Source organism: Cryptomeria japonica, chromosome 5, assembly GCF_030272615.1.
Source record: "Cryptomeria japonica chromosome 5, Sugi_1.0, whole genome shotgun sequence".
Lineage (NCBI taxonomy): Eukaryota > Viridiplantae > Streptophyta > Pinopsida > Cupressales > Cupressaceae > Cryptomeria > Cryptomeria japonica.
Genome location: NC_081409.1, coordinates 248168639 through 248240727, shown reverse-complemented (window position 1 = coordinate 248240727; position 72089 = coordinate 248168639). Strand labels below are relative to the sequence as shown.

Sequence of the window (72089 nt, the reverse complement as noted above, 5' to 3'; positions counted from 1 at the left end):
GACGTCCTCCAATTTGTATTCTCCACAGCCATTGTCCAAGATCTTGATTTGATTATTTGGTTGGGATGATGTGGAGGCAACATTCAATGTGTCAAATGGAGGCGTTGACGAAGGTCTATTTAGTGGGAAATGATACAGATGCTTCCCCTCTAGTAGTTTGTAATATTGAAAAGGTTGGGGATCACCTTTGACAGTGATCACTTTTCCATTATAGGGAAATTTGATGCATTGGTGATAGGTGGAGGGTACGGCCTGCAAGGAATGAATCCATGGTCTCCCGAGGAGAATGTTGTAGGGGAGATCAAGATCGAGTACTTGGCAAGGGGTTTCAATTGTAATGGGGCCCACTTGAAGAGGTAAGGTGATCGCGCCCTTTGAAATTCTTTCGGCATCATCATATGCCTTTATTGTGATCCTTCCTGATGTGTCTATCAGATCCTCAGAAAGTCCCAATTGTTTTATCAATTTGTATGTACACAGATTAAGCCCGGATCCACCATCTATCAGGATACGTTTGACCTTGTGCTTGTGGATGAGAGCTTCAATGTGCAAAGGTTTGTTATGGTCCTCATCTGTGGGAGCATCTTTGGAGTTAAATACAATGTGTTGTTGGGCAGCAAGGTTTCCAATGAGGGTTTGAAATTGGGTGGCATTGATGTTATCAAGAACGCGTGATTGGAGAAGGGCTTGTTCTAAAATTTATTTATGGATCAGAGAAGTCTTGAGAAGTTCCAAAATGGAGATTTGCGCGGGTGTCTTCCCAAGTTGATCAAGGAGGTCATATCGGCAGGTGGAAGACATGGGTGGGGGGTTTGGTGGGGGAGGAAATCCTTGGATGGTGACTCTTCCTCGGTGTGTAGTTGCATTACAGTCATTTTGGAAATGGAAGGTGGAAGGCGTGGCACCTTGAATGACTATTCTAGCCGGATTTGGTCTGCTTTGGGAAGAAGGAGGATTAACTCCTTGGATGGTTATGACATTGACATGATTGTCTGCAGGTTCAATGCGACTTACTAAAAAATCAAAACCGGTTACGTGATTAGCGTAGTCATAATCCATTGCGTTAGATGATGAGCCTTTTCCTTTATCATGCTTTGGGAAGGGTTCCTGGTACATTTTGAGTTTGTCATTGTTATTACCAGGTTTTGCATTTGCTACCTCAATCTCACCTCTATCAATGAGATCTTGTATGTAGATCTTCAGTTTCATACACTTTCGTGTATCATGTCCCTTGATATGATGGTATTCACAATACTCATTTTCATTATACCATCTTGGTTCAGGTTGATTGGGATTAAATAGGTGAGTGATTGGAAAAACCACTATACCTGCTTGGACAAGTTTTTGAAACACCACTTCAATAGGCTCAACAAGAGGAGTGAAATCTCTTGGAGTCCCCTTATTCGATCGGGGTGGTCGTCCTTGGATTGAGACATTGTTGTGAGGTTTTTGAGATTGATTTGAATTGTTTTGATTGTTGAATTGATGAATATTGGTGGTGGATTTTGGGAGAGTGGCCACGGTTTGGACCCGCTTTGCATCAGTTACACCATCATTGACCACGTTTTTATTTTTAGCCCAAAATTTTTGCTTGTCATTATGATAAGAGGAAGAACTTTGTGATGACTTCTGGTAATGTTTCAAGGTTCCTTCCTCCAACAAGACACATTCGAGGGCGAGACCCTTATCGGTCAATTTTTGGAAGGATTTGATACATTGAGATATTAAAGGTCTTGAAAGTTCAGGCACCAAGTTGTTTTGAAATAGTTCAATTTGATGTTGTTCTGGCATGTCCCACTGGAATTTTTTGATAAGATGTCGCCATCTTTGTAGGAAATTGGTGAAGGTTTCTCCAGGCCTTTGTTTTGTATTACATAGGTCCATCATAGAAACATCATTACCCATGTTGTACGCATAGTGGGCCACAAATTTTTTTGCCAAGTCTGGAAAAGAGACAATGGAACCTTGTGGTAAAGATGAGAACCATGCCAGGGAATCTCCCGTGAGACTCTTGGGAAAGAGTCTGTGAAGATAAAGGTCACTATAGGAGACTTCTTGGCATAAGATGTGGAATTCTCGGACATGGTTGCGGGGGTCTCCTTTGCCTTCATACTTGGTGAATTTAGGGATCTCAAATCCTGGGGGATATGTTGCAACTGATATAGATGGGTCGTAAGGACAAGGGCAAAACTCTTCGAATGAGTAAGCTTTCCTTTAATTAGTCTTTTCTTTCATGTTTTTGATGATATTCTTCATGTCTTGAATTTCCTTGATGAGGTCTTGTTGTGGACTTTGATATTGATGAATTGTATCTGCTCCAAGAATTGGATGAACTAAAGAAGGTGCACCACCACCAATATATTGATATGATGAGGAGGTGGGAATGTGGGATGTGATGACCGATGTTGCTAGGGTTCGTGTGATAGTTGGTTGCGGTCCGCCAACTGTTGTGACCGGATTGAATGCGGTCTAGATAAAATTTGCGACATTGTTGGGAGAAAGGGAAGTTTGTGGAATAGAAATATGTGGTTGAATATAAGGAGGTGGTATAGAAGTTTGTTGGAGAATGGATGAGATTGGATTTGATAGTGGTATGGATGGTAAGGAGGAAGAAGGTGGGATGGAGACCGTGGTGGGAGGTGTCGCGGGTAGCATTGATTGGGCTTGGATGATTGATGGGGCTACAATTGATTGAGTTTGAATAGTAGGTGCAACACTTTGTGTGGGAGCAAGGTCTCCTTGTGGTTGTTGGATGAGAGTGGATCTATTAAATTCAGGTGGAAGTTGAGCTCCATGTTCAAGAAGAGTTTTCAGAAGTGCAGTAGGATTGTGTTTAATAAACTTTTTCATCATCTCTTGGTTATAAGAATCCGCTAGGAAAGTTTGCACTTCCGGACAAAGTTCATCTTGGTTAACCATGTCAAGATTTTGGCTTTGATCTTGATCACTTGGTTGCCCACTTTGTGTATGATCTTGCGTGGGATCTTCATATAGGACACCAATGTCTAGCATGCCATATTGTTGATCAGCCATCTTTTTCTTTTGGGATCGAGTTATGACCATACACGATATTTGTGATGAAAAGACTTAGGAAAATTGTGATAAAATGACTTAGAAAATTTGTGATGGAAGGATTTTAGAAATTTATGATAAAATGACTTAAGAAATTTGAGGATGAAAGGACTTAAGAAATTTGTGGATGAAAGGACTTAAGAAATTTGTGATGAAAGAAAGGATTTAAGAAATTTGAGGATGAAAGAAAGGATTTAAGAAATTTGAGGATGAAAGGACTTAAGAAATTTGTGATGAAAGGACTTAAGAAATTTGAGGATGAAAGGACTTAGGAAATTTGAGGATGATTGATGAAGAAGGTATGGTAGTGATGGTTTAGAAGAAAACTTGATGACTAGGTTGTCTTTGGCATGAACATGAAGGATCTATTTAAATGGCAAGTTGTATGAAGGGATATGACCACCTTGATTTGGACGATAGTAGGTGTTTCAAAGAACAAACTTGAATGTTGACGTAGAGGATAAACTCTTAACTTCTCTCTTAGGCTTATGAAAAATGGGACAGACGGAGTTTTGACGCAATTTTGGACTTGGCGTGGGTAATGACTTGGACAATTTGTTTGTGTCTTGACAAATATTTTTGCAAAGTGTTTGGGGATAGTGATGTGTTTTTAGTCTACTCTTGGAAAGTATGTATCACACAAAGCAAACACAATGATTAAATGCATATTATCTCAAAGACACTCATGCTCATATACAACATTCTTAAGGCTGGCAAGGACAATAGTCATTGAATCCCAATTGGTTTCCCATCTATGCTTACCCAGAGCGGACACTTAGATGCTTGACCCCACTGGCTCCCCTCCATAGCACTCACTTCTCGGGGCAGCCAAGCATCAATTCCCATGAAAACTCCTCATGGCGAACTTTGTGTCTCTACTAAGGGCCATAAGAATATGGGCCGCTTCAGAGGTTCGACCTCCTGCACCAATGACTAGAGGGTTTTTTGGCCACTATGAACAAGGTGTTTAGTAAATCTTCCCATTAGGAGCTACCCTTCGAAGTTGCGCAAGCGCAATTGAGGCCTATAGCCCAACGAAGCACCAAGAACTTAGTAGTCACGCAAGCATGATTGAGATCTCTAGGATCCTACTAAGCACCCAATGTGAGAGTGAACTCTCATATAGCCCCAACCATTAACCCTTTCGTAGTCAATGGCCTATTTATTATAGTGAGTTGGGAACCCCAGGTCTGGGTGTACTCACTTGGGTCGTTCCCCTCTTACCTTCTCAAAGAGCAAGTTGGGAGGGCAGGCCCGCTAGAGGTAAACACACAATCAAACAAGAAAATGTTGGAGTGTCTGGATTTCTGATCGTCTAGTAAGACGAGAGCATACTTTCTTACCTTTACGCTTTTCTTAAAGACACATAAGACAATGGTTCATTCCATTTTAATTAATATCTAGGTGCCTAATTTAAATAAATGCACAATATTTGGTTGAATTAGCTAGGCAACTTGCAAAACCAATTGATTAGTAGTTTGAAAAATGGAGTCTTAAAAAAATGTCCTGCAAAACAACTTGATTAGTAGTTTGGAAAAGTAGTCTTCAACAAGCGTCCTGCAAAAATCAACAAAATGACAAAAATATTAATTTTTTTTAATTTTTTGGGAATGAATAGAAAAACATGAATAAAAACTTTTTTACTAATGACAAATGTGGATTTGAAGAAAGCTTTGGTGGGTAAATGGGGTTTGACTAGGTTTTTACCACTTTCTAAGGGATAGGCAAGCGAAAAATGGGGATTTTGGAGGAGAGATGAAGGAATGGGAAAATTTGTCCAAGAGGGACAAAGAAGCAAAAGTTGAAGATGGATAATATGGGAAAAATTTGGAGGTGATTGGATGAAAAGGGAAGAAGTTATGGCAAACCCTAAAAATAGAGAGATATGGGATTTTGGGCTTCAAAAAGTGAATTTTTGAGATAAGGCCTCCAAGGAAGAAAATGTGGAAAATGGCAATGTGGAGAATCTGGTGAAGTTTGAAGGGAAATGGAGTCAAGATAAAGAAGATATGGTGAAAAAAAGAAAAAAATGTGAATAGACCCTAAATTTAACAGAACAGAAACCCTAAATTTAACAGAACAGAAACCCTAAATTTAACAAAATAGAAACCCTAGATTTAACAAAGCAGACAGAAACCCTAGATTTAACAGAGCAAATTGTCGCACTAAATAGAATAAAATAAAAATGTCAAAGGTCCAGATTTCTGACTGTCTAGATAGACGAGCATACTCTCCTACTTTCACACTTTCTTGCGGGTGGATAGATTATATTTAAACAGAGCAGATAACAGGAAATAAATAAATTAAATGCAGACTACAGTTAGCGCCTAAAATTTTTAGATAGATTAACAGAGCAGACAATAGCACTACACAGATAGAAAAGTGTCAAAGGTCCAGATTTTTGATTGTCTAGATAGACAAGAGCATACTCTCCTATTTTCACACTTTCCTACAATCAGAGCATACAGTCGTGCTAAACATAATAGAAAAGTGAAAGGTCTGGATTTCTAATTGTCTATATAGACAAGAGCATACTCTCCTACTTTCACACAGATTATACTAAAATAGAATAGACAACAAATCAAATAACAAATCAGATAACAGAGTTGTCGTGTTGCAACAGAAACAGAAACATAACAAAAAAAAGAAACAGAACAGAATAAGGAGCTGTCGCGCAGAAATGCAGAGCCGCGATTTTGGAACTTGCGAAAAAGATATATATATATATATATATATATATATATATATATATATATATATTTTCTACAGTCGTGCTATTCTGGAACCTGCGTCTCACAACTCACAAAAAACCTTAAAAAAAAACAACATTAGTTCTCAGGGATGTGAGTCCCATCGGGCGTGCCAAAATGAAGAGGGAAAAATAGATTTGAAAGGTAAACTGATTAAAACATAACCAAATAAACATGCAGAATGCTAAAATATCATTAAAAGACCATTTCACCTTGCTATTTTACCTTCTCCTTCGGATTGAGTTTGATGAAGTGAAGGCACCTCTTGATAATGCTCCACTTGATGTGCTCCTTTGATTGCTGGATGTGGATGACTCTCCAATATTGTGCACAAATGATTAGGATGAATGATAAGGATGAGATGATCAAGTTGCCAAGATGATTTCTTGGGCTCAAAAGGGCAACATAAGCTTACTGGATTTCAAGATATTTTGAATGAAGGGATGGAACCCTATTTTATAGGAAGAGGAGAGGAAAATGGATGGCTAGGATGAATTCAAGATGAAGGGCTAAGATTTACTTGTGAGCTCACACAAGCTCCAAGAGAGGGTGTGGAGACCAAGAAATATGCCTTAAAGGCGTTTCGTATCTCCACACTCTACAAGATGCATTGGAGGAATTAAAAATTCTCCAAAAATGGATATTATGGGGATTAGAAGAATAAAAAGGAATTAAAAATTCCTTGGGAGAGGGAAATGCCTAGAGGAATGTGAGATTTAGAAAATCTTACATTCATCTAGAAAAAGAGCATTTAAAGCTAGTGGCTGGATGAAAGGACAAAGAGTTGACTTTGTGGCTAATCATGATGATTAGCCATTAACGACTCATTAGGAGGGGGATTAGAGGAAATGTTAGGTGGGATTTATATTTGTAGGAGAATTTGACTAGGAGAGAGAATGAGTGGAGGGAATAAAAAATTAGAAGAATAATGTTAAGTGAGTTTAGGGAATTTCTAGAAGAATTTATTAGGTTAATGATGAATTAAGAAGATGATTTGTAGGAATTATGTAGGTTAACTAATTAATTGAAACTAATTAGCTAAAAGGAAGATTTGTGAGGATTTGATTTTTTAGAAGAATAAAGAAAGGGATTGATTTATTAAATAAATCATATGTTATAGTGACAATATTAATTATATTTAATTAATATTGAGAAGAATTTTAATTAACATAATTAATTAATTAATTATGTGAGGAATTAAAAATAATTAAAATAATTATTTTTAAGTGTCTACACTACTGATTTTTGAAGTGATTTGGTGAGAACCCCGATTCGATATCAAAGGTATTTATCAGTGAAAACCCTCTTTCAATTGAAATTTGAAATTTGAATTAGTAAGAATGGATGCATCTAGCACCGCCACCCCTTTGGTTGTAAATATCACTAAGTGTGCTTGTCCCAACTTTAAAAATCATCCATTCATTTCAATGGAAGATGACCCTAAGAGTGCATTTTTGTTCATGCCCTACAAAGTCCTACATAATGAAGACATAAGGGTTTACACACATTGTTAGATTGAAGAACTGGGAAGCTGTCAGATGTTGAATCTATACAATAACAGGTTATTTGATCAAAGCTCCATGTTGAAACCTGAATTTCTAGGATTGGAAAGAAAGGGTTTTGCTCAATTTGTGAAATTTTTGATGGCATATGAACAAGAGTGGATCTTGTACATCCTGAGTTGTGTTCATGATGAATTCATGTGGTTAGATAATCCGTATAAGATCACTAAAGGTGTGATTTAGGCAATAACGGGGTTGTGTGCATCTGGTTAATTTCCATCTCTAAAAACAGTAAAAAATGACATTGTAACCAACGCAATCGGGTCAAAGTTTGATAATCGAGCAATGACAATTGATGACATCCTTGAGGATGGCATCCGGTTTGCATCCATGGTGATAGGGTATAAGATCTACTACTCCAGCCGAATGAACTTTGTCTTCAGTACTGCAATTTATGTTGCATATGAGATGTTAAGGGAGGATAAGAAATATGATCTTTGTGAGTTGTTCCGGAGTGAGCTTATAAAGAACTTGAAGAAAATCAAAGAGAACAAAAATCACCTCGTCAAGTATGGTACCCTAATTTTGTGCATATTCCTGTATTTCAATAACGAGATTCTAGGAGTTGGTCCCATACAATGGGCATTTGATAGGCTAGTGGGAGTGCAGATCTAGGAGTATTTATACAGCCTTGGTGACTCTAAAGTCTGGAACAAGAATCTATGGGGTTATTTCAAGAAATTTCAAGAGGAGATGCATGGGAGGGAGAGAATCCCTAAAACCATTGTGGAGAAATATGTAGACACCATCTATTTCATGGTTGACACCGAACAATGCTTGATGGAAGCGGTGTCTACCAATGGACTATGAGGTTGATGAACATATTTTGGAACTATATGCTCAACATTTGCTGAGTCAACTGGTGGACCCCAATAAAGAAAGGTTTAGAACCTACAAGGAGAAGAGCCTAAAACTACATCAGTAGTTCAAGAAACCTACCATTCATAAGAAAGTTCAGAAAGAGGTTGAAGCTTTTGCAGAAAGCATAGGGATAACTAAGGAAGTTGAAAGAAAATCCAGAGAGGAGAATATCCTTTCTTAGGAGCAATTTGTAAAGAAAGAATCCAATTCGAAAGCACCTAAGCCAAATGAAAGGCAAACCAGACATGTTGCTCCTTCCTCTGATATTGCTAAGCCCGCAAGAAAGCCCAAATCCTTAGTTTAGCCATTTGGTGGTGTGTAGAAGAGGAAACCAGTCAAATTTGTGGTGGTTGATGAAGAAGAAACCGAATCTGATGAAGCTACCAAGGAGGTTAAGGCAAAAGGAGACAAAGCCACCAAATTCGTTAAGGGAAAACCATCTGGTGGTGTGAAAACTATAAGAAATCTAAGTCATCCAAACTTGATGAAGCTTTAAAGCAAGGAAAAATACATGTTAAAGCTCCTATATCTTTCAGTGAGATTATCAATGAGACTGTGAAGAATGGTAACTTAAAGCCATTATCTGAATGGTATGAAAATTTTGATTAATTCGGCAAGAGGACCCTAGAGGAAGAAGTTGTAGAATATATGAATGTATATAGAAAAGCTCTGATTGAACTAATGTCAGTCATACCCAAGAGCTTGTATGAAATTTTGGATGCTAGGAGACAAACGACCAATAAAGTAGATGAGAGATTGAAAGAGTATGTATTAGTTAACTTATGTTCAGTTATTTCTAAGGAAGAGATAAACATATTTCTCAAGATAGCAAAGGAAGAATTTAGAAGTAAGCACGAGGTAAATAAAATTAAGTTCGAGAAAATTGATGAGGTTGCAAAGGAAAGGGAGAAAATTTTGACCAAAATTTTGTTATAAAACGAATATCAAGTTAATCAGGCTAAAGCGCAGGAAGAATCTCATCTAGGAGAGAAGGACAATCCAAAAGTTCAAACACAAGATAATACTTCTATTCTGGAAGAACAGGTTGATGATACAATAGATATAAATGTTCTGGAAGGTGATAGAGTTGAGGATGTTGTAGGTATAGATAAAATAAGTGTAGATGATGATAAGAGAAAGGATGATAATCCTCTAGTGGATGCAGGCAATCCTTAGGTTTGTGTGAAGCAAGAAGATGCAAAGAATATTGTTGATAACCAGAAAGTGGAGTTGAAGGTGAAGGTTGAGGCTGAAGAAAGAGACTTTGTCAACCAAGCGTAGGGAAAGAAGATAATTGATGATCCGTAATTTGTGCAAGGTCCTATCAATCTCTCCTTGTTATCTCCCATTTAAATGCTTCAACTTGTATCTTTTTCCCAAGTAATTGCCAGTGAAGATCTTTTGAAATCATATACTAAGGATAGTGAGTTGCTAACCTTGGCAACCAAAATTTTGGAGAAGTTTATGCCCTAATTTCACAAAGATTCATCCGACACTCCATTTGGGAAATTAAGAAGTTTAATTAACTCTATAGATAAACATTTTGATTCTTTGGATAAGTCAGCTAAAGAGAAGCCGCAAAAAGAATTCAATTCAAAGAGGCTCTAGTCCCTAAATAAGATGATTGCTAAAGACAAAGCCACATTAGACTCTTGTGTAAATAATATATAGGATGCATTGTCCAAAGATGGGAACTTGTACAAATCATGATTAACACTATCCAAGTTCACTGATGACATTGAGAAGAAGTCTCAGGTACTCAAGGATCAGCTATCAAGCATATCTCAGTCGGTCAATCCTTTGACAGTATCACTAAGCAGTCATGAAAGTCAGGTAATATCACTTCTTGAGAAAATCAGAAGCCTGAACCACGACTAGGAAAGGATAATAGGTAGATTTGGAGAATTCAAGAGTCACATTACTCCTAAGCTGGACATTATGCTTACTGCTTTGAAGGATACTCAAGATGCTTTGACCAAAGGTGATCTGACAGATCTAAAGACACCTGAGGCACAAGCCTATTTATTTAGTGGGCATATAACTATATTAGAGAATCTACAGAAGGGTTGGGTTAGCCACTTGGACACATTGAAGAATTCCTATGCATATATCTTTAAGTTTTTGTGAGTTAAGTTTGTATGTCCATATGCATATAGCATTTTTGGCTTTCATTTTTGGTTTCTGGGACCCTACCTTTGCCATTGATGTCAAAGGGGGAGAATAGAGAAGTAAAAAATGTTGATCTTAGGGGAAATTCTTTGATTCTTTGGAATCTGGAGATTAGATTTTTGGTTGCAGTGTATTGTACTTTGGTTATGGTTTGACACTTAGTCATTTTTCACTAAGTGTTGCCATCAATCCCAAAGGGGGAGATTGTTGGCAACAAACATTGCATGTATGTTGTCATTAATGGCAACCAATGCCAAATATCCTATCTGCAAGTCATAATTCATCCATACCGGAAGATTGATTGAGTATTTGTAAGGTCCAGTGAGTAGAACAGTGTATCTGACAAAGTGTACAGTGTTTTTTGGTTGGCACATTATTTTGGTTGAATATTTTTCTTTGCAGATTTGGGAGATGTATTGTGGATATGCAATTTACCTTGTTCCAAGTTTGTGGCCTTCGGTGTTAAGTTTTGTGTTGGTTGGTAAGAACTGGTAGATTGTTTTTTTGTAAAGACAGTGGTTATTAGTGGTAATGTGTGGAAATGCATTATGCGGATCTTGCAGATCAATTTTGGTGAGTTTTTATGTATTCGAGGTTGATGAGCCAACATATGGAAATTGTGTGGATATTTTGTTTTGGTCCACATGGTTGCTTTGGATCGGATTGAGCTGACTTATGTACATGTTTCATCTTTTGTGACATGTTCTTGAAGACGACATGGTGGCGACCTAAATTAGTGATGCAGATATAAGACAAGTTTATTTGATCATTTTTTATATCGATGGTTATGTGTGAATCATGTATGAGAAATTATGCATAGTTTTGCATGCGCATGGTGAAGATTTGAGCTCTGGTATGATGCAAAATATCATAACAGAGCAGTGTTGCAAAAAAGAGTGTGATCATGTGTTTTGTGCTTAACTAGAACTATACTCAGGCATTTGTTGATGATATCTCATAGTTCAAACATCTTTGTGATCTTCAATAATCATTTTGTAAGTTAATGAGCCTTTCGAGGTTGTAGCCCTTTACTTGTGATTTGAGTAGTGAGCTCTAGGCAGTGTGCCTGAATGCATGTGCATTCCCTTTATGTAATATTTTTATACTTGTAGCAAAAGTATATCAATATTGTGGGTTTGAATCCCACCGTGGTTTTTCCCTTAACTGGGTTTCCACGTAAAAATATTGGTGTTATGGTGTTGCTAATCTTTGCTTTGTGTTTTTGCACTTTACTTTTTTTAATAAGCATTAATTGGTTAAAGGATTAGGTTAATCAAGTTAAAAATTGCAGAACACTAATTCACCCGCCCCCCCAGTGTTCCTTGATTCCAACATATAACTCAAAGGTATCATCATGAGTTCCAACATAGCTAAAGAAACCTATAAAAAGAAAATATAATTTTTTGGGGTCATGCAAGATTGTGCTTACAACAATGGATGCTCCTGCATCATATTTTTCACTTAATCTAGGAACAAAAGTTTTTTTTCTATAAAAATAAAATTAGATATGATGAAAGATTATGATAGGGTAAATCATAATTTCTTGTGAGGGTGCTAGAAAGATTTCACTTCTTTAAATATAAATGAATTTACTCATGCATAATGGGTTCCAAATTATTTATGTTACAAAATGGTTCCTCTTGTGGCTTCTTCTCTTCATCATAAGGACTCAAATAGGGTGATCCTATGTAGTGCTCCTCCCTAATTCATCCTTTATGATAGGATGTGATATATATTTATGAATTTGTCTACATTGATTTTCTCTTTGGCGTTAGTGGATTCATTATGATTATCATGATGATATTGATTCTATACTTTGGGTTAATTATTGATGTTAGGTTAACGATTAGCTTCTTGAGTATTTACTGATTAGGAGATATGATTCATGATTATTGTTTATGATGTTTTATCTTGTGCTAACCTTAATTTGGTGTCTACATTAGATGAAAATGATGTTGATTTTATTCATTATGTTATGTCCTTGATGTGGTGTTTTATTGTGGATGTGGAAGGGACGATGTCATACCACTCATTGCGAGTGGGTTGTGATGTTGCGATTCTCTTTCCACCATATATATATATATATATATATATATATATATATATATATATATATATATATATATATATATATATATATATATATATATATATATATATATATATATATATATATATGTTGTGCATAGACGTTTGGTGTTATGCATGATTGCATGTACTAGACATCGATTACACCTGGCTTCACAAGTCTGAGTATGTCTGTAATCCCAATGGTAAGTTGAAAACAGAGAATGATATAATGTCCTATCACATTCTAGGGGTAGTCGATACCTTGTCAATTTTAGTATTTTGGTTAAGTGGTCATGTGATGTTTATTTAATTATTATGTGGGTTGATTTTATTGTGGTAATTAATTAATTAATAATGTTATGAGTTCTAATGCGTAATTAATAAATAATATTTATTGTGAGTTTAATATTATTAAATAAATTATTTTATTGGAATTATTATTATTATTATTGATCGATAATAGGCCGAAGCCACAGTATTTTGAATTATTATTATTATTATTATTATTATTATTATTATTATTATTATGTTTGATTAGATTGACCCTAGACCTTCCCCATTTTTGTGGAAGGCCAAGAGTCACAACTTAGAATTCATTATAGATGTCCATATTGGGAGTTGAACCTGGGTCTCCACAGTGAGAACCCAGTGTTTTAACCAATTAAGCTCAACCCCTTGGACATTTTATTGGAATTATTTTATTGAAGCTTTTATATTTAATTGATTATTTTATTTGAAGATTTTATATTTAAAATTGCTAATTAATTATTTATTCTTTTATTTTATTTTATTTGGCTTTATTGGTTAGTTGGGAGTTTTATTTAGTAATTATTATTTTTAATTATTTTCTCTTTGTTTTCAGAGGTGGAAGTGGAGTGAGCTTTATGCTTTGCATTGAAATTTCTAATTGGGTTTTGTGCATGTAAGAATATTATTATTATTATTATTATTATTATGTTTAGGATTTTTGCTTTATGTTTTATTTAGGGATTTTTGTTGTGGATTTGCATTGGCAATTTATGGATTGTGGTTGCGCTTCTACTATTTTCAAATTTAGACCATTCTTCTAATTTTTAGATTGAAAATTCTATTATCTTTGTATTAAATTTTATATGTTTGATTTTTGAAAAGAAGGATTGTATACTTTGTGTTTGATAATTGTCAAGAATTATTGGGAAGAAATTTGTTTAATATTGCTATTATTATTATCAGATCCAATCTTCCCCAACCTCATCATTATCATGTTTAAATCCCTCGATAGATTCATTTTAGTAGAAAACAAGATGAACTACAAGGGGATAACTATAAACTACTTTTGTAAGTCAAAAAAGATAAGATGAAGCTAAGGTAATACGAAAGTGATTACAAATTAGTGTGTAGTTTTAGGTCACAAAGTAATAATTTTAAATAAAAAATATAAATTTTAAAGATATCCCGTAACATTCAAAATAGAATTAAAAAATTATTAGCATTCATAAGAAAATGTCTTTTAAATATCCAAGATTTCTCCTATTTTTTAGAGGCTAAACAAAGAAATCTATAATAGGATGTATAGTTAAATCTCAAAGAATATTTACCCTTGGAAAGGAAGATTGTTCATAATGGTTGGTTGAACAAAAATGAAAAAAGTAGTTCTCTACAACTCCTAGCTACTTAATGTCAATATTAAACTTTCCAAATGGAATTATCAATGATATTAATAAGTAAATCATGCATTTCTTTTGGTTTTATAATATGAAAAATAAAGGAAGGAATACTTTAATTATCTAGGACATTAAGTAGAACAATAATTCCTAACTTAAAGCCCAAAATATTATCTTAGGGGACTAACAAAGCATATTTAAACCCCTTTGGATTATGAGTCTATCATGTGGATTTTAAGAAAAATCTCTATTTTTCCTTTAGTTATCAGGCATATAGACATTTAAGACTTAGAAGTATTAAAGGAATTGTTCTTATACAACATGATTTGATACCATTTTCTTTCCTTAATGATGACCATGATGGTTATGATGAATAATCACTAATAATAGATTCATCCAATGTCATATATAAAATATAATTTTTAACCTTCCTTCATACTTTTAATTTTTTTAATAACCAAATGTTTAATAATGAAAGTATTATTCTTTTAATGAGATTGATTCACAAAGTAATGCTATATATTTTTATGTGAATTTGTAATCAAAACAATCTCAGTCACTTTCCTACATACACTAGCATTCACTTTTCCTTCTTATAAATAACTCACCATTTATTTCACATGATCAAACACATAGTTAATAACATCTACTAGTTTTAATGATATTGTACTCAATTCATACACTAATACAATATAATATTTATTAATTTACATAACAAGTTTGACAATATGGACTCAAATATGGTTCCATGAAAAATCGAAAGTAGCACCATAGTATCCAAGAACCAAATGGAATGGTGGTCCTAGGACCCTCCAAGGACCCCTCCATACATTTGCATAGCATCCCTTTCTCTTGTTTTTTGGAGGGGATTAGCCTCTAAAATAAAAATGAGAGATATTACAAAATAGTATAAGAGAAGGGAATGGATATAACCAGAAATAAAAATGAAGTAAAATATAAAATATTAAAATCATAAACTTGAAATGGTACAATTACATTCATTTTGTGGCTATATCTAGCCACTATAAAGGGAGGAGGGCAATTTTTTCGTTACAAATATATGGAGCATATGTTGCAAGGAACTCAAAATAACATGTATTGATGCACCTTCATGTACTCCAATCGCATTGATAATGACATGGAATCATGTCCTATAGCCAAATAATCATATACTTTGATAGCGACATGACATCATATCCTACACTTATGTTAGACCAAAAGTTAGGGGTGACATCATGCCCTACAAAACATGTCGAAACATGTTGTTACCTTGACTTGGATTCCCTTGGCCAAAATAACAATATAGCACCACATGTTCCTATGGTTAAATTCAATTCCCTACTAGACTCCACACATGTTGAGGTCATCGACCTAGAGATTGGCTCCCAAAAGGGTATAAAGCAAGAAAACAAGTAGGAATCCACCATTATTAAAATAAACACTTATTCCAAAGCCAAATATTAATTATCACAAGCACAAGGATACACAAGGTAGGTACAAGGTATTCACAACCCATAACATATATAGTTATCAAGGAGTATTCATAATCCCAACTGTTGAAAGTGGTGTTAGCACAACCAACACTAGGTCAATTCAAGGATGAGTTAACTCTCTTAAAAAGCAACAAAGTTACTCCAAGGTTCCTTTATATTCAAGACCTGATCATGTTGAAATGACTCAATTGGTTGACATGGATGTTAAATGAGGGGCATTTGCTGATAACGACAAGTATTTCGCTGAAGGTAAACAATTCAATCTCCCAAAATAATATACTATGCAATATTTTTAATATCAAATTGCAAATCACAAGCATAATCTTAAGAAAATTTGAAACTAGATGCTTCTTTAAAACTAATTATATTCTAACATGTATTGATAGATATAACAAAAGATGATAGGGTATTAAGAAATGATAATGAAATCTAAGCTAACAAACAATGATAACCATGCATTTACTTCAACACATTGAAAGGTTAAATTAGATCTATTTGACCAATTGCATTGACTATAAATCTCACAATCAATAGAAGTGATGGTGTAATCATCCAAGGAAATTTCAAAAATTAAAGATTTTTCAGGTTTCATCAAAATTGGAGTGCCACACCCATGCACAAAATGTGGATAAAATAATGTGAACAAACATTCAAACAAAGATCCAACCAAATTATCCAACACGTGGAAAAAGAAAATCCACAATGCAATCAATAGAAAATGGTCAAACAATTCATTTCCAAAGAACACAATTTCTATTTTCTTGATTAAATTATCAAGAATCTATACTCTTCAACATTAAATCACACTATAAAACTTATTAAAAAATGTGAATTTTCAACCCTTAACTCTAAGGTCTAAGTCAATTTATATAATTTTCTAATAAGATTTGCAATCCCAAAACTAGGGTTTTTGGGGATAACTAATTGAGCATCTAAATTTTGACTAAAAATTTAACTAAAATCAAAATATATGCTAATTCTACCCTAATTGAACATAAATTCATGTCTCGGCTTGTGCAAGAGTAGGAGTTTTATTAAAAAAGAAAAAAATAAAAATATGGCCCTAAAATAGCAACTCGGCTAGTATCTTGTGTAGTGGAGCATGCATGGCTTTTCTAGAATTGTGGTTTACTTAAATCTTTGTGTTGAATGCATTAGAAAGTTAGGTGACAAATCTAACTTTAGTTGAACTGGTGTTGTGTGTTGAATGTGTGAAGAACTTAGGAACTTCAAAGCGTATGGGAAACATTAGTTGCATTGTAATTGAAGCTCTAATCCCAAAAAAATAAGGGCTTTTAACTTTGATTTCTATTGCTTCACATTTGAACAAAAGTAGATACCACTTATTATTCTACTACATCTAGAAAAGAATTCACCCTTTTATTCAGATCTTCTAAGTCTAGAGTTTTAATTTGTATTTGACTTTGATGGCATGTGAATAATTTACCTTCTCTAACTTCTTCAAATCCTTGTAACTAACTATCTCTGATTGCATATTCAATAGCTTTAACTTTATGCACACCATGTCATCAGTTGCATCTTCAATAGCTTTAACTTCATGTACACCATTTTGTCAATTAAATTCTTGGTACATTACTGATGTAGATTTCCTATGAACTCTTTAACTATAGTTGATGGTGCATGTACCTTAACAGAGGTTTCCCAAAATGAGCATGAAAGTGCTCCAATGAATTCTTTTTATTCTCAACAACACTTTATTAGGAACTTCACAATTCTACATCAATTCAACTTTTTATTTCTTTAGCGTTGAAATTACCATTTTAATAGCCTTAATCTATTCCTTGGGCTTACCTTTATTCTCATCAACTACCACCATAGCCTAAATCAACTTTTCTTAACTAGTACACTATTTTATGCAAAATTGGGATGTAATCCTCTCATCTCAACATACTTTCATTTATGCATGTGTTGTCATTCTCTCCTGTCGGTAACTATTACAACAAACTCAACTCTTCATTAATGGAACAATAGGATTTGATATTCTGCTAGGAAACTATCATGGTCTTCTAGCCTATTATCTCTTGATAATGTTGCTTGCAAACTTAAGGAAAGAGTTGTTGTATCTATTGGACCAACTAAGGGATTGGCATAAGTCTTAAGCTAATCAATTTGATCCTTTATCTCCTCTTTTATAGTTTCATCCTTTTACATACGTTTGAATATAGTATCCACAACTTGCTAAATTGATTGCTTTTCTCTAGCTCTTGTTTTCCCTCCTAGGTATACATCTTGGATCTAATAATCTCTAGGTTGCATTTCCTCTCCAGTCTTATCTATAATGGGGATAGAAATTTGAGCCCTCTTATGCTCATGTTCATCAACTTTGATAGAATCTATCCTTTGTGTAGTCTTCTTCTTGCTCATAGGAGTTTTGAAGGTTTCATCCAAAATTGCAAAATTCTCCTCTTTCAACTCGTTATATTTTCTCTATCTCAATTGTCTTGTTCTTGTTTCTAGAGAAGCATCTTGATCTCCAAGAATTTTATCATCATCATCATTATCATCTTGATGTTTCTCTTCTTCTTATTTTTCTCAATTCTCTTTAGGAAATTCCTCTTCGTTTATTTGTTTCTCTTATTCTTACAAATTCTCTTCCTCATGTTGTTGTTTTTCCTTTTGTTTAGGGTCTTCTTCATATTGCTTGGATAGAGGGACTTCAAAGGGACTTCAGTTTCCCCATCTCATATCTAATCCTCATTCCCATCCAAAATGTTAATCACATTGGGCATGCCTTTATTAGAGGCTACCTCCTTGTTATTGGCCCGCGAGGGAGAAGGGATGTTGGCATATCTCAATGGAGGTGAACATGGGGGTGATGGTGGATGAGGAGTAGGTGCTCTACAAGCTATAGATGGAGGTTTAGGATATGATGATGGTTATTTTTCAGGTAGAGTGAGTGCTTTATTTGGTGGAGGAGTAGTCCTTTGGTGGAGAAGGAGAAGGAGGGGAAAAAATTTCTTCTTGTTGAGGGGGAGATGTAGAAACTATTCTCATCCTCTTCTTTCTCCTTAGAGGGATCTCTTCCTCGTCTTCTTTTGATGAGTCTTGAAGATGGTGTCTCCTCTTGGTCCTCCAGTAATTTTTGGGCTCCTTTGCAATGTGATTTTATTTGTTCTTGGCCTTAAGACGCACCACCTTTTCAATTGTTACAATTGTTGAACCTTGTTTCTTGTTTGGAATAGAAAACCTTGATCATCCACTAGCCTTTGAAGTCTTCATGTTTTGGCTAGAGATTTTGTAATTGTAGGTCTCTCATGTCCTTGAGGTTTTGTAGCCTTAGCAAGATCTTTAGAGGAAGATGACCCTATAGCTTTTGAAGTTCCTTCTCCCTTCTCTGAGACTTTTTTCTTACCTCAAGAAAGGCTAGCATAGCAGATGGATCTTTGATCAAGTCTTTGGTCCATTGGACCACCTGCTTTTCTCTATCATCCATGTCTTCTACTTTTGTAATTATGGGATCAACATTGAATATGAGTTGGTTGAAGATTGTTTTAGAGTTGTAAGAAGGTTGTAGCCTCTTCCCATCTTCTTTGAGGCCTTTGGGGATCATCATCCCTACAACTACATTTGCAGAATTTAAGTCTATTTTGTAGAAGTCCCTAATCCTAACTTCATACTAATCTATACAGTCAATCCACTGATCTTCAATTTTGGGCTCATGCTTATAAAATAATCCAATGATTGGTCTTATCTTCCCAATTGGATAAAATGTATTCCTAGTTACCAATAAAGCATACATAGTGTATGTAGAAATTTCTACCTTTGCAACTTTAACACTCTTCATATCCAAGTAGTCTATGCACCAATATTGATGAGGAACGCAAAGAAAGACTTATGATTATTGACAATCATCTTGTGTGCCTCCCCAATCTACCTGCAAATCTCTAACAAGACTATATTTTCAAAGGGGTGTCTTGGCAACTTCATGTGTGCCTAGTTGCATCATGTAACCCTAATATAAGTGAATGTCTTGAAGTGTATGTAGTTTGCCCTAGCTTTTGTATCTTAGTTGTAGCATCTACTAAGAGTCTCTTGACGAAGTCATCCTCAAGTAGAATGATGATGACAAATGTGAACCCATCATTTACCAAGCAATGCTACTTCTCGCTTCTCTCCAATTACAATTGGGGATAATGATTGTAAATTCTTATATTTGAATCCTTCAGGGAACCTACTTTGTTTAGCCCAATAAATGTGGTCTTGACCAACAAGGAGATATACTAAGTAGGATGTCATGTAGAAATTAGGGTCATCCTTGACTAAAACCAGGTGCTCATGCACGCTATCACTCATGATGGTTCACTAGTCAATATGCTCTTTCCTTGCCAAGATGGTCTTGATGAAAAACAACATCCAGGGATGAAAGTCTTTTGCACTTTACAAGCTCACAATTATACTCAGTACTATTACTTGGTCCTCAAAATCTTCAAGCAACATACTTCTATAGATTACCTTGGCTAGATTGATAGACACTTTTCTTGGTTTATTGAGCAAGTGATGATTGATATACTCTATAGAATTTGAAGAATTGGTGTAGTACTCATTGCCAATCTTAATGCCCATTTTTATTTAATCATTGTGAAGAGGTATTCCAAATACCTTCTCAATCATATGTAGTTTAATGTCCAACACAACTTCCCCTAAAAGTCCAAATATTTTCTTCTTAAGATTGTAATTCTTGGCACATGCAAGTATCAAGTCATAAGATTGTAGAGAAACTAGTAAGGAAATTGCTTTCACTAATCCATACTTGGCCAATGTTGTGGCCCAAGAAGTTTTGTTGTTAATGGTTGTGGATCGATAATCCCTATGTCACAGTTCACAAACTTTTGGATAAAATGAAAGGCTAGTCCCCAAAGTTCAATGTTCGCTAAAAAATTCATGTTGAACCCCTTTTTCATATTTCCTAAACTTTAAGGATAATGCATGCCCATGATGCTCGATGTTTGTAATTCTTAGTTTTTTGAAAGTTCTTCGTTGTTCATCAACAATCAAAGATCAAGGATCCATAGGTAGATTATTTGAACTAAACTTAGAATTTTAAAAAAATAATCCTTGATTCCAGAGGTTCGTTGGGTTATGTGGTCTTGTTTTCAAATTTTCTTGAGGTATTTAAAGGAGTTTGTAACTTGGACTATTAAAGCAGATTTCAAATTTGAGGTTTTTAGACAAAATCCTAAGGGTAGATTTCATGCTAAAAGTGGGGAACGCTTGAGTTTGGGGCAATTGTCAAGTGAAAACAAAAAACTTAAATGCTCATTATCCCACTCTCAAGGAAGGACGGGGTGTTGAGTTAGGGTTTTCGACAAAAAGGAAGAGAAAGCTCAAGTAAGAAAACAATAGAGATGACACCAAAAACCCACCATCAAGACCTAGCACAAACATGAAAATAGAAAACAAGATAGAAAAGGAGAGAGGTAGAGAGGGAAAATCCTACCTCCAACTAGGAAAAACCAACTCCGAACATTGAGATTACAGTTCTTTTATAACTCCTTATGCTAGAGCACCAATATCCTATTTCAAATATTTGCTAGGGAGTGGGTTTTTAAATTCTTGGTTGCAAAGCGCTCTATAGTCTCTTATCACATTTGAAATGACATTGAATTATGCTCCAAAGGAGGCTTTTATAGGTGAGGGAATGCAAGCATTAGCCAACCACCAACCCCCATTAATGGTGTGTACTTGGTTCAGAGATCATGGTTCACATATAGATAAAACCACTGACACATTGTGGGTCAGGAGTTAGGGTTCTTATATTCAACTTTCACCAAGTGAACACAGTACCCTAACATCCAATCCCCAAGGAGGAAACAAGAGAAGGGATCGAGGATCAAGCATTAGAATTGCATGTTCTATTTCTGCAAAGGGAACATATTACCCCCAATTTCTGATAAGTGACAAACAAAAGAGCACAAGGGAAAATGACCAAGGATTGGGCATTAAGGATCTCTTGTTTCGAAAAGGAATAATGAAATCCCAAGGTCAAACTCTTAAAGGACAAGAAAACACAAAGGAAAAGAACAAGGGGAAACAAAAAGGATACTAGGAGGAGAAAAAACCTTGAGGAACAAAAAAAAAGAGGGGGCTCCCCATTTTTTCAAATGTCAAAAAGAGGCATGAGTGCAAGATACAACACCCAAGAGACAAAATCAAGCATGGGTGTTCACACACAATGCACATCCAATTACATCACTTTCAATTGTGCTACAAATTAATGTACATGAATTTCACATGGGATTACTAGCATTCACATAAATCATAATGACACCATTTATTTCCTTTTTATTAACCTTATTAATATTGCCTATAAGAAAGGGTGCATGAGTAGCCGAGTTGGTGTGAAGGTGGGTCATGAGACATAGTGTTAAGCTAATGATCCTGGTGCTACGCATCAACTACGGTTCGATTCTCACTAGTGTTACCATAAACCCTTTGAACCCATTAATGGGTCCTTGAGGGCTAATCTCACATCAGAAAAAGGGGAGGTTACATGGGAGCTACCTAGCAAGGAATGGATAAAAATAAATTTTGATGGGGCATCTAGAGGAAACCCAGGTACCTTAGGTGTGGGGGTAGTGGCGAGAAATGACAAAGGGTCTATCCTCTTCAAAGGAGCACGTCGTTCGCAGGATGGAATGAATAACGAAGCGGAGGCCTATGCGGCACTTCTGGCAATTGAGTTGGCTTTAAACATGAAAGTCCAAAGGTTGCATCTGGAAGGAGACTCCCAGATGGTCATCAATGCAATCACTAAAGGCAACACTCCATCTTGGAAATTATCTCGTTGGGTGGCGATCATCCAAGAGAAACTCAAATCCTTTGAGGAATTTTGGGTATCCCACGTCACGTGAGGTGCAAACACAGTGGCAGACCTACTCTCCAACATTGGATGTGACATGAATAGCCAAATGGCCAAGTGGTGGAAGGGAGATGGGAGATTGTGGAAGTGGTCTTAAATGTAGTCCTAGAAACATGAAGCCAACAAAATGCACGCAAGGAAGCCCAAAATGACAAGTACACCTCATTTGCTGGCGATTGTAATTAAAGTGGTAGTTGCAGAGTGCAGACAGTACTTTTTAGCGATGATGGTGGAGTGCAGCAAATCTGTTGTGAAATTCTATTTCCTTTATGTCATCGCGCCTGCATTAATTACCTACCTCAAACGACGATGGAGGAATTTAATTCCTTTGGTTTGTGAGCTCATTAATGAGTTTGTATTTATTTTGATTGATAAATGGTTTAATGTCATTTACATTGTAGAGGCTAGAGAAAAATTTGTGCAAATCTAATGGAAGCAAACTTCACTCTGCGAACTAAGAAGAAGTTGGTGCCATTCCTGGGGATGGTATCGGACAAGAGGATGCAGGGGCTTTTCAGATACAAAGAGGACAAATTGTGGAGTGTGGTGCGCCTGATGCTAGGAGAGGAGGTATCGCATATCCATTTTCATTATTGGACGAACATGAAGGTGTATTCCCCAATCTTGGCATGGGCATGTGAGTTTGAGCCGGAGGTGGAGAAAATCAAACTCACTCTGACAAAATTAATAGATGGGGAGTACCTAATCAACCTCGACTCCATTATGGAGAGGGTAGTGCCTCAGACAAGCATTCGCATTAGGGAGAGAGACGATAATGAGGAGTTGTCTTTTGTTCGAGGACCAGAAAATCACATAAAGGAACAATGTCGGGAATGAGCTCGCATTGGCTGGGAAGCTATGAAGCTCTGTGTAAAACTCATTAGGATGGATGAAGTACCGAAGGCCCTAAAGGAGGTAGCGCGGATGGAGGTCGGGAGAGATTTGTGAGATAGGTTCGAGGAAGGGTGGGCGGTCCAATTGCTAGCAAGCCTGGAAGGAGACCTCGATTTTGGAAGCTTGGAATGCATTCCAAAGATGAAAAACGAAGTTGCAAAAGGCAAAGCTTTGGTTGACATTGCGGATGAGGAGAAGGTGAACCAGAGTGAGAGTGAGTGAGTGGCCATGGGGCCACTGATTTTTTATTTTTTTCCACTTTCTTCCAATATGTTGTTTTTAAATAGACTTTTTTAGTCATGCCTGTAATATTTGGAGCATGGTTGCACAAAACTGGTTCTTTATTGTTTTGTTTTCGAATGTTTTCAGAGTAGGTCATGACTGTGAATATTTTGAGCCGATGTTTACATCATTTAGCAGGACCTTGGATGGTTGGCTGTACCTTTTATTTCCTAATTAATATACTACAAAATTACCAATCCAAAAAAAAAATTGCCTATAAGACAAATTCAATCATATTTACATAAAATTTATCTTTATAAACACACATTAAAATGAGAATTATTTTATTAGGATAGAGGATAGAAACCCTTTTGTTAATTATTTATGAATATTTTTTAATTTTTAATAATTGTCTTCCCCTCATTAAAATATTCACTTTGGAGCGGATGGGATCCATTGGATAGAAATTAGAAAACGGGTTCACTTGTTTTGTTACTTTTTTTATTAGTCAAATCACAGTTAATTTAGAAAGGAAAAAGTATTAAATAATTTTCTCATATCTAAGAGAAGAAAACTAATCTATCTTCATCTAATCCATATAATTCTCATATATTTTTTATCCTCAAAATCTTCAATTCAATTTCAAATTCAAGTAAGTAATTTGTTGGTTAAGGTAAAATCAAATATTATTATTATAATTTTTTTCGATGCCTTCTCACTAACCTTGTTTGAATGGGAATTTCTCTTATCAACATTTATTCCTAATTAAGTTTTTCAAATGAAAAAAATGTTGTTTCTCTTAAAACTACATGAAAATCAAGGAATACAATTTATTTCAAATCTTGATTAAAAATAGCATCTTGGTCATATTTTCTAACATCTCCATCAAATTGCCAATAGTGGCATGGTGTGATGATTAAGTTGTGTTGTTGTTGTTCTTGTCATCAAGGTTAAACCCACTAAGGAGGTATTGTTGAATGCTTAAATGGGGATGGGATTCCCTATTTGTGACCTTACTGGAAACAATCATATAATAGAAGAAGTTTTTCTACTATGAATAAAAACGTTTTTTGTTAATTAGTTATGAATATCTTAAAATTTCTCATCATTGTATGTTCCTCTTTAAAATTTTCACTTTGAAGGGAGTGGATCCATTGAAAAGAATTTATAGAACTTGATCATTTATTTTATTACTTTTTCATTAGTTAAATCACCACTATATATATATATATGGAAAATAATCTATTTTAATATAATTAATATAATTATCATATTTTTAATACTCAAAATCTTAAAGCTAGCTCCAAATCCAAATAAATAATTTTTGAGAACACACTACCAAATATCTTTGCTATATTTATTTAATACCTTCTTACTAATCTAAGTTGGATCTAACTTTATCTTCTTAACATTTTTTTCCTAGTTTAGAGTTTTTAATCTAAATAAATACCAAAGTAAAAAAGTTCTCTCTTAAAACTACATGTAATCGAGGAATTGCTTAAAAATAACATATTGATTGTATTTTCCAACATCTCAATCAAATGTATATTAAAACTTATGTTTGTAGAAATCTAATGATAGTTGTAATGACACTTGTTGAAGTTTATTAATAGTCAAGTGAAGAGTAAAGAAATCATCATTGTCTATTGAAAATAAAATCATTTAATAAAAATTGAGTTTTTATTAAGGATAAAAAGGTTGCTTTTTTAATAATTTGTGAATATCTTCAATTTTTCATCATTGCATATCCATCATTAAACTATTCACTTTGGAGGAGATGGGATCCACTAAATAGAAATAAGCGAACTTGGTCATTTAATTTGTTTATTTTCATTAGTCAAATCATCATTAAAAGAAAATGTATCAAATATGGGATAAAGATAATATCCATCATATCTAAGAGAAGGAAAATACTCTTTCATCTAATTGATAAAAAATTTATAATTTTTTTCTAAAACAACTTAAAGCCAATTCTAAATCCAAATAAATAATTTGGTTGCTCAAGGCACTATCAAATATCTTTACCATATTTTTTTCAATATCTCCTTACCAACCTATTTTGAATCTAACTCTCTCTTCTCAACATTGAAGTTCCTACACACTTTAATTAGGTCAGAACAATTTTTGTTTTCAACATAATTATTGACTAGAGAAATAGCTTTGATGTCCCATCCTCTGTCATGCTATGCCCCCCTCTTAATTAATCGGTCTGCTAGAGTAAGGTTGGGTGAGAACTATAGTTAGTGCGTAATTAATTAGCTTGCTAGAATACACTAAAATAAACAAATATCCTATAATACCCTCTGCCATATCATACCCCCTACCCCTTTAGAATAGTTATCTACTGACTAGCTTATAGAATAGTAGGGGCCAACTATAGCCCCTGCCACCTTGCCGAGTAACTATAATTGGTAAGGGGGTGAGGGAAAAAATAACAATATGGAAATTACTATCTAATTCTATTCAACTAATTATCCAATAGCAAATATAATGTGATTGTGGAGATCTAGGCTTGAATCCCAACAAACACAAAAGAAATCCTCTATGATGTGGATTTCCTTGCACTTAATGATAAATAATATATTATGATGCATATTTATTTCTATTATCAATCCTCTATGTGGTACTTATGATAAATAGAATATTATGATGCATATTTAATTCTATCAATCCTCTATGTGGTACCTTATTCAATTCTTCACATGAGGGAGTTGTCATTAAGGGGGATTCTTAACAATGACACCTCCAAGTGGATAATTTTGTACATAAAAACTATGGACATGTTACTGAATTTTCATAATAATTAGAATTTAATGGAAAATTCAAGTACCTAGGCAAAGATTACAGTTACATGAAGAAAATTTCAGAAAATCTTTCAATTGTTTTCAATTTATTATATTTCATATAGTTGAAAAGATTAAGAGAAAGTAATCTACAAAATAAATGTTTCTCTCACACAAGACCGTGAGAGTGATCTTTATTTTCCTATGCAAAGGAGAAAAGCAAAATTAAATAAAACAAGTGCATAGGAGAGATAAGAAGGGAACCAACCATTGCTTGGGGGTATATGGCTGGCATAAGTCTTTGTCTGAAGTTGTAGGTCTGCATCCCCGATGTGTTTTGGCCTCCAGTCTCCTCCTTGTCCTGAAAAAGTCAAAAAAGTGAGATGGGTTAGATCCAAGGGATCCAAGCAATGACTAAATTCCTACTGATCTTGCCTATATGTTTGTATTATTTAATCATGATCCCTTTTTGACAGAAAAATAAACATCATAGAAAACAAAGAGGAAAAGGTCATTCTCATTGCTTTGGAGAATCAGTGTTTTTTCTAACTGTTTGTTTAATGTGCAGAAACAAGTAATTTAAATTGCAGTTTTCAAGGGCTTTTATTATGAGTGGGATTAAATGAGGCTCCCACAAGGGTTGAGCCCAGCTCATAGAAACTATATGATTGTTCAAAGTGTATTTGCAGATATATATATAGGATGTAGTATGGAGAAGATCTTTTGTTTCCAAGACAGGAAGGGAAGGAAGCATAAGATGGGATAAAGGCATCATTAATCCAAACAGACCACAACTGATGAATTTTCTAGCTTGGTCCAATGGTGTAATGATTTTGTGATGGGGTTTTCTCATTTTCATTTTTATTTTTCCCATGAATTTGTTGCAAATTCAAACCAACAGAAGGAATCTTACAAATATGTGAAGAAAGTAGGACAGACATAGCACAAGCTGTGCGAAAGGAAATTTGCAAGCAAAATCTATAAATTCAGTACAGATTGCAGAAATTCCAGAGTTTAAAAAACGAAAAACCTACCAACAAAGTTGTTCCTGAATAATCAAAAGAGTTGCCTATGCACTATGAAGAGTTTTTCATAGTTCAAGAAAATTTCAGAAGTTAAAAATAAGAAAAGAATTTTAAAGGTGACTGTTGAAAAATTACAGAGATTTCTTCTTCAGAGGTACAACAAAAAACCCAGAAAGTTGCATACAGGGTTTCGTAAAAATGCAAATTGCAGAAATTTCCAGAGATACAGTGAATGAAACCCCATTGGCATCGTTTCCCGTTTTTTTCACTTCAAAGCAAAAAATTACAGAGATTTCTCCCTCAAAAATACATAGTTTTCCTTCTTGTGCAAAAGAAATATGCAAGCAAAACCTACAAATTCTGTTTGAATTGCAGAGATACATGAAACGTGAGAGGACGTGAAGGATATTTGTGCAAAACTCTTTAAAAAGTAGAGATTTATTTCTGAAAAATGCAGGGACTTTTTAAATGAAGCAAAAATCCAAAAAATTACAGAGATTGCAGAGATACAGGAAACGTTAGAGTTTCATTGAATTAGAAAGTGCAGAGATAACAAGAAATGAAACGGTAAAAACCATGGCACAGCTTCCTTTCCATAAAATGCAGAGATTTCTTCTTTGAAATACAAACAAAACTCATTTGAAATGCCGAGTTTTCAATTGGATAAAAATAAATATGCAAAGAGTCTCCAAAAATATACAGTTTGAAAGAAATACCTCTCATTTTTCTGCAAATGAAGCAATGCCATGGTTTTTAAAGAAAACCCTTTGAATTCCAAGAATGGAGCAGACCGAATCAAGTCATGGACAACTACCAGTAGAAGAGGAGTCAACACGCAGATCTCAGTTTCCATCTTCAGTCCAAACCCTAGCAGCTCGGTGAGTTCCTCTTCAGCGTTGTGAAAAATGCAAAATGAATGATAATCTTTAGGTTTTCTATCGCTATATTTCCCCTTGCTCTCCCTTTTCCCATTTTAAATGGGATTGTATTTTATTTATGAAATAGAAAGTAATGCATGTTGGTCGAGTCCTTAGACTCCCACTTATGTATTAAGATGTCTTTGCCTAGCCGTGGGGAGGCTTTAAAACCCCTTAGTCTTTTAAAGACCTTTTAAATAATGCAAAAAAGATGTAAATTAATTTTAAATAATTAATTATTATATTAATGTTGCCTAACTCCCACTTATGTATTAAGATGTCTTTGCCTAGCCGTTGGGAGGCTTTAAAACCCCTTAGTCTTTTAAAGACCTTTTAAATAATGCAAAAAAGATGTAAATTAATTTTAAATAATTAATTATTATATTAATGTTGTAAAAAAATTGCATTTTTAGGCAACATTAATATAATAAATAACTATTCAAATTAATTATTTTTGCACATGATAGAAAATTTCCTAGCACCATATTCTTATAAGGAAATTGATTTTTGCATCTTTTTAGCCTTTTGAATTCAATATTTTCACCCATAAACACATGAAAATTGTAAAATGAATATTCTAATTGGATAATTTATAAATCTAATTAGTATTTGTTATTTATGTTTTTAATGTTTGTTCCCAATATGCATATGGATGGAAAATATTGAATCCGAAAGAAGTAAAATTATCTCATGAGTTTGGGGTTGGATTTGAGTTTAAGGTGTAGTTATCCATGAGTTTGTGCCAGTTCTCGAGCAGTTAAAGCTTGATTTTGAATGTTTCATGGATCAACCTTCAGTTGACCAAGAGTTTGGACTTGATTTCACACATTTATGCAGAATTTGAAGCCTTTTGGAGGGCATTTCTTTCTCTACTCGGATTTTGGAGATATTTTTGATTTGGAGATCACTCTAGTATGCTTTCAGTTGACTTGTAGTCATCTTATCCTTGCCTTTGGAAGGTCTTTTGTATAAAGGAAACACGGATTTCATTAGAAGGGGTTTTTGATTTTTTCTCAAGCATTGCAAAGATTTCTTTCTTGTAACCCATTCACAGTTTTGACAATGAATTCAATAAAATATCAGTTTATGCTTTCACATTTCAAAAGCTTATTTTTCATTGTGTGATTGAGTGTAATTATCATAGTGTTATTTATCAAATAACCTTTTTTGAAATTTGTCTCATGCATGAATCACAGGTTACAAACTTATTTTTCATTGTGTGATTGAGAGTAATTATCATAGTGTTATTTATCAAATATCACAGGTTATAAGCTTATTTTTCATTGTGTGATTGAGAGTAATTATCATAGTGTTATTTATCAAATAACCTTTTTTGAAATTTATGTCTCATGCATGAATCACAGGGTATGCATTGTGATTTATCAATTTAATTGTTTGTGAAAGTCATTTCCTTTCAATTTTTTTGAGTAATTATCCTTTGAATGAAATATTTTTTGTGATATAGATTCAAAGATGTTATATGTGTAAAACTTCCCTGTCATTTTTTCAGATCATATGGTGTATCACGCTTTTTAGGTTGTTAGTTTCTTTTCCATCCTTATTTTTTCCCTCCCTTTTCCCAAAAAATTGTTTTCCAAGGTCTTGTTAGAATAGGTAATCCATCAGTATCAGGGACCACCCTATCCGGAGGTCCAATCATATCAATAGTTTACCCACAGAGTCATGATCGTTCCCATGTTATCCCAAAGTGCTGGGTTTTAATAACTTAGTTTTCGGGTGCACTTTTGGACCTTAACAAGACACTAATAAGAACTAAAAATCATGGATAAGACTTAAAGGCATGTGTAAGACCTACGAACATTGTACGTAAAATGTATAAATATTTTACATGCATTATATGTAAGACCTATGGGTCTTATGCATCTCTTCCTCTACATTTTTTCCATTGTAAAATGACATATATACAACATACGAAAAATGTATCTCTTCCATTGTAAAATGACATATATACAGCATACGAAAAATGTATATAATACCTAGAAGAATTATCATTGTACCAAGAACCTAGAAAGACAATTTGAGTAAACTAGCACTCCAATAAAATATTTATAATTCATTGTTCTAAGATCTAAATTGTGACGAGATTTATTATGTAGTCTTAAATAGTTTATCCTCGTAACTATGGAAATTTATAAATAAATTATTTATTTGTTAATAAAAATTCTAACAAAAAGATGTGAAAGGTTGTGACTGTTTTCACCAGGCCCTAGATTGCTTTATATACTGAATCATAAAACATATCAATCGCTATGAATATGTAACATACATTAATTTATGTCAGAAGGCACGACTACGTAATTAGTATATTAATGCATTCTATATACACGAAGTATCATGGAAAATAGGAGAGAAGATATTGTGATAACCAAGTTCTGATAGGTTTCTTTTACACAACATTATTGTAAGTTTCCTCAACAATGAAGGAATGATGATTTTAGTCTTGTAAATATGCAACTCTTATCTCTATTTAATTAGAAGTCTATGCACAACTCTAAACAAAATACACATTACGCTATAAACATACTTGCAAATCTTTGAACTCTAAATTTACAAGTAAACTCAATCCAACTTAAACTATATGATTTGACTTGCAGATCTGTAATTTCTTCTTTCAGTCTCAGTTCTGCTACTCTAAACTCGTTATATATTGTTGGTACATGTACTTGCAAAATCTTAAACCCTAAACTCCATTTCTTTATAAATCCCCATCCATCATTTGACTATTTTAATGACTATTATTAAGTTCTAAGATATTAAAAAGACATGCAAATCTGCAACTCCATTTCTTTAGAAGTCTCAACCCACTCTGAACTCCATTTTTTTGTTAATCTCGATCTATTCTTGGAAACAGTTAGAGATGATGACTCAAAGATGATGAAAACTGATTCACTTTATCTTTTCTAAATCCAATCTAGAAAGTATGCTTAGACAAATTCAAAGATGATAAAAAACTAATTGTAACATTGACCTTAAAATTCACTAGTGACAGCTAGAACGTATTTCAAACATTGACTTTGAATTCACTGTTAACAACTCGAATGAATGTTAACAATGCAAAGTACATCTTATCATCAAGTATGGGACCTCCTGTTCCCTATTACTGGTAGTCAAACTCGTTTTTCTTTGATGGAATTTGATTCATGAGCTTCTTTTCTAATTCTCTATATAAATGATCCAATTAAAACATTTCCTAAGTTAATGATCTCCATCCATGTCAAAACATAAATTAAAAAACAAAGGCATATAATACAAATCTATACCCCAAATATGACATCCATTCCAATTATTATTTTACTGTCATTCAAGATATAAAAGTTAAAAACATGGCAACAAAAAGGTAAAATCTACTAAACCCACATATGAGATATTCAATCCCCATTATTATGGTCACACGGAAAAAAGAGTTCGGCAGAAGTCCATTAATTTTGTAATGAAGAAAGTCTGCATAGTAAGATTCAGGAAATGGTGAGAAAGGCGTGGCACCTCACACTTAACACACTTCGAAGACAAAAGAGCCAAAAATTGATTAAGTTTCACGATACCTGATGTCAAATACCGAAACACATTTTGTTCAGACTAAAAACAGGCACACAACTAAGCACAGGGAGCAACAATGCCTGTTGTGGGAGGAGGATCCTTGTCATCAAAATTGTTCCAACCTCCCGTTACAACAGCTGGAGGATCATTAGAATCAGGTAATATCCACTCTACACCATCATCATCCGTTTCTTCAGTTTGCACATTTTCTTCTTGAACATTAGCTCGAACAGGGGATATAGCCAACTCCAACCTAGGAAATTGTTTGTCATTTCTAGTGGGTGGAGTCCACTCTGTGTGTTTTGTAGAGGAGAAAGATCTCCCACGACGACCTGATGAATGGCTGGGAAATCGTGGTTTGCTCCTAGAGCGGCTAGGACGATCTTGAGCTGAAGGGAGGTTAGGACGACCTTGAGCTGAAGAGAAGTCCCTCCAAGTAGTCGTTTGAGATCCCACTTGAGGCTGATTTATGTCCTCAGGGTTACCCCAACCATCCCATTCAGTTGTTGTAGGGTCACTGATGCCAGCTACATCCCACCCAGAACCAACATTTAGTGCTCCATTTTGTGCATTTCTTTCTTGTTGAACACCATTTTGATTAGAACATACAGCCCACTGGAATGCAGGTGCTTGTTTGTCATTTGTAGGGGGTGAAGCCCAATTAGAACATCCATCAAAACGCCCACCTGATCGGCCTTTATGACGACCTCGAAACTGTTGTCTGCCCCTAGAGCGGTTGGTGCAAGGTCGGGCTGAAGGATAGTTTGTATTAGGATTGGCTTGAAACCCTGTAGGCTGTTGACCCCTGTTCTCAAAGTTGCCACTACCTCCCCATCCATTGAAGGGGAGATCACCAACATCTGGCATGCCCCACCTTGAAACATTATCCACTACATTCTGCACATTATTTTCTTGTTGAACTCTTGCCTGATCAGTGTTTTGGGCAATCTCCCTAGAGCGGTTGGTGCAAGGTTGAGCCAAAGAATGATTTATATTAGGATTGGCTTGAGACCCTGTAGGATGTTGACCCCTGTTGTCAAAGTTGCCACAACTTACCCATCCATTGGTCGGGAGATCACCAACATCTGGTATGCCCCACCTTGAATCATTATCCACATTTTTTTCTTGTTGAACTTGCGACTGATCAGTGCCTTGGGGAATCTTTCCGAATGTACATGAGCCATAGCTGATGGATGTAATGAGCTCTTGGAGACGCTCCATCTCCATAGTCAACTTTTTAACTTGATCTTCAAATGCCAATCTTTTAGCTTTGGGAAGGTTGTGGGCCGAAACTGCAACTCAAGGTGTCCCACAATCAAAAAGATTATGACAACATACAAATCAAAAACAAATTGACACCTACATCCCAGAAGGAAGCGGTTTCTATTCTATTTCAATTGTATAACATGCAACAACGCACAAAATTAACAATGAATGCACATATTACGAAGGCTATGGCAAACAATTGAAAAAATAAATCTTAAATGTATCCTCCATCGTATACCACATTGTTGCACATAAAAGTCCATACAGTACGATAAAAATTGAATAAATCCCTCTTTCAACAGATGGCTAAAACATCTACAGACAGCAATAACTTGACACAAATATGCAGGAGCCAATCTCCAAATCACGAGAATAAATAGATACCAAATCTGTAGTTTATCATTTAAATATTAAAAACTCTGCTGATGTCTGATACAGCTCAATATATTCAAGAGTAGAATTGGACCAGTTGTAGAGCACCCAATGTCACGCAAAGAAATGAAGCATTTGTATAACAAACAAGCAAAGCTTTATATTTATTTCTAATCTGTAAAGCTGACAATGTATAGTAAACAGTCAAGGCATACAAAACACAGAGATGTAGACATCTCGACCCCCATTCACCTGGTATATATTGCATAGTCTAAAGATTCTACATCAGGATGGCTATTGATATTTCAGCACAATCCCACAAAATATGTATAATACTAGTAATGAAAAACAGAGGAGTATCTTAAAAATGATCAATTATATTATACCATGGAGCATCATTTTGATATGACATGGAACATGCTAGCTTGCAGTGTATCAATGTAAGAGACTATTTCGATGATTCGAGGGACTTTCATTGGTTATTGATTTAAAGGAAACAATTGCTGAATATGATACTTTGTTTTAAGGTTCGTTTGTTTGCAGAGCATCAACATAAATGAGTCTTCTGGAAAAAACTATGTTATCAATTTTAAATACAAAATATTCTTTAAACATCCTATACAATTCAACATGTTTCCAATCGGCAGTACATTCAAATCAAGAAAGAAAATTGCCAAACTATAGAAGACTGAAATCAAGAGAGGAAATGGATCGATCCTAGGAAAAACAAGCAGAGTTCTCCGTATCTTTCTAACTTGTAAAGATAGCAATGTACACAAAATGGCTGAGACATGCATGACACTATCACTAGAAAAAAAAAAGAGCAGAGATCTCGACTCCAATTTTACATAGAACTATTGCATAAAGCCTAAATAGTCTATAATAGCACAAAACATGGCACCAAACATCAGTAATGAATGCCAATACGAGTTTCTTAAAAAAAAAATCTGTTCGGCTTTGTACTACAGGCTTCTGATGCAGGTACTACATTGATTCTTGTACCCGGGGAATGCTTGACAAGCAATGACCTATAAGTTGGTTGCTGAACTTTGTCCTTATCTGTATTTCCTAGCACACTTCTTGCCACATTCTGTAACAGCTCTTTCTTTGATTTTGCTTTAAAGGCTTCGGAAGTCTCTAAAAGAGAAATTTCTGAAAGAATTTTAGTCAGTTAGAGATGAGAAAGCTCACCATTTGATGCAGCCCTTATTGTCTCCTCCTTCAAATGATTGATCATCTGGGTAAGTGGATGATCATTTGATTCACAAACTGGTGCTTTTCCCTTATCACGAGGAACTTGTAACGTTGACACAGTTGATCCTTTGACTGTAAAAACAACCGCAGGAAAGAAAAGTAAGTTTACAATACCAGAAAAAGATTGATTAACTTGATGCAACTTCTTTTGACAGTAGAAATACTAGCTCTTTGGAAGATTCACTTTATATAACCTTGGCACTTGATGGCCACAAATAAATACTAGCTCTTTGAAGATTCACTTTACATAACCTCGGCACTTGATGGCCACAAATAAATCTGATAAACAAGCCCAAAAGTAAATTTGAGTAATCAAAACTCTTACCCTCTTTTTGTTTTAACTTTGATCCTATCTTCCTGAAGAAGGAAACGCCCTACTTTGGACTAGAACAAAGACCTTGAAAAATAACTTTGCCTTCCAATACAACATTTGTTTACAAAACCACCCCCTTACATATTTGTCTTAAATGTTTTAAACCATTAGCACTCTTCAAACATATGCTACATGTCCAACCTCAACTTTGCCAATAACAGTTGTTTCCACAGCTATAGTTGATTTTGACCCCAAGTACACAGATCTAACAGCATTGATAGTGATTTAATCATGTCCGTCTGGTCAGTATAGCATTATCAATTTTTTTCTTCTATACACCTAATCTAATTTCATTCGAATTACTATTTAACTCCCTACTAGCAAACCATTCTTATTACATAGCTATTGGCTGTTTACATTGAAAGAAACTACCAATAAAGTATATTGCTATTCGCATTTAAGCTTAAACAAGGATTAAAAACCTAAAATCAAGTTTGTATGAAGATCAAATTCTGTTTCTATCAAAATGGATATGTTCAGTGTTGTCTTGGAAAAGTCAACTCATAGCAAGGAAAAAAATTTAAAATCTCACGTTCTTTAAGAGCAGACCACGCAACCGTAGCTGCATTGTTTTCTGCTTTCTTCTTATTATTGGCAGCTTTGCCTTCAAATTCCATCCCATTAAATTTCACAGTGCTTGTGAAAATAGGTCTACATGATACGTTGGATATAGTTGTCTTGTACACTGGCAAAGGACTTCCTTCTTTCTGTGCTTTTATCTCCAAAAGAATCTTGCCTATAGGTGACTCAACCTGTGAAGAGAAACACTGTTAGTTTATACCTTCATGATATGCTGCTAGATTAAGGAGCAAATGATGTCCCACCAAAGACGCATAAAATGAGAAGTTGTATAAGAATTTACCAAGGTAGATACTCTCTCAGAAAATGAATTGAGTGCTTCCAATGAGGCAGCACGTTCAGCTTGCCGCAATTTATCAAAGAATCCTGGACTCTCAAATGTTTGACCATCAAAATTAACTGTTGCCTTGAAACGAGGCCTATGTGAAAGACCAACATTGATACTGGAGTAAGCCGGGAAATGAAAACCACATGCCATAGCAAAATCATACAACTGACTTTTATGATTGCCTGCATACCCATAGAGCATAACTAGGGTTAATTTTAATTTTAAAGTTAGTGGAGCAAGTTAACAAATCGAAATTCCTTTGAACCATAATCAAATTCTTACAATACTGACTAAAATTATCCTGAACTATCTGTCCGACTGGCAACATTTTTTATGCAAGCCAGCAATCTTCCAAGTAAAAGAGTTTCTACTTAATGTTGCAAGACAGCTCTGTTATAATTATAATCTTCCAAGTAAAAGAGTTTCTACTTAATGTTGCAAGACAGCTCTGTTATAATTATACATGTTAACTCACAATGATAAATGTACGCTTTGAATCCTTTTTCGCTTTACTAAAAAAAGCTAAATCCACAGGTCATGTGACTTGAGAATTCTTAGTCATTTTCCCTCTCGATAACAAATATGGTTGTATACTCTAAATCTTGCATCATATTGCTATATTTATTAATTATTAGTTAACATGTGATATGTTACTCTCTTTTTTAAAAAAATTTCACCGTCCAATAAATGCTATAAATTTTTGTTTTCAATCCACTTAGCTTGCTCTCACGGAGTTGATTACTTTTTTATGCATGAATCATTTTCTCAACACAGCTTGGTTAATTTCTTTATTCCATTTTGAAATTTTGAAGTCACTCCCAACAGTTTACTGACAATTTCTCTGATCTTCTATTTGTATATATATCTAGCATAATTTTGTATATATACCCAGCATCATTTTGCCAATTCAAAGAAGTACCAAGGGCCGTATTCCTGATCTATCAATATATCATGAATGTATATAGAAAAAGCAAAACAAAACTAGATAACCACCACCTCATTTCTGTCAGATTAACAGAAACGAGGAGGTTTGAATTGTCCTAGAAACGAACCCCATAGCTTGGTCTCACGGAGGTTATTACTTTTTTATGCATGAATCATTTTCTCAACACAGCTTGGCTAATTTCTTTATTCAATTTAGAAATTTTGAAGTCACTCCCAACAGTTTACTGACAATTTCTCTGATCTTCTATTTGTATATATATCTAGCATAATTTTGTATATATACCCAGCATCATTTTGCCAATTCAAAGAAAGTACTGAGGGCTGTATTCCTGATCTATCAATATATCATTAATGTATATAGTAAAACCAAAACAAAACTAGATAACCACCACCTCATTTCTGTCAGATTAACAGAAACGAGGAGGCTTGAATTGTCCTAGAAACAAACCCCATAGCATGCTATGATACACACCTCATCTTTTTCCCTCAGTTTCTATCTATTTATTTTTCCCTGGCTCTAGATTAGCTTACAGAATTGAGACAAAACATGCCTTGGATGCTCCCTTCCATGATTGGAGATATTCAGATACCATCCAACAGATGATATAATTCGTGATCACTTTTGGTTAGCCATGGAGAATGAAGTTGGATGAGAAAGAACCACCAACATGCACACCCCATGAGCATCCCACTGAAGCCTGTTTCTTGTTAAAATCTGAATAGCCACAATAAGAGATCAAGACAGTAAGGCCAAGAACAGAGATATTGAAGGATACAAAGACAGGTCACAGATAAAATGGATAGATGCACCTCTACCAGGGCAGAAATAAAGAGATGCCCGAGCAAACTAACGAGTGTCTCAAGAGTAAGTGCCAACATATATCATAGTAAATTATAGACAAATCTGGAGAAAAGTTCAGCCATCATCATCCAGGTGAGCATTCACCCTAAATCAGGGAGAAATGCCTAAGTTCAGGGTTTCAGTTCTCAATGATTTAATGACTAGTTGCTTCTTTGAATAGGAGAAGAATCCACGTATCAAACATACATAAAAAGATCTAAAGAAAGCCCATCTATAACAGAAAAGGGAGTGCCATCGTGATGTTGTGCAGGTCACCGAAGCAAGAATCATGAAATGGTAGACGTGGTCTACCATCAGAATAATAAAAAGAGATTCACAATCACTAGGGAAAGCTACAGATGGCATATACACACAAAGTATAGGAAAAGAACCAGCAAATTATTGCGACTTATTGCCAAAAGTCAAGAAACCAGGGACCAATTAGAATTTCAGTTTCATATATCACTCTCCATATATTTTAACTATAATTAGAGGTATTATGCGTATAATTCATTGTTAGTTACCACAGTAAATTTCAATTGGCAATTAACTGAATTATTTCAGCGACCATTCTCATATGTGTCCAATCACAATTCCTTATTGGTCAGCATGCGGAAGATCAAGACTACCTAGTGAATATTCAGTTATATCCTATGCGTATGTTTTCTTGGCATAGAAATGATGAGAGCCTTAGCCAATGGCGCTGATAACTTGTTTGAACCTTTGTCACACTAGAAAAAAGGAAAAATGGAGCAAGAATCATGAAAAGGAAGATGTAATCTACCTTTAGAATCATAGAAAGAGATTCACAATCTCTAGTAAATGCTACAGATGTTATATACATATACAAAATACCGGACAAATCATTGTGAATTCTTGTTGCAAGGGTAAAAAAAGCAAGGACCAGTTAGAATTTCAGTTTCATACATCACTCTCTAAATGTATTTTAACTACAATCAGGGGCATAACAAACATATAGTTCATTATTAGTTACTGCAAAGCAAATTTCAGTTGGAAACTAGCTGACTAAATTACAAATACAGACTGATTTGCAAAGATCAAGACTACCTAGTGACTATTCAATTATATACTATGTCTATGTTTTCTTGTTTTCTTGGCACAGAAATGATGAGAACCAGAGCCTATGGTGCTAATAACTTGTTTGAACCTTTGTCAAACAAGAAAAAATGAAAAAATGGAACAAGAATCATGAAAAGAAAGATGTAATCTACCTTTAGAATCATAGAAAGAGAATCACAATCACTAGGAAACGCTACAGATGTTATATACATTAGCAAAATACAGGACAAATTATTGTGAATTCTTGTTGCAAGTGCCTAAAAAGCAGGGACTACTTAGAATTTCAGTTTCATACATCACTCTCTAGCTGTATTTTAAGTATAATGAATAATCAGAGGCATAACAAATATATGGTTCATTATTAGTTACTGCAAAGCAAATTTCAGTTGGAAACAAGCTGACTAATCTACGGGTGACCATTGCTACTTGATATGCATCCAATCATAATTCCTTATTGGTTAAGTATGCAGCAAATTTTAGTTGGCAAAAAACTGACTAATTTGCAAGGATCAAGACTACCTAGCACATATCCAATCATAACTGATATGTATGCTTTACGGGCACCAAAATGATGAGAGCCAGAGCTAATGGTGATATTAACCTGTTTGAACCACAGTTGTTACACATACAGAATAAAGGAAAATTAATGGGATTGTAAAAATGATTGAAAAAAATGTTGTGTAAAGAGTACCATCAGTACTAGTAGATAATCAAGCAAGAAACTAATAAGTAAACATTATTCAAAAACTAAACACATCTAAATAGAGTAAGTCAAGAAACTAGGTGAAGAATTTATCATTAAACTGGCTTCTTGAAAGACATCTGCTGATTTACATAAACCAAAGGGCTAGATGCATGGAGCAGAGAGGCTAGGTGAAGGATTAATTAGTATGCTACCTTTACATTTGCACAAACTAAAGGACCAGATGCAATTGGTTCCTATTAATACAATTTCATTCAATGAACTGTGTATTATGCTAGAAACTATAACACAGCTAAAACAAGAAGCACTCTTATGATCAGCATCATGGACTGTGGAAATCCTGTCTCTCAAGAAATTTTCATACATTGATGTAAAGAGAAATTTATTTTAATGAAAATTTCCAGTCTCAAACATCACAGAACATGTTTATACCCAATTAATTATCATTTATTCAAAAAGTTATTGCATGCAGGGGCAAAAATTAGAATATGTTTGCACACAGTAGGAACAAGAAAAGATTTTAACATAACGATAAAATTCATGCCCCTCCATTCCAACTTTATTCTAAATTGTTTCACACAATAAATTTAATGGAAATGCCATTGAATATTTTCTTTCATGAATAAATCAAGATCTGGAAAAGAATGCTTTGATAGTAACAATCCAATGCATGTACCTGGACAGAACTGTGAAATTGATATTCTTTCTTCTGGTTGTTGCAAGTCCTCAGGCCGCTGCCTCTTTCCTAGCATACCTGTAGTTATATTATTTTCTTGTTCATTGTTTTTCTCATTCCTGGAATTGCCGGAAATTGAACAGATGTTTCCCATATTTTGTTTGTTTGTTCCTCTTCCTGAATTGTCTGATGCTGACAATCCACGAGGAGATGCAAAATGTACTCTCGAGCTGGGAAATGAGTGAGGATGAATTTGTGGTAATTGAGCTGTCTGTTCTTTCTGTCCACTTGTTGGTAGCATATTTGTTATGCCAGACTCAGAAGTAGAGGGTAAACTTCCTGGTGGTTGTAGCATTTCCTCTTTGTTTGCTTCTTTTTGCAAATTTGAATGTATTTCACCAGACTGGATTTGGACTGTGAGTAATTATACACCATATTTTAGACCATTAATAAATAATCCTAAGGTCAGATTAAAAATGAAAAAGTTAACACGCCAAGATCCAAAAGATATTTAATCTGCAAAATAAAATACTTGAAAACTATAAAAAACTTAAAATCAACAAAGCCATTGCCTGCACCAAAAATTTCAAAGGCCTTGGTTGTTGATCAGACCCTTTCCCATATAATGAATTTCTTTAACAACTAGTCGATCTAAACAGAAAAAACACTAGACGACCTAAAGATCAAGTCAACATTAGCTGAAATGCTCGTAACAAATTCTCCCAGTTACATTTCAGGTCCAACAAGGACAATTTCAGCACTTACCAAACACGAATTAGAACAATATAGTCCTCCCCTTCAAACACGTTTGTGCTATATCATCATAGTGGGCTACAGTATATGAAAAGCCACTCCCTAATTATGAAACAACATTTGCAGGGAAACATATTGATTGGAGTTTCTAGATGATCTGCATGATTGTTTTTGATTCAACAGTTCAGTTGAACTGCTTCATTCATCAACAGGAACATGCACACAAAAGGATAGGCTTGAGATATTCTAAGTAGATATTAATACATCGATCACCCAGAAACTCTGCACAACACTCCAAAACAGTTGAGCTATGTGTGATACAAAACCATCATAACTGTCTTATGCCAAGAAGCCAGAATTCCCAAAGAAGCCTCCAGCTGATGCAAAAGATGAGTACGACCCATGAATATGCAACCTACACCTATTGTCATTTCAAGTGACTCAAAACTGCTGACACAACAAACATGACTGTAATTGAAAAAAGTAGGCATGGCCAACAAGAAGAAAAGTTAAGCTCTACCACTGTCACCCTAGGAAGCCCAGAATCACATGCCAAGAAACCAAGATTCAAAAAGCAGCTTTGAGTTGATGGAAAGTATGAGTAACACCCATGACGACGAGACCTGCACATATTCTAATATTGGAAACTCAAAACTATTGACACAATAAATATAACTGTAATTTAAAAAAAAGAAGACATGGCCAAAGAGAAAAGTTGTCTTTAGCACTGTGACTCTAGGGAGCCTGAATTTCCATGTTAAACAAAAGTATAATGGAGAAGATGTGTGCACCAGTAAACAGGGTACCTGGATCGCTCTCAGGGTACCTGGATTGCTGTTTCTCCAGGTGACCCAAGGGCCAAGGGCCAAAACCAATAAAGGGCATTCCCAAGGAGTTCACAACTGCTGTTGATTAAGTAAAACCAGTAAAATCAATCACAGCCATAGAAAAACTAGAGCTATACCACTATCACTCCAGAAAAGCTAAACTACATACCCAATAACAAAAAATACTTCAACTTTCTAGGTAACTTGAAACAGTCTTGACACCGTTGGAAAGCTATAGACTCATGGACTATATAGTATATAGGATACCAAAACAAAATTCTCCAACAAAACCCTCATGCTGTTAAAAAACTATGGCCCAGCAAGGACTCAAACCAACAACCTTCCAATAAGGTATCTAAACCCCCATGTATTTAGCATAGTCTATAGATGGGATTCCACGTAGGTAGCTTGGAATCCCATTTTTAAAGGGCAGGTGATTCTGTGTGAGAGTAATATTGGAAAGCAATTAAATTTAGGATCTAATCCCATAGTAGCATTACACTCCAAAAACTCATAATTAACCCAAGTAATGACCACCTAACTCATTTGCCATGCCATTGCAATTTTTCAAAAGTGGTCCTGAAATTTAGTTTATATATAAAATTAATTATTTTAGCTTATTTTTACATCCAGGAGAAGAAAATTAAACACCCAGGAAGATTGGAAATTTCTAACTATTCAAGTTAAACTTTGAATAAATTGTTTTTGAATTAAAATTCTGAACACTATTTGAGGGTTTCTCTTTCAGTTATACCTTAAGGAGGGTTCAGCATAAAATATTGCCCTAAAATTTTGGGCACTATTGAGGATATTTCTTTTAATTATTCCCTACTGAGGGTTCAGTATAAAATTTTGGGTTGGCCCTAAAATAGTTGGTTGTGTTTAATGAAAGCAGTACTTGCCTACTATCTTAGGACCAAGCAAATATTTTTTACATATACCCTCGTTGGTAAAAGTAAAATATTTGGTTTTTTAATTATTATGGGCTTTTAACTTTTTAATATATTATGTTTATTTTATAATCAGTATGCATTGTATTTGACATCAAATAGAAAACTAAAAAATTATTCTTTTACAAATATAATATTCATGTTTTAGGTCCCCCTAGTTTTTGCCAAGTTTTTTCCATTCTAAACCTAGCTAAAACTGAATTTCATTTACACTTTTACCATGCTGTGTCAATGCCATGTACATGGAATGCTACCATCTAAGGACACTATGGAGGGAAGCTTGCTAAAATTCGGGTGCTGCTGAGAAAACTTAGGATCCCTTTCTAAGAAAGGTGTCCCATGGAAGTATCTTGGATTTGTAATGTCCCCAATTTTTAAGGTGACATTTAGTTAAATTGATTTTTATTAAGTTATCAAAATATAAATAAAATATCCATTGATGACTTGATATTAATTAATTTAATTAAATATTAAATAAAGTTTCCATTTTTCAAGTCGGTCTTATCTTCTAGAAAGTTCTCGGAGATCTTTATAAGGAGGCTTGCTGGGAGTTGTAAGGATGCTTTTGGAATTGATAAACGTTTATGATTTCTGGAGACGGAAACCTTCAGGAGTTCGAAGAAGAGCTAGACGAAAACCTAGTTCTTTTGAGGAGTGGATTCATGACGGAGTTCACAGCTGAGCCAAAATTGTTAAGTCTTCATTCAAAGACAAATTTATAGAGGTTTATGGTTGGTCCCGAAATAAAGACAGATACATTGCCAGTCGGTTGTTTGAGGGAAAAAGGTCGCATTATCTCCAGCGATTGATATTGTCAGCGTGCTCTATTGATATAAATCATCGCATATATTGAAGGCTTCTTTAATACTTTGTGTGGACTGAGTTATATTTGGTTTCATATGCTTGCAAGTCTGTATTTCTGCCTTAGCGCACAAATGCTAATTGGGACAAAATACCCGAGAAGCTGAGACAAGGAGGGATCTAAGTCGAGGGAGGTATGAACAGCAGAAGGAACGATCTGGAAACTCTAGCACCTTGCATCAAACTTCCACCTTCGCCTTTGTCTTCGACAGGGCTCAGGCCATAAAAGTGAACAAGCTCATACAGTTCACCAGGGGAGTTAAGTAGTTGACTAGCAGCTGCATATAGTTAGATCATCGCTGTGAATCTGGATCATATAGTTTTCAGAATTGCACCCATATGGTGTTATAGGCCTTTTTGTCTACAGCCAGACAAACGATTTGCATAGGAGCTGTTCCGATCTGTAAGTCACCAAAGTACTAAGGATTAATAAAGATATTGTCTGGATTGATAATAATACATTTTGCCTTTTCTCTTTTATGGATTGTCGGAAGGCCAGACAAACGATTTGCATAGGAGCTGTTCCGATCTGTAAGTCACCAAAGTACTAAGGATTAATAAAGATATTGTCTGGATTGATAATAATACATTTTGCCTTTTCTCTTTTATGGATTGTCGGAATATGGTAGTTGATTACTCTGAGAATTATTGAAGATTGTTTTAATGTGTAAGTTTTCAAGTTGGTTGTATGGATGGAGCAAACTAATGGCACTCTGAATTCGTATGTCTGAAAGCATTTTCCTGGTGATTATTTTATTCTGTATGATTCTGAAAGCAACAATAGAAAAATTCCCTGAAAAAAAATAGGTTAGGGATATTTCAGTGGTATCGGAGCCAGATTTCTGCCAGCCTGTGGGATGTTAAGGATGATTTTAGAAATGGAAGAGAGGGAAAATAAAATCGCAGCCTCCAAAATTGCTGGTTGGTATAACAAATATCAAAAGTTTAAGAGTCTACTAACATTTCAGGAATACCTAAGTCTGACGGGAAACATCATACCTGTGAATGAGGAGATTATCAGTCTTTGATGAATACTCAAGCAAACCTGAGGATGTCAAGGCCACTGAACCTTTTGACAAGTACTACATAAGAAAAAGGAAAGAAGAAATGGATGTTGGATCAGAATTTTCAACCAGAATCGAAAGAGGTTAAAAGGTTTGAAGAGTTTGCTAAAGACACAAGTTGTTAAGTATAATGGATCAGAGTATTGTCCTAAAGCCGAGTTGGATGAAGAGACTAAAATGAATGAGAAGAACAAAGAGCCAGAAGAAATATTTAAGGAAGAAGAAAACTCAGAAGTGGCTATTGAAGAAGAGATATATAAGAAAGAGGAATCAATCACTCAAGTTCTACAGCTTACAAATGATCATGGGAGAGATAAAAATCAGCCATATGAGGATATGATCAAGCAAGAATCAAGTATAAGGTTGAAGGAAATGCTCAAGCAAAGAGGTATGATCCAGGAAGTTTTATTGGGATCTCTACTTTGCATCATGAGATTCATAAGTTTATCTTTTAGAGAATCCGTTGAAAGCTCAAATCATAAGGGAAGATGGGATAGTTGAGCACACATTTGGAGGATCAGCCACCAGTGTTAGACCTACACATTTAGAGAAAAACATAATTGGATTGGACTTGGTTAAGCTTTTGGTCACTCAAGGTGAGTTTGAGGAGTTATTTCTTTTGCCGGCACACATGGTAGAGCAGATATCTTTTGGATCAGCATATGTAGTAGTGTACATGGATGGTGGTATTGCTGATTCAGCTTTGCTTAAGCGTGTGGATTCTCTTGGGAAGATCATTGATACAGTTTTGGAGTATAGAGCTGCTCAATTTTCAGAGTATGAGGAATGCATAATCAATGTTCTTCATATTAAGTGGCTTTTACTCTGGGTTGATATGTCTCAGCTGAGCCTTGGTACATGGCAAGCTGGAACCACAAAGATTTTAGGGACAGTTACTGATTGGAGGAGCTGGAGAGGATTGTATTGTCTTTCTTTTATAGGCGATTGGCTTATTGAAGAACTTCCATCATCCATTGTCATTGGAAGTACTTACTGCTTCACTTGGTGTGAGATTTTCAGGCGAATAGATGCTGTCCTTACAACAGCAGCATGTGGTATATTGGCATGTCTGATTATGCACTTAGGATGATCATTGATAACATCCTTGGGAACTCATACAAATTTAGATGGACATTGGGCATAGGTGGTATAAGAAGAGACTTCTATCCTCCTAGTTTTCATGGGTACAAGGGTGTGATGATTTGGGATTGGTCAATCCGCTTGGTGATGCTATCTGTAGTGCTGAATCCTGCAATTTCGTAGTGGAAATTGCAGGATTCAGCACTACAGATAGCATCAGGGTGGAGCAGCAAAGTGATGTAATGTTGTTCATATGGCTAGTTTGGGATCCTGGTGGTATAACAAAGAATTGCTTGAGGACAAGCAATGTTAGGGCCGGGAGGACAGTAATGTCCCCAATTTTTTAGGTGACATTTAGTTAAATTGATTTTTATTAAGTAATCAAAATATAAATAAAATATTGGTTGACTTAATATTAATTAATTTGATTTTTATTAACTATTATATTGTCACTTTATTAACTAAAGTTTCCATTTTTGAAGTCGGCCTCATCTTCTAGAAAGTTCTCGGAGATCTTTATAAGGAGGCTTGCTGGGAGTTGTAAGGATGCTTTGGGAATTGATAAACATTTATGATTTCTGGAGACGGAAACCTTCAGGTATTCGAAGAAGAGCTAGACGAAAACCTAGTTCTTTTGAGGAGTGGATTTGCAACAGTGTTCACAGCTGAGCCAAAACTGTGAAGTCTTCATTCGAAGACAAATTTATAGAGGTTTATGGTTGTGTTGATGTATTTTTTATGCACATGCGAACACAGAATAAAATACCAAGTTATCTTATCCTCTCTTGAACAAAGTTATTCGAATGCTGAAGATTTGCCTAAGGATCAATCGAAATAACTCCAAGGTTCTTATATGTAGGTTCTCTACATGTAGATAAGCTCTGTCGGTGTGATGTGATTATGCTGGATTAACAAGGGGACTTACATTCGACTGCCTAAGCGTTTAATCTGCTGGAACTTGAATCCTATCTACTAGCTAGAAGATAAAGAAATATTAAAAGATACAGGGTTTAGAGAATCTATCCTAGGCCCTAGAATGCAAGGATATAGATGAATGACTAGGTGAAGTCCAATTGGGTTGGGTCTCACCATCAGGTTGAACAATCCGACACCAACTCAATGTGATCTTCTAAGGGATGCTTCAAATATATTCGAATCGTACACCATCAGACACTAATCACCATTCAAGTTAATGCATGAACAATAGACATGTAACGACTCGAGATTAAGCTCATTTTAAGCCAGTCGACCACGCAGGGCGCACTTACAATCAGAGAGAGGCTAGTGGTTTGGATTAGGCGGATTCCACGCGAGTGCATTCAATAACTTCCTTGATTCAATCTAATTATTTACCATCTAAAATGAAGATTCAACAAGAGACCATGCGTATTGCAAAGAAACAACACACTTCACCATAACTTCAATGAAAATGGAGTTTATTTAAAATAAAGGCAACAATTTCTTGCCTTCTCTTCCTAATCTACTCTAATTGCTATTCTATTTGCTGAATATTCACTATTGACTATTCTCTAACTATTAACCTTTACAAATGAAGAGCCAGAGCTTTATATAGGGAACTCTCTACAATTCAATGGCTCTGATTGATTTACAATCAATGGCTAGGATTACAAGATGGAAACCCTAATTAGGGTTTGTTACAACAAATTCCCTTAGCCAATGAGAAAATTACATTCAAAATTTGAGAACCAATAGATGTCAAGGGTAGGTTCCTCAAAGTTTGCACCATCACTAGTGAGTCGGGTACATTGAAACTGGACATGTCGATGTGGACCTATCTGACTAGAGGGGCAGTGACTGGGATGCCACCTTGTCTTGCATTTGTGCTTGGTATATTTGATGAATGATGTACCTCCTTGACTCTCATGTGCTTGATGAAGCCTCCTTGATTATACATATGATAAGAAGTCATGGTCAAGTCACCTTCTCTAGTAGCTCATCTTGCCTTGAAATGTTTACAAGATCCTTCTTCTCTACCATCTTGTGATCTCCTTGAGGATAATTCTAACACTTGAAGTCCTTTAATTTTAGCAACACCCTGAGTACTCTCCCACGCATTTGAAGTGTCCTTGATGATGATGAAACTTTGAAGAGGTCGCTCTTGTCCTGGCCTGATCTTCCTCCATCTTGATTTTGATGGACCTGCAAAACAAACAAAAAAGATTAAGAATACATGATATATTGATTCTAACATAGCATTTCTTACCTTAAAAAGGCATTAGAATTAATTTCGCTTTGGACCTTCCCCAAGGACAGGTCCTATTATGAAATTCACTCTGGACCCTCTAGAAGGGTCAAGAGCGAAATCTTGCATTCTAGTCAATCTTCTTTCATATAACTTCAATTTCAACCTCACCTTACCAAGATCAAATCATTCGCTTCCAAAATTGCCTAGGAATAAATTTTTCGCTGACGGACCTAGGCAAAACATTAGACCTCCTAGGAATTTCCCTCTGGACCCTTTGGAAGGGTCAGGAGCAAAATTTGCCTTTAAGCCTCAAATTCATCATCTCATTGCCTCAAATCACTTTTCAAGGCAAGTACACATCAATCCTTTCCCAACCATGCCTTAGGAACCAAGATCTTGGTCTTCACAAGGCGCAAAATAGAGGTTTTAGGAAATTTCACTCTGGACTCTTTGGAAGGGTCAGGAGCAAAATTTGATAGAGTTGCTCAATTAGACCTCATTTTCAACCTTTCCTCATCAAAACAAGTGTTTTGCCTTCAAAATGCTTGGGAATGGATTAGTTCATAGGTTGAGCAAGGTATAATGCTTCATGAAGAAATTCGCTTTGGACCCTTTGGAAGGGTCAAGAGCGAATTTGCTCTTTTTGGCTCAATTCATGTCCCTTTTTCACTCATCTTGCTTTAGACTTGTCTTTTTGAATCCTTTCCTTGCCACGTATGTCCACCATTTGATGTCCCTAGTGAAGAAATAGGTCTTTTGGAAGATTTCACTTTGGACCCTTTGGAAGGGTCAGGAGCGAAATTTGCAATTATGCTCAAATCCTTCACTTTTCATCACTTCACTTTGTTTCATACATCAATACTCTCTCAATTATGCCATAGGGATAAGTTTTATGAGGCAAATTAGGACCAAGAAAGGAGATATGAGGAAATTCGCTGTGGACCCTTTAGAAGGGTTAGGAGCGAATTTGAGGAATTAGTCTTAAATACCATCCAAACACTCAAACTTCACCCTCAATCACATTGCTCTCACCTTAGGACATACCAACAAACCACCTTAAGGAAGTGCTTAGTCAAAATGTTGAATGAAAAGTGCATTTTAACAATTTCGCTTAGGTACCTTTGGAAGTACAGGACCTATCTAGGAATTTCGCTCTGAACCCTTTGGAAGGGTCAGGAGCGAAATTTCATGTTTTAGGCTCAAATTCCAAATTTTCCCCTTAGCTTTGCTCTTAGACTTGGCTGTTGGGTCCTCCCTCCATCTCAATCAAGTCTATTTGCCCTCAAATCTACTTGAAATAGGATTCATTCAACTGTTTGAGTGAGATAATAAGTCTTTTGAAGAATTTCACTCTAAACCCTTTAGAAGGGTCAGGAGCGAAATTTGCAATGTTAGTCTCTTCGTCAAGATTCATATATGGAATATAACATTTAAGTATAAGAAAGAAGAAAGACTTATACTTTAAGTTATATTCCATATATATTGTCAGGATGTTTGAAAGTTGTTTCGGACCTCCATGAGTTATAATGCAAAATCTAGTTTTTGGAGGATTCTTCAATTTTCCAGACTTAGCCAAATTTCAGGACATTTGAGGATCAGGATGACATTCTAGACTTCTTAAGGCGAATTCGCTCTGTCCTTGATGCAAGGGATGGGACCTAGGAGGAAATTATGCATTCAACCAAGGTTTGATTTAGCAACTTGAAGTGCGACTGGATAGTACACAAAAAACACCCTAGGAATGATCTAAATAACCCCTAATCACTCAATTGACCTGACCTCTTTGAGTTGATCCACCTGACTCAATCCCTTCAATGCAAAGGCTAAGACACTAAAACGACTAACAACAAAACCAAAAGGGCTAACCCTAGAAAGCAAAAAGTAGGGGTCCCCATTTGTAATGGGGCGATGTGTGAATACGTCACAACAGGTTGGTCCCGAAATAAAGACAAATACATTGCCAGTCGGTTGTTTGAGGGAAAAAGATAGCATTATCTCCAGCGATTGATACTATCAGCATGTCCTATTGATATAAAGCATCGCATATATTGAAGGCTTCTTTAATACTTTGTGTGGACAGAATTATATTTGGTTTCATATGCTTGCAAGTCTGTATTTCTGCCTTAGCACACAAATGCTAATTGGGACGAAATACCCGAGAAGCTGAGACAAGGAGGGTTCTAAGTCGAGGGAGGCACAAACAGCACAAGGAACGATCTGGAAACTCTAGCACCTCGCATCAAACTTCCGCCTTCGCCTTTGTCTGCGACAGGGCTCAGACCGTAAAAGTGAACAAGCTCATACAGTTCACCAGGGCAGTTAAGTAGTTGACTAGCAGCTGAATATAGTTAGATCATCACTCTGAATCGGGATCATATGGTTCTCAGAATTGCACCCATATGGTGTTATAGGCCTTTTTGTCCAAGGCCAGACAAATGATTTGCATTGGAGCTGTTCTGATCTGTAAGTCACCAAAGTACTAAGGATTAATAAAGATATTCTCTTGATTGATAATAATACATTTTGCCTTGTCTCTCTTTTATGGATTGTCGGAATATGGTTGTTGATTAATCTGAGAAAAGACTGTTTTAATGTGTAAGTTTTCAAATTGGTTGTATGGATGGAGCAAACTAATGGCACTCTGAATTCACATGTCTGAAAGCATTGTCCTGGTGATTATTCTATTCTGTATGATTCTGAAAGCAACAATAGAAAAATTCCTTTAAAAAAAAATAGATTAGGGATATTTCAGGATTCCCATTTCTAAGGACAAATGATTCAATGTTACTGTAATGTTGGACAAACTGGAAAATTTTGGTTATGTACCCACAGAGCAGAGCTAGCTAAAATTTCTCTGCAAATACTGCTCAAAAAACCAAGGAATTTTTTCGAAGCAAAAAATTCCCTAGTTTTGAAGTTTCTTTTCTATTAAGAAATCTTAAGTGGAACTAAGGAATTCTGGATGAGAAACTATAGTAACTATATGCAATAGACATCAAAACTTTAAAAAATATCATGCAGGGTGCTTATAGGTTTGTTAAAAGCTAGGCTGACCCATGCAATTTTTTAATAAGCACAATGCAAATTTTGGAGTCTTCTGCACCGTTTAACTACAAATTTGTCACATGGCTGCACATTTTCGTCTTCCCTCCCTTTTCACTTTCCGTTTCAATTTTACCTCTAAAATTTAGTAATTCCAAAAAATCAGTAGAGTGGTAATTACTTAAAATAAGCAAGAAAAAAATTCAGTAAATTGGTAGTTACTTAAAATAAGCAGGTAGAAAAAGTTTATTATGAGCTCACTATCCGCAAAAAGTCTCCTAAAAAGTTCGAGAAGTGGCTCCGAGTAAAATTAGCTAACCGGCTGTAGAAAACTTTCAGAACCTCCTTCCCTAGACCAGCTTTGCAACTACATATATGGATTAATGGATCTCCTCTTTTACAAGGAAAGACTCATTTTAATGATGTAGCTGCATTTTTTATTTTTTATTTTTCCATGGCTCTGTCCTCGAGAGTAAAAAGTTCCACGTCACTTCTATGGGACCACATCCGAAGATAATGTAGGAACTGCCATATTTTTTTGTATAGTTTTTAAAAAAAAATTATTCATGTACTAAAGTTGTTCAGGTGTCAGAGAGGGGGAGCTTGAGGTTTCCCAGATTAGCAGAGAAAATTTTAGGTTATTCATCTACCAGGTAGCAGCCATTTCTTAAGGTAATTCTTTTTTCAATTTCTCCACAATATTATAAAACAAAGTTTTTATTCTCATTTTCTTTAAACTTGTGGTAGCCAAACGGTGCTCTGTCATTGGCATAAGACCATATTAATACAAACTGACCTTAAAATTTCTGCACAACTAAAACAGATTAGAAGCACCCCTTCCATGAGACCACCACCAAAGCCAAAATTGGACATACCCAAGTGGAGGGGATCCTTCCATGGGTACTACCACTCAAGCTAAAAATGGTCATGTGCAAGTGGAGTTACCCTATTTGCGTAGCTCAAAAAATTAAACAGGCACCAAAAGGGTAAAAATAATTAAATAAATAAGCTTTCACTTGCAATACAAATAATGCAGAATTTAAAAAAAAAAAATTATAAATAAGCTTTCACTTGCAATTCAAATAATGCAGAAACTTTTATTTCTTTTAAATTCCTACTTTACCCAAAATAGATCTAATGCTAAATAAGCCCATGGAAGACTAGTACTCAAATCCAGATTTCCCAACAGCCTTGCCCTCATCCTGTTGACAAGGCAGATATTGCAGCTTACTGCATTAACTATATTTCAATTTCACGCATTGCACATCACAACCCTGATATGGTTGACAATATAGAATATCTCAACTTCATGCGAAACCCAACTCTTAAAAAATCATGTGCCAGCTAGAAGTCTACAACTCATGTCTGCAATTCCCAACACAACCAAAATCGACATAACCAAACGCAAAATTGGTAATGTTGAAAATTCAGACTGTTTTAACATCGTGTATTATCTGCCACACCCTTAACGATTGAGAACCCGTTAACCATCTAAGACCAAACCCACAATTCCAACGTAGGGGTTCAACCAACACAACCTAAACCCACATTACACCTTTCCAGCCCAAACCCACTTTACACCTGCACAGCACCAGTACTCTTAGCATGTATCATATTTCAACTGTATACATTACCCTCCACGACCATAATTCATTTGAAAGGCAATTCTGTCCCCACCCCAGGTATATATTACCTCTACCACTGGCCTAGTATTTTCAATTCTGGAAGAAACAGCCACTAAATAATAAAAGGGATATAAACCAAGAACAGGGAAACTGAATCCCTAATTCCTAAGGCACCCAGAACAGAAATGAGCATATGCAAGAAGAGTTCGGTTATAATTGATCAACGCAAAATAATACGCAAATACAAAGATTAAAAGAACACATGAAATACCCCACAAAACAGTATAATCAATCCACATTTTTGCTTTTCTTATGATTTCTCAATGAAAGTTCATTGTAAATAGCAAATATTGATGCACTGAGTACATAATTAAATTTTCTAATTCCCAATTAGGGTTCATAGCCAAAAACAATGCGAGTTCACCCAAAAGCGGGATATTTGAACCCTTCTCATCTCGGCAAGCCCCAAAGAGACCCAATTCACAGTTATCTGTCCTCAAATGACAAAGACACACAAACAGACATAATTCACAGTAGGCTGGCAATCAAAAAATTCATACACAAAAGGCACAAAAAGACTCAATTCCTTGTTATGGTATCCTTTAAACAACAAGACACGTATACAGACACAGTGGGGTTCCCTCCAAAATACAAGCCAGATAATCAGGCTTAAATAGAAATAAACAAAAATTGAAACAACAGACAAATAAACTCATCAATTACAGAAGACCACAGCATACCACTCACAGACCATCAGACTAAAGTAGCAATTGCAGACTTTGACAGGACAACAAATCCATAAATTTACAATTGAGCGAAGAGCACAGCTTACTAGGCACAGCAGGCCCATTTGTTTGCATGTGTTCGTCATCTGGTTTAGCAAAGAGGGCATCAAGAGCAACATTTGCAGCAGCATTCTCAGCTTCTCTCAAAGTCCTAGAGCTCCCAGGACTTTGGAAGGTGAGCCCACAGAAACTAACAGATGCCCTGAATTGAGGAGCACAGTCTGATCCATCTTTGGCGAATACATATGTGGGCACATTACTATACTCTGCCTGAACTATTTCTTGTAGCTTTAACTTGGATATCATCTTCACAATCTCTTCAAAACAGAAAAATATGTGAAGCAGCAACACAGGGTAGAACTGTTTCCCTTCTTGGTTTCCTTTTGGAGTGGAATTGAGCAGCCGAAGTGCATGCATCGAAGTTAAAAAACATGGAAAGGATTCCTTTTTTTCATGTTGGTTAGTTACGTGGCGGAGGGAAAATGAAAGTACTGGGCATTAGTGGAAGGGAGAGAAATCTGAGAACAGGCTACCGCCATTTCTGCCACTCCCATCGTACACTTCAAACATGTACCAATAAAACATAGAATGAATGCATCTTAAAATAATTTTATGAAAGCATATGTTTGTACCAAGAGAAGCACAGCAATTAATGCACAATGGTCGATGGTACAATTTTTGTAATCACGCGAAGAGTGCAGTGACGTTTACAAGACATGAGTGTGATCATTCATTTTTACTAAGCAGCTCCATGGTTTGAATAGTTTGAATGTTTGTTTAATGAACAATATTTATTAAATTAATTTAATAAATATCTTTTAAATTAGTTTTAAGGAGTTAAGACAATCTGATGGTATTTTATTAGGTACATAACTGGTGTGGAGGCACCATGAATATTATTAGGGTGTGAAGGAAGATAAAGATATTTTAATAGAGTGTTTTCAGGTTAATTTAATAGAATGTATAAGTAAGTAAATGATAGTGTGATTTAGATTTTTGATGATGATAATTGAATGTTAAATGTATTTAATTTGTTAATAAAAATGGTTTTTATAATTGATATAGATTAGAATATGATGTATTACAAAAATTAAAATAATAATAATTAGAAAATTTATAATGTGTTTAAGGATTAGATATTTTATTGTGAGTGTATAAGATTGAGTCTAGTTGTAGAGGATGAATTTATGAAACTAAACTATTTTGTTTTGTGTTCGTAAATTCAACACATTATGTATGAACTATAATGGTAATTGAATGTAAGGAATGCAAATAAAAAAATAAATGTAATTAACTTGTTAATATTAATAAAAATGGTTTTATAATTGACATAAATTAGAATGTGATGTATTACAAAATTTCGAATAATAATTAGAAAATTTGCAATTTGTTTAAGGATTGGATTTTTTATTGTGAGTGTATAAGATTGAGTCTAATTGTGAGAGATGAATTTATGATCTTAATTCTGTCTTGTGTTCATAAATTCAACTTGCATGATAGATGAACTATTAATTTATTTACCCAAGCTACTTTGATCTCTTTTGTGCTCCTTGATATATGTAAAGGTTGGCAATATCGATAAATGTCTTTGTTACATTGTCATACAATTGAGTCATGAAGACACTGTACCTTTATCAATCTTTTAAAATTAAATGATGTTGAAAACAATACTTCTTAGTCATGCAAATGCCTCTAGAATGATCATGCAAACTTTTGTTTAGTGTACCATAGGAAAGAAGCGTAAAGGAGGGAAGTTAAAAGTCAATTGCAAAATGTTTTTAGCCTCTTTCTAAGAATTTTTTTTGTTTTTAGCCAAAATATATGTCTTTACTCCTTTAGTCATCAACTCACCCAATGAACATCATATCCACCTCTGGTGAATGAGTTATTGCTAAAAGAGGTATATGAGTTTTTTTATCTCTAGAACACAAGCCTTTACATGAATGAGATTTTTCTAATTCTTTTTTGTTTCCACTCAAAGTTGATGCTTGTCTTAGTTATCTTAAGAATTTTTTGTTTCTATCTCAAGACCTAAACCTAATATAACTTTCCTATGAATACCTCTTTTTAATTTATTATGAGGATCTAAATTTTTTATTGAGCAACTCTAGCTTTAACTAAATTTGAAGACCACCAATAGCTTCAAAGCTTCCATTTTTTCATACACATCTCAATGCAAACTACATTTACTTACACTATTTCTAGTCATGTTTATCCCTCTTTCACCATTAGAGAGTTCCACAAGTTAAAGATGTTAGAGTAATTGGGTCTTTACTTGATTAATTAAACATTATTTGTTTAATTCTTTAAGTTTCCAATTATCTTTTTACACTTAAGCTAACATTAGGTGCATATAATTAATTATTTTAATTAATTATTATGTGCAAACCTAGGGTTTTCCCTTTTTAGGGTTTCTTGACCTATTAGAGGTTACTTTTTCTTTTCATTGTATTATCTTTTCACAATACATTTTTTCTGGTGAATTGGAGCTCTCTTGTTTAGAGAATATTTTTTCCTGTGTTTTTCTTGTTCTTCAGATTTTGCTTCATTGCTTCTCCTTGTAACAGGTTATTCGGCTTGCAGAAGATCTTCAGGCTACTGTGGGGTTGTATTTCTCAACTCTTATATGGTATCAGAGCTCAGATCTGCAGCTACCTGTTCTTGTTTTTGAGATTTTTGGCTTTGGAAGCAGATCTGGGGTTTCAGGAATTTTTTTGTGTACCTAGGGTTTGACCTTTTTTTCTAAGCACTTTGGGCCTAAACGGACCTCACCATCGTGCTCAGAAGGCCTAAAAACCCCTATGGTCATATAAAATTTGACCTTTTCTGACCCCTGAGCATCTAGGTGATTTTTTTTTCTCCAGGCCAGGCCGTACGACCCTAGCACGCAAATCGAGAAAAAAATTGCAAAAAAAAAAATTGCCTTTTTATGGCATGCAGGCCGAATTGTTTTGATTTTTCAAAAAAATTTACAAAAAAAAATCAATCAAATAAAAAAAAAACGCATTAAAAAAAAAGTTTTTTTTAACCCACCTTTTAGGGTACCAGACCTGACAGTCTGGCACCGTACGGACCTATCAGGACGGCCCCACAGGTGCCGCTGGCCTCTGGCTCAGGCACCGGCTCCGGCTCCGTGACCTTCCTCCCCGCCAGTAACTTTCCTCCGCTCCGACTGCCGCTCCCGCCCCGCCGGCGCGCCACCACCGCTGGGCTCTGCCACCTCCACCGGGCCACGCCACCTTCGCCCAGCCCAAGTGTCGCTCTGCCTTTATGCCACCTGCACCCGGCCCAAGCACCACCTCCGCCCGCCCTGAGCCCCACCTCCGCCCGGAGCACCACTAGCCCCTCCTCTCTAGTCTTTTTGAGAGGGGGTTGGTTTTTTGGGCCTAGATTATGCATCAGGAGTCAGATTTTGGCGGACGAATAGGCATTGGAAAGGTGATTCTGAGCCGAACCTCGTGGTGGTGGATTTTTTTCCTAGATCTGCTATTTGACTGTGTTTTTTACCAGTCAAAGTTGGGCTTCTTTTTTGCACTTCTGGGGCCATAGAATGGGCAAACGGACTCCGTTTTTCGAAAATGAATAAGCGTTGGAAAGCTCTCTATTCAGCTTTGTGATATTTTTTCTCAAAATTTTCACCAAGTACATGAGATATCAGTTTGAAGTTTTTTTGCTTATGCACTACTTCCTTCTCATTACTATGTCCTAGGGTTTGGGTTTCTCCATTGTGGGGGGGTGTTTTTTTCTCGCTTTCTGTCATTTATATCAGAAATCAGGAACACCTAAACTCTCAAAACAAACAAACCCTTTTGCATCTTCTGTCTATTCTAAAAGATCACATAATAAAAACAACCAACAAGTAGGTGCAGGTGCAGAGTTTTTTCTTTGTTCTCATGGCAGATCCTTCAGTTGAGTTGTTGACTTCACACAACTATCACACCTAGAAGCCCTGCATCACAAGGCTTCTCAGGTCACGAGGGTTGTGGGCTACTTTGGATGAGGTTCAGCCAGACCTTCACCGACCTTATGAGGTTCTTATGTACCGGAATAAGCTAGATGAGGCCATGGGTTTGATCGCTTTACATGTCTTTGACAGTCTTCTGTTTCACCTTGATGAGTTGCTTACTCCTCGGGATATGTGGTTGAAGTTTGATTCTCTCTTCGGGAGGGTCAATGAGATTCGACATTACAGATTGAGGTAGAGTTGACTTCATTGTTACCTGATACCTTTCCCACTATTGAGGATTTTTTGAACAAATTCAAGACTACCAGATCTATTCTTCAGGGATGTGGAAAGAACAAGACCGATACAGAGTGCATTCATTTGATTCTTTCAAAGCTTCAGAGTCCCTTTAAGTTTTTTGCCTCTGCTTTCTACTCCACCATGGATGGTTTGGGTACTAATTTCACCATGCCTAGCTTTGATGTCTTCTTTAAGCGCTTGTCTCGCGAGCAGTCTCATCTTTCTCAGTTGGATACACTCTCAGGCTCCAAGAACAAAGCATTAGTTGCTCAGTCCTCTAAGGAGAAGGACAAACAAAAGCAAAAACCGAAGCCGAAAAAGCCTTCTGCAGGTAGTGAGAATTCCTCCAAGCCTGCTCCTAAGTCTGATTCAAAACCAGTTCCTCCCAAACAAGGGAAATATTCACAGTCCAGTGAGTCTTCCTCCAAGACTAAGAAGAAATCATCAGACACTTGCAATTTTTGTGGAAAGGATGGACATCCAGTTTCCAGGTGTTGGAAACAATTAGAGGCTTTAGAGGAAGCCATGCAACAACATCACATTTCCTCACCTCAGGCGTCTTCTCCTTCCATAGGGAAAGGTCATGCTTTCACTGCTAGAGCTTCGACCTCTGGGTCCAGTTGGATTTTAGATTCTGGTGCTTCTCACCATATGACACACACTCAGCAGTTGGTTACTTCTCTTGCCTCTTGTGGTATTTCACAGATTGCAGTGGGTGACTCAGTTCAACTTTCCGTCTTGGGTTCAAGATCTGTCTTTTTGGATGGGGGTACTCTACAGAATGTTCTGGTTGTCCCTGACATCTCGACGAACCTCCTGTCCATTTATCAGATTTGCCACTCTGGCTTTGGTAAGATAGTTGAGTTCTCACCACATGATGTGGTTATTCGGGACCTCCATGACCCTGATTTGGTTGTGGCTTCTGGTAGTGTGGATTCTGCATCTCGTCTCTACAGATTTGACAAATTTGAGCCCTCTTTGGGTACAGGTTCATCTCTCATAGCACATGCAGATTTAGTGAGTAAGCTTTGGCATGAGCGATTGGGCCATGTCAATTACAGATATCTTCAGCAGATGAGTACACAGGCACTTGTTCTTGGGCTGTCACAGATTTCCTGCACTAATGGTGTTTGTCATGGTTGTGTTCTTGGCAAACATCACCGAGATCCCTTTCCGAAGGGGAGAGTCTCTCGTGCTTTGGCACCCTTGAAGTTGATTCACAGTGATCTCATGTCATTTCCCACTCCTTCTTTTTCAGGGGCCAAGTATGTACTCATGTTTATTGATGACTTCTCCAGACGCACATGGTTGTACTTTCTTAAGTACAAGTCTGATGTCTTTGATTCATTTCGAATCTTCAAGACATTTGTCGAGAAGCAGTCTAGTTGTTCTATTCGGCAGATACGTACAGATAATGGGGGGGAGTATGTGAATCAGGCTTTCAGAGATTTTTGCATTGAGCATGGTTTGCAGCATCAGTTTACTATTCCCTACACCCCTCAGCAGAATGGTGTCACTGAACGCAAGAACAAAACTTTATGGGAGATGGTGAATTGTATGACGAAGCACATTGAGCTTCACATGCATTTCATCCGTCAGTTGATTCAGGATGGTGTTCTCATTCTGGAGTACATTCCCACTTCTGAGCAGGTTGCAGACATCTTCACGAAACCTTTTGCATCGCCGCGCTATCTTCAATTGCGCTCTATGCTTGGGGTGAAGGAAGTTGTCCTTGGGGGGTCTTTATGAGACCTTCCTTCCTTCTTCTTCTTTCAGCATGTTCTTTTATCTCTTTTTGGAGAGGAGTTTTTTCCCACTGGGTTTTCTCGTTTGTCTCCGTTTCATAGAAATTTCATTGTATTTGGGTACCTGATCAGGGCTTGTTGCTGGGACCCATCTTTCATGCTTTCAGTAGTTGTTCTAGGTTTTAGCTTCTCCCTAAGTCTAGCTTAAGGGGGGGTGTTAGAGTAATTGGGTCTTTACTTGATTAATTAAACATTATTTGTTTAATTCTTTAAGTTTCCAATTATCTTTTTACACTTAAGCTAACATTAGGTGCATATAATTAATTATTTTAATTAATTATTATGTGCAAACCTAGGGTTTTCCCTTTTTAGGGTTTCTTGACCTATTAGAGGTTATTTTTTCTTTTCATTGTATTATCTTTTCACAATACATTTTTTCTGGTGAATTGGAGCTCTCTTGTTTGGAGAATATTTTTTCCTGTGTTTTTCTTGTTCTTCAGATTTTACTTCATTGCTTCTCTTTGTAACAGGTTATTCGGCTTGCAGAAGATCTTTAGGCTACTGTGGGGTTGTATTTCTCAACTCCTATAAAAGAAAGAAGAAGAAAAGCTTTAATGGGTTCCTAAGGACATTGTTGTTGACCTTTAAACTTGATTCATATCTTGAATAAATATTTTCTCAGAATGGATGTTTTAGTTTATATTGATTTTATTTTAGAGTAGATTTATTTGGTTGGTTCTAAGATTATTGTTATTATTTGTGAAAGAGGTATTGTTGATGTAGCATAAATTAGGTTTGAATAGAAAAAAATTAGTTTTGAATATCTTTTGAAAAGCTTATTTTCGATTGAAACCTATATCTTTAAAGCTTATTTGAAATAATGAAAGGAAAATATTCTTGTTTGTTATATATAATATTGAAATATTTTATCAAAAATTGAAAAAAGAAAGAAAGAAAAAGGCTCCTTATCGATTATTTGTAATTTAAGTTTCAAAGCTTTTTGTAATTATTAACTTTTAAAAATTCATCACTTTCCAAACTTAAATTGTAATAATAGCTCCCATGGAAAGATTCCCCAAAGGGCTTCTTCAAGGTCCTTTGATTTGTTTGAAGAGTTCCAAAAGGAGCATTAAGAACTCTTTTAGTAGATTAAGGGTTTGGACACAACAAAAACTCTCCATACTATAAGTCACATATGCAACAAAGAAGAAACAAGAAAAGTGTCCTTCATTTTCTTCTATTTTGTGATTTTTAGAAAATTAATTATTTATGACCTATTTTCATTATTTTTTACATGCTTTTCATTGTATTAAATGAAGAAGAAAATTATAAAGGTTACTTATTGTTTCATTTAGTTTCCTAAAAGCTTTATTTTGTAATAAATTCATAATTAAATTTGATAGCTAACCTTAATAATATTAAGTCAAGTTGAGTCATCTGATTGACTTAATTAGTTAATTTGTTGATTATCTTTAGTGAAGTTAATTATTTCACTCCTCTTAAGGAGAAATTTAAAGAAAATCATTGGTTTATTTTTTTAATTAAGAGTTTTGTATGCATTAATTAGTTTATTTTAGTGATTAATTAATTCAAATTAACATAGTTAAATAATAATAACTTAATTATATCAAATTAAATAGAATAATTTATTTGATATAGTTAATTAGTTAATCAAAATGCATATTTTTAGATAGATTAAAGTCATCAAAACAAATAAAACAATGCGAACAAAGGAATCCCCCCCTCCAAGGGGATTTGTGTGTTGCTGGGGGTCCTAGCAACAATGCTCAAGATGATCCTACTTTGGGGCCCAGTGGTGGTGATTCTCACTTACGAAGGAATTTTTTAGAATCTAAATTTGAGTTTGGGTGGGAAAAATACAGGGGGTAAATCACCTTGGGTTTCCCTGATTAGAGTTAAACCAAATGGCAAATCCTCTTTTCCTCATGTTACTATTTCCTCAAACCTTAGCAACAGTAGTGTTTCAATAACAATACCAAACCCGATTGTTGACCACAACATATCTCTGATGGCTTTATCTCTGGTTGGAAAGTTTATGGGTCCAAGACCTAACATAGAAACTGTTAGAGAGTTTGTGAGGAAGAAACGATGCTTGAAAGGGCAAGTGGAGGTTCCCATCATGCCTAAAGGCTTCTTCTCATTTTCCTTTTCATGTGAAGAGGATATTATTATTATTCGTTGTGGTGGGCCTTGGGTCATTGGCAAGTCATCACTGGCTTTAAAGAATTGGACTCCAAATGGTACAAATTCTAAAAGTTTCTATGAAGTTGTTTCGATATGGGTTAGGCTCCTTGGGCTCCCTATGGAGTTCTAGAATGAGGATGTGTTCAGAGGAATAGCAAGCTCTTTTGGGGAGTTATTATTGATAGACCAAATGACCATTGCTAGGAAGAGGTTGGTCTTTGCTAGGATTTGTGTAAGTGTTGCTCAATCCACTAATCTCCTTTCTTCGATTGAGATTATTTTAAAGTTAGGGAAATGGGTTCAAACGATTGAGTTTGAGACCCTACCTTTTGTTTGTTTTAATTGTAAAAAGTCAAGCCATTGGGCAAAAAACTACCCGAACAATGTTGTAAAACCAAAAGGCACAACAAAGAAAGTTTGGCACACTAAAAGGGACCCTCCAGAAGGAAATAACCCAAATGAAACTCATGGCAATAAGGGTTCGAGGGAAGGTAACTGCTCTACCCTTGAGGGTGAACAATACCCAAAGGAGTCAGATAGAAAAGCCCAACATGAAGAAAAATAATTGGAAGAGATTCTAGGTGAAAAAGGAGGAGAGAATGCTAGAGTGTTAGTGTAGACTGAAAAAAAAAATCCCTTGTGTTGCTAGAAAAAAGGATAATAAAGAAGAGAATCTTTTTGAGGAAATCTTTGAATCTCCCATTCCATCTTCGAAGGAAGTTATGAATAGTCAGACTGAGAATATGTTTCATCACTCATATGAATCTGCTAGCTGTGTTAAATTCACATTCCCCAATGTTGGACTGGATTGCTTGGGAAATGCATCCCAACCCATATTAGAGGATAAATGCTAGAGCTTAATGTTGGAAATTAGTACAAACAAAAAGTCAATAGAGAGAAACTATGATTTGAGCAAGGAGAACTTGAGTCTAGAAGAAACAAATTTTGAAGAGGATAGTGGGTTCACTACAGTCACTAAGAAGAAAAGTGTTAAGAAAAGACAACTCCAGGGATGTCTACTAGGAACAAAGCAAGAGCTGATGTAGGATAGAGAGGAAGTGTTGGGAGGAAATCTTCAAGATGGCATAGAGAGGAGGATAGCAGTCAAGATATTGCAGATGGGATACAACATACCATCCCTGAGATTTGTAAGAATCTAACCCCTAGTAAGCAATGAAGATAATGTCATGGAATATGAGGGGGCTAAATAACTCTCATAAACAAGAAATTTTGCGCAATTTTGTTAGAGATCACAAACCAAATATAGTCTTAGTCCAAGAGTCTAAAATGCCTAAGGAAAGAGTTGAAAATTTGAAGTTCTTCAACTCTAGTGGGGTTCATGGTAATAGTTTTGAAGGACCTTCTGGAGGAATTGCCTCATTCTAGAATCTTAATACCATTAGTGGTTCATCCGTTTGGGAAGACTCTAATCATGTTGCTACTAAATTTTATCATGTTAGAGATAATTTCAACTGGATCCTTTCAAACATCTACGCCCCAAATAGAAAATTTGTAAGAAGAAAATTTTGGAAGTCTCTTGTTGAATTCAGAGCTAAAATTTTTCAAATGATGCCTGGATAGTTATGGGTGATTTCAATACCTCGATCAATGATCCTGAAAAACTTGGTGGATCTAAAGTGCAATTGGATAGTAAATTGGATCTTATGGAATTTATAAATAATCATGGTCTAATTGATATGTATCTCAAAGGAGCTTCCTTCACTTGGACTAATCATAGAGTTGGTAATGACCTCATACAGGTCAAACTTGATTGTGCTCTAGTCTCCAATGATTGGTTGTGTAATTATTTGTGTTCTCTATCTGCGCTTTCAAGAATTGGCTCTGATCACTATCCAATCAGTTTTGTTGCTAACTCTTTATCTACGAAAAGGAATTTCCCTTATAGATTTGACAAAATGTGGCTCTCTCATCCTTCTCTTCATGAAAATATCAAACAGTGGTGGAATATTAGTATTAATGGTTCTACCATGTTTAGAGTTGAGAAAAAAGTTGGGGGAGGTCAAGAAGAATATCAGAAACTGGAACAAGGAGTCCTTTGGGCATATTTTTGTCAACAAGACTGCTATCTAGATGGATTTGAAAGAAATCCAAGACAAAATTTAGGCGAAAGGTTATAAGGATGTCTACTTAGCAAGAGAAAATGATAAATATTTGTCAAAATACCATGATATTATATCAAAATAGGAGGAATTTTGGAAGTAGAGGTTGATAGATACCTAGCTCGCTTCTGGTGATAGGAACACCAAATTCTTCTACCTCTCTACTATGAAACATAGGGCATCTAATAGAATCAACCACATTTTCAGGATTGGCAATAAGATTGAATTTGAGGTTGATATTAGTTGCGAGGCGGTCTAACATTTTAGTAAACTTTTATCTATCAATACGAGACTGAGACCAAAGGGTCAACAATGTGTAATTGATGTTATTATGAGTATTCTTAATGAAGAGAAAAATAAAATGCTATCGGCTATTCCTTCTAGTCAAGAGGTTAAAAAAGCAGTTTTTTCCTTTGAAGGCAATAAGGCCCCTGGCCCTGACGGTTTCCCAATATTTTTCTTTCACATATTTTGGGACATCGTAGCTGAAGATATTTGTAATGTTGTGAAGGAGTTTTTTGGAGCTAGAAGGATCCTTAAAGAGATCAATGCTACTTTCATTGTTCTTATTCCCAAAGTTCTCAGAGCTGATTCTTTTGATGCTTTTTGTCCCATCAGTTTGTGTAATTCATTTTACAAGATTATATCTTAAGTTCTCACTTCTAGATTGCTAAATATGCTTCCTTCCTCTTCTCATCTCTTCTTAGCAGACTGGATTTGTCTCGGGTAGAAAAATCCTAGATTCGACTATTACAGTGCATGAAAATATTCATTCTCTTGTTGAATCTAAGAGACGAGGATTCTTCCTAAAGCTGGATTTATCTAAAGCTTATGATAGGATGGACTGGGATTTTCTTCTCAAGGTCTTGGCATATTTTGGCTTTGGAAAGAAGGTTCGGGAGCTCATCTGGCAACGGATTTCTACAACCAACACATCTATTTCGGTTAATGGGTCGCCTTCTCACTTTTTCTAGTCTTCTAGGGGTATAAGATAGGGGGACCCCTATCCCCTGTCCTTTTCATAATCATGGAAAAAAGCCTTGGAAGGTATTTACAAAATATGGTTAGAGATGGTAGTTTAAAGGGGCTCCACCCTTCTTTTGATTCTACTATCTACTTGCATCAATAGTTTGTTGATGATACAATTTTGATTGGAACTTCTACTATTGGAGAGGCCATAAATTTCAAAAAGGTCCTTGTTACCCTATGAAAAAGCTTCAAAATAGTTCATAAACAGAGGTAAATGTTCTCTCTTCTTTCTCAATACTCCTGTTGAAAGGCAACAGAGAATTGCTAATATATTAGGGTGCACAATTGGAGACTTCTCTTCTATTTACCTGGGGATTCCTTTAGGAACTTTACCACTAAATTCTTTCTGGATATCCCTAGTGGATAGAATCAACAAGAAGCTTGTTGGCTGGAAAGGTGTTATTCTTAGTTAGGATGAAAAAATTCAATTGTCGAAGGCAACCTTGTAGAACCTTCCAGTTTATACCCCAAGTCTCTTCAAAATCCTAGCTAAATATGCAAAAAAAAAATGATAGTATAAAAAAGAGGTTCCTATGGTCAAGTTTTGAGGATAAAAAGAGAATTTCACTGATTGCTTGTAATGAGGTGTGTAAGCCTAAGAAATTAGGAGGGCTTGGTTTGAGGGACAATAGATCTTTTAATGAGGTACTTCTGGCAAAGAAGGTGTGGAGGATTTATTCAAAGAGAACGGAATGGAATTCTATATTACACAACAAATACTTAAGTCAAGTTACCTCTTTCAAAGAATTTATCACATCTGATTGTTTACCTCATGGATCCTATCTTTGGATCAGTATCATCAAGGTTAGAAGCTTTGTTGCAAAAGACAAAAGATGCTGGTTGGAAATTGGGTAATGGTTCTAGCATCTTGTTCTAGGAGGATTCTTGGATTGGAATTGAGCCTCTATGTCTCAACCCTTCATTCAATCCCTTCAGGGAAGAACGTATTAAAATATTTGGTCACTTGGTAGAAGATTACTGGAGGAATGGTTGTTGGGTTAATTTGGTTCATATCAATATGGAGTTATTCCCTCTGCAAAATCTCTTGAATTCGATCTGTATGGACTAGTCAGATGATTTGATGGTATGGAAAGTTGATCCTTTTGGTAAGTATTCGGTTTCTTCTACCTTTTCTATTATGTCTCAGAATCAGAGCTCCACTAGCCCTGTTTGGGCTAAGGCCTGGATCAAAAACCTTATCCCAAAGGTCAATATCTTTTCTTTGATTCTCCTCTAAAAGAAGATCCTGACTACAGATAACTTATGTAAGAGGGGATTTCATCTTCCCAACGTTTGCATCTTTTGTATGGTTGATGCAGAATCTATCCCCTATCTTTTTATTGAAAACCCCTTTGCTCAGGAAATTTGGGGGAGAATGCTTCAGCTATGGGATCTTTGCTAGTCTTTTTCATCTACTATGTCAGATCTGTTCATCCAATGGAGAGCTCCTAGTAACAGTCAAGTTATCAAAAGACTTTGGTCCTATTCTCTTCTGCATCTTGTTTGGGGTATATGGAAAGAGAGGAACAATAGGATATTCAGAGACTTTGCCTTATCAAATGAGATTGTTTTTCATAAAATTCAGAGGACTATAAAAGAAAACTTTAATTGACTTAATTGTGTCCAATTGAGAAATGAGAATCAAAGCTTCACTGACTATGATTATAAGGTTACAAATTTTTGGCAAATTCAATTGGATATTTTTAGAGTTTCCAAGTCAATAAGAAAACCTCGTGATGGAACTTATTGGCTTGAGCCTCCTTCGGGAAGGGTTAAAATTAATTTTGATGGGGCGATGAAGGGTAATCTAGGTCCAGTTAGGTGTGGGGGGGTGATTAGGGATACTAATGGAATATGTATCTCGATAGTGGCACTCCCCTTGGGTACCTTGACTAACCACATTGTCGAAGCCATCAGACTATCAGGCCCTTCTGATTGCTAAACAGATAAACTATACAAAGGTAAGGATTGAAGGGGACTCCAAAAATATTATCCAATGTCTCAAAAATGAAGACAATCCATCTTGGAATATAGCTAATTGGATAAATTTATCTCATACAATTATTAATTCTTTTGAAGAATATCAAATTTCCTACACTTATAGGAAAAATAATAAGGTGGTGGACCACTTTGCCAACCTAGGAGCTAAAGCCCATGAAAAACTAATTTGGTGTAGAGGGAACAAACTGGATGATAAAGTGAGGGGGTTAATTAGGCTGGATAGACTTGCCAACCGAGAAGCTAATTTGCAATTATTATAATGATAATTTCTAAATTGGCTTAGAGATTTATTGTAATTAGTATGAGTTGTGTGTGGCATGTGAAGGACACTTTTTGGGCGATCAGAATTTATATCTCTTCTAGAGCCTTCTTCCTGCATGTTTTCTAGGTGCGATTGGGATCAAATTGTATTCACACACAGTTTAGGGCCATTTCATGTTTGAAGAACTATAATGCTTTGGTTATTTGTAGAGCGGTTTTTGGGCACAATGGTTGTGATAAAATGGGGGGATATTTGAATCATGTGGAGCCCATGGATTGCACAATGCTAAAAAACAATAAAACAATTTGGAGAATTTTGGAGAAAGGTGGTTTCACCACCTACATTGAGAAATTGTATGAGGTTAAAGCTAAGGTAATGAAAGGTTTCATCATAAATTATAATAAGGGGTATGTCAACCTTTTTGGAAGAGATATTTCCATCAACAAGAACCTCATTGCAAAGGTCACTGACCTCTCTACCGACGGAGCAAAGTTCTACAAAGACAAAAATTCTACAAAAAGGTGGTGAAACTCTTCCCTAAAGAGGAGAAGGAGAAGAGAGATTTGGTAAGAGATGGGACTACTAGCTACAATACTGCGAAGATTAAGTCCATTTGGGGTGATGTCCTAAAGGTGATTATGGAGTATGTCACTCTTGATGGGTGGTATACTGGAGCTTTCGTCTACCATTTTTCACTCCTAAACCATTTTTGGCACAAGGTGAGAATTCCCTTTCCCTTCTTTCTTGCGAGCTATTTAAATGCTAGCATAACTGAACATAAGAAGGATCTTATCAAAAACCCTATTTTGCATGAAGGTCTTATCCTTCTTATCTTTGATCATATCAAATCTTTGCGGCCTATGACTTCCTCTCCCCATGAGGTTGATACCGGCTCAGAGGATTCTATGTCTTTGAAGGATGAGTACCACACTGAGATTGATGATGAAGACTTTTCCCCCTACGACCACCCCTAAAAATAAGTGGAAAGCTAGTGTTATTAAGAGCCCTAAATCTAAAATCCCTCATAACTCCAACTCCCCCCTGTTGGTAATCTTTAAATTGGTCTTAAGCTTGTTGGTGCTTAGATTGATAACCCTCACAACCAAGGTAAGATTCCCTCTTTGCCTTCTTCTAGCGAGTCCCCACCAGATCAAAACTTTGCCAACCCTTTCCGAGTTCTCTTGACCCTTCTTCACACTTGCTTTGTTCTGAGAAGTAAACTGCTATTGATGTCCTATCTTTAGCCAATTATGGGGCTATGGATACCTTTAAGATATTTAAGTGATTTTTTCATGAAATTAAGGACATCCAGCTGAAACAAAGAGATGACAATAGCAACTTATAGATTGTCAAAGATAAAGTTAAGCAGTTGGAGAAGGTGCAGGTGTCAGATGAGATAAGCCTAGGTCCAAGAAGGAGAAGGCCTCTGTCATTGATATCCTTAAAACAACAATGGAGGCTTTCAATAATTTCAAGAAAGGCTATGAAGCCAGGATGGCTACATAGGAAGACCAAAATGAAAAAAATCAAGGAATCCATCAAAGCAGTTGTCAAAAAAAGTCATGGGGTGATTGGTGCCACTGTGGAAAGCTTCAAGAATATGATTTGCAGCCTTGAAGAGTAGTTCTAGCTGAAGGATGTGGTGGATGTGGACACCAATACTGAGAAGGATATCCCCTTGGGACCCGACAAAAGGACTAGGGGCAGGTTGAAGAGAAAGGTCGTTGGACCTCCTCCTGACTTTCAGAAGCTCAAGAAGATTACCAACACTTTGATTGAGATTGAGAAAGAGATGGAACAATCAATGAAATTGTTGGATTAGTTTTTGTTCTTTGTTGTGTCTGTGTTGGTTTTTCTATTTCTGGTTTTTTCTGCTAGTTCCCATTTTTGTTTTTCCACTTTGTCTTGTCTTTTCCCCTTTGATGTAATGTGGATAATTTTTTATATTAGGTTTTTTAGTTCTAATGGTCTTTGTTGGTTTAACGCTTTGTTAAGTCTAAACTGATCTTTGTTTTTGTTAAAGGGTTTCAAGTCCCTTCAAAACCTATTTTTGCCTTAATATAAAACAATGAGAACATTTATACTTTAACACATCTTAATCTATCAACATACAAACAAAATTATGATATCATGAAATAGGTTTAATATGTTTAGGCATACAAAATAGACCTTTTTTCCAACATTACATTAGGGAAGAGGAGTGAGATCAATAGATTGAACCTCTTTTGTGTGAAAAGGGTTGAATGTTGACTAGATTTTACTCCTCTTTGTTGGGGGTTGAATTTGATACTGAAAAATAAGAAAATGAATGCTAGATCTATGGTTAAAGATAGAAAATTGACCTAAATGCATATCAACAGGCAATTGTAGATCAAATATGAAGTTGTAATCATATATAAGTGGATTGTAATCTCTACACTAGATATTGCATGCACAAAATATGATGTCATTGGTGATCCCACCTTCTTCTTCAAAGAACAAGAGAAACCTATACTACAAATTGTTGGGATTTCATCTAAATAATGCACAAATATAGAAGGAGTTGGCACATCCAACCAATCAAATCCTAAGAGACTAATGTTTGTAATACATGCATCTATATGAAAAAAAAAGTGATACCTCAACTATCACTCCTATTAAAAGTTTTAATCCATTTCAAACACATTGGATGATAAAAGGTCATGTAACTATGAAGAAAGAAATCCACCAATTCAATGCAAAGAAACAAAATGACCAAGTGTTCTATTTAGATATCATTGATAATGAGAAAATTGAAGTATGTGTCACTTGATTAAATGAAGTTGTAGACCTCCATTTTAGAAATGTTCAAGTTGGGGTTTTATATACAACATTTGTTGGAAATATCAAAGCTGCAAACAAGTTTTTACAATAAGTTGAATAACCAAATAGAAATCACTTTAATGGATGATTCAAAGCTCAGTATTTGTGATGACAATCTCTTAATTCCAACACATCAATTCTCTTTCACACCCATTAATGAGATCATGAAGAATAATAATTCTTCAATTGATCTTGTTGGAATTGTCATATGTGGACCTTGCCTCTACCATAAGAAGAAGAGATGGAATTGAGGCTCTTAGGAGGAGCCTCAAATTGATAGACATTTCTATCTCCACTATAAATGTGACTTTGTGGGGGAGAAACAACTCAAAAGGAAGGTTCACAACTTCAAGAAATGTACCATCTGTAAAAGTCATATGTGCTTGCAATTAGAAATGGTCGTGTTATAGATTATAATGGAAAGGTGGCAAGCACACTTGTCACTTCCAAGTCTTTATTAACCTTGATATTCAAGAAATAAAACAACTACAATCTTGGTTTGCACAAAATGGGAATGATCTTCTCACACCAACAATAAATGTGCTAGATGTGCCCCTACTTTTAACACAAAAGACAATTTCTACTATCCAAGATGAGCCTTTAGATATAGCAAAACCCCTCCAATGCATTGTAAAAGGAAAAGAAGTTTACATCAAGTCAATTTCATTTTGTTATGTAACTTGCCCTTTTGAGTTTGAGGAAAAATAATGTAAGAAAAGAGATTTACAAAATAATGATAGAAAATGACATTGTTCAAAGTGTGAATCTACCTTTCAAGATCATGATTATAGATATATTCTTCATGTCAAGCTTGAAGATCACATAGGTACTATATGGGCAACTGCTTTTCAGGAAGAGACAACTAAACTCATTGACATGCTTGCAAAATAATTGTATATGCTACTATTCAATCAAGAAGTAGAGGAAACTACTGAAGAGGTTATTTAAAATATACTATTCAATCAAAATCTCTTCACCCTCTCATGTAGAAATCAAACATATAACAATGAAGCACAATTGAAATCAACAATCTCAAAAGTTGATAGATTTGGTTTCACTGATGAAAGCAACTCTTTGTTACATGAAATTCCTATGTTGTGTGTTGTCAAAGAGAGCTAAACTTTCAAAAAATGCAATTGTCTTTTAAGGTATTTTCTACATACTTTCTTTATTCTATCTTGCATCAACTACTATCCTAATAAGATTTTTCCTTATATAGGGTTCCAAGACCTATTCAAAACTCAATTTTTACCCTCCTTACAAACAATTCTTATATTTAGGATCTCATTATGAAATATAATATGTTATATTCATAATATAATGATGATATGAATCAATATTTTTGGGTTTATTTGTAATATCTATCATACTATTTATGTTTTTCTTCTTATGCCATCGCTTTGGGGATAGCTTACATAATTTAATCTAGGCCTTTGGTTTGTATTTTATTGTGAATATTTGATTTCATTTCTAGCAACCTAGTTTGTTAGTACATAAAAGAGAACTAAAAAGATCAATAAGAGAGTTCTACTAAGAAATACTTTCAAGAGATCAAATATTATTTATAATTATGATGTTAAAAAAAGTGTGCAGAAATGATCTACAGAGATTCAAATAAATGTGATTATTGAGACACATTTTTAAATCTAAATAGTAGCATTAGTATTTTTAAACTTGTATTATTTTTCAACTTAGAAAGATAACAAAAGTACATATATTTTTTTTTTTTCTATTCCAGATGATGAACTCAAAACCACAACATTTTGCAAGACAACCGATCCTAAGTAAATCCATAGATATACAATCTTGCAAGAGCTGTATCCTATATTATGGTTTCCATAGAGAAGAAATAAGTGTTTTTCATAGTATACAATGAAAAAAAGATTACAACAAACATTATATCAACCACTACCTACCCACATGGAAGTTTCTACAAGTTCCCAAAATCAACATTGAACTTCTAATCTGATTGAGGCACATCTACCTAAATAGAGGAATCAAAACCAAAATTCAATTAACAACATGTATATTCAACTAGTCCATTGACTTTATAGAGACATCTAAGAAATTCAGAAATAGAATAGATGCACCATCAAAGTTACAAACATGAAGTATATGTTAGGAATTCTACCTT

The 72089-nt window shown here is 35.4% G+C and overlaps 1 protein-coding gene across 1 annotated transcript; it reads right to left on the bottom strand.

The window, feature by feature from the left end:
- Nucleotides 1–31756: 31756 nt before the first annotated feature.
- On the bottom strand, nucleotides 31757–54130 carry LOC131051409 (uncharacterized). Its single transcript, XM_057985929.2, has 6 exons — nucleotides 53557–54130; nucleotides 40317–40730; nucleotides 36027–36253; nucleotides 35697–35916; nucleotides 34729–34863; nucleotides 31757–33191 (listed from the first exon to the last, which is right to left on the bottom strand). Exons 1-6 carry the CDS (start codon nucleotides 53924–53926, stop codon nucleotides 31957–31959), a joined length of 2601 nt encoding a protein of 866 aa, XP_057841912.2. The 5' UTR covers nucleotides 53927–54130; the 3' UTR covers nucleotides 31757–31956.
- Nucleotides 54131–72089: the final 17959 nt, after the last annotated feature.

Excerpts from the sequence above, each read along its gene's own strand:
- LOC131051409 (XM_057985929.2), bottom strand. The coding sequence starts at position 53,926 with ATGCATGCACTTCGGCTGCTCAATTCCACTCCAAAAGGAAACCAAGAA. Across the intron at positions 35,917-36,026 it reads CTGAGAGAGTATCTACCTTG|GTTGAGTCACCTATAGGCAA; the intron begins GTAAATTCTTAT and ends TTCTCTTCACAG. Across the intron at positions 34,864-35,696 it reads GTGGTCTGCTCTTAAAGAAC|TCAAAGGATCAACTGTGTCA; the intron begins GTGAGATTTTAA and ends TTGTTTTTACAG.